We start from the raw sequence: 72,089 nt of genomic DNA, 5'->3' as shown, positions 1-72,089 counted from the left end.
GAATGAATAAATAAATAATAAAAACTACCCTTTGACTGAAGGACATAAAATAATCTTGGCCTGATATATTCATGAAGTCTTAGATAATGTTGGGAAAAAACACTAATCGAGAGGACAATTCCCAGAAGAATTCCATTAAAAAGTGGTAACAGTTATAGTTTCTACAGGATCATACCAGGAAAATGCGGGGAGGATATGTGCACAAGCAGGGAGTCTCTATTCCTGTAGGACTGACTTGGGACCTGCATGAGGAGTTGCTGGATTCTATCATCACTTGGACAGGGTCCTAGAAATAGCTCTCAACCGGCCTACAAAAAGCTGTTTGGTTTATGGGTATCAGTTCCAAGGTGAATGGACAACATCTTGTTTGGAAGGCTGCCACTCTGACCAAGGAAGATAAAAACAGGTCAGCTCTGTGAGCTCACTTGTATGTGGTTTTCCTATCAGTGATGTTAAAACTGAACAATGATAAAAGCCCCTGTGTTTTGGACTTAACCAACTCATGGGCAGTGGCCAACAGCCAGGCCATATGGTCAGGCAGAAGGGCAATGGAAACCTAGTCTATTAAAGGAATAACCACATGGGGCACAGCCCTATGCAAACCACTAAGGGAATTTGAGGGGTGCATTAAAGTAGGACATGTTGATGCTCATCATTAAGAACCACCTTCTGAGTTTGGAAATTGATTGGAATTAATGAGTGGGTATCCTGGTGTCCTCTCTTGAGGTAGCCAGCCAGGTCCATGAAATAAGAGGATATTGGGGGGCTGCAGCAATGCAGAGTAGACTGAAACTACATATAGTTCACTTGTATTCTCTGGCCCAAAATACCAAAAAGAACTGTTCTGGCTGCCAGCCAAACACTACAGATAGTTAGGGGGCAGATTCCCTGGTAGGAAGTTCTTGAACATAGCTGGCAAGTGACAGCAATACTGGTAACCCCACAGGGGGCTACAAATGGTCCTTGACAGGAATAGATATTCTGGATTGGGCTTTGCTTACTCAGTGGTGGATGCAAATGGTCAGAGTGCTGTTTAAACTAAACAAAACAAAACACAATTAAAATTAAAAAAAAATAAAAATGCACAGAGAGTAAAAAAGACAACTGAGCAAATCTGAAATCTGGAGCTGGGGTTATCTAATACTTAAAGACTGTTGTGGTTTCAAAACATGTCCTCAAATTTATTGGACACTCTTGTCGTTAAGAATTAGGGTGCACATCCTCACTCCCTGAATTTGGATATGCTTTGTGATGGTTTGGCTAAGAGTACATCAAAAGTCACTCTATGTGACTTCTGAAGTTAGAGCATATAATAGCCATGTGTTTTCTGCCTGGTAAGTTTGGGTTACTCACTCTAGAGAAACCAACCTCTTTTAGGAAGTCCCACTACCTGAGACTGCCATGCTGGATAGGATATGTGTAGGCATTCCATTTGTCAATCCAGGTTGTCCCTGCTAAGGTGAAAGACAGGACTCAGTCTTGTATCTTTTAGACTGGCCCATCACCAGCTGAGTAATCACATAGAGCAAAAGAATCACCAATCTAAGCACTGCTCAATTTCCTGATCCAGAAATCCATGAACATAATGACTTAGTTGCTGTTATATACCACTAATCCATCCAAAGAAAAGATTTTTTAATGAAGATTATATGACTGGAATGATTAACTGTTTTAAGTTTTTTAGGTGGGTAATGGGATTAGGGTTTTGAAAATATACTTTTTATTGGAAATACAAAAAATATATGCTAAAGGATAAACTATTTTAATATCTAGGATTTGGATGAATGAAGCATATATAATGAAATAATTATAAATATTGGATTTATTTTGCACATATATGAGAGTTTGCATCATACTCTTTATGTTTTTTTATTGGAAAAGTTTTGTAATTTTTTTAAAGATTATCTACTGCAAATAAAGTAAAGATTTCGGTTATAAATTAAAGCAGAGCAGGAGAGGAGAAAACTAAGGCTCCTTTCAATTTTAATACAATCCTACAAAAAAGTAAAAATTAACATAAGATTTGAAAAGGAGTTAAAAGACAGACTTGGGAAGAATTAAAAGTAGAATGAAAACTAGGAGATCATAGAGATCCTTTAAAAAAAAAACAATAAAATCACTTGCTACTGTAATGATGTGTTTCACGTGGGTGTACCTTCCACTGGTTTATGAAATCATTTGAGCAAGACCATTAGCTTCACCTTTGTATTTCCAGTGGCTATCAGAGCCTGGCACGTTTAGGGCACTCAGTAAATGTCACATAAAAGAAGAAAAAATTGTGGAAATTGGAATTTTAAAAAAATGTATATATTAGTCCAAAAATTCAACATCGAATTATGGAGAGGGATGCTTAGAAAGTTGAGGGTCTCTATTCAGGGTTCTGTGCACTGGTCTGCCTGTGTTGAAGTGGATATATATGTGCCAGACATGATATTCAAACTAACAATGTATGATTGGAAATGAGAAATAGAGAAAAATAAACATTGTAAATTAAAGTAATTTTACCTCTCATTTAAAATAAATACAAATATTTTTAAGCCACATAATAACTCACCATGTTAAAAAAAATACAATAGGGGATAATTTTAACTGTCTCAGAAAAAAAATGCTATAAGGATAGAAGAAACTTTAAAAGATGAATTATAGGACACCTAGGTGGCTCAGTCGGTTGATCATCCAAATCCTGATTTCAGCTCAGGTCATGATCTCAAGGTCATGGGATGGAGCCCTGGTTTGGGCTCTGTGCCGACCATGGAGCCTGCTTGGGATTCTCTCTGTCTCTCCTTCTCTCTGCCCCTCCCCTGCTTGCTCGCATTCTCTCTCTCTCTCTCTCTCTCTCTCTCTCTCTCTCTCTCTGTCTCTTTCTGTCACTCTCTCCAACAAAAAAATAAAAAATAAATAAATGGTGAATCATGATAATGGCAATCATCATCACCAATACTGTCGATTATTGAGTATTAGGTGCTTTACAATCATTATTGCTAATGTATACAGAATCTTTGCAAATAAAGTATTATTTTCATTTTCAAGATAAGGAAAATAAAGGTCAGAGACTTAAGTATCTAGCCCAAAATTTCACATTAAAAGCATTTGACATGTAACAAGCACAATAACACAGTTTACAATAGTAAAGAAAAATGACAGTTAAAAATATCTCCATTCTCCAAGAGAAAATTGAGACATGGAATCACGTAATTCATAAGGGGCTAGAGTTTGAGGTCTTTTTAACTCCAAAATACTTGGCCAAAAAGTCAAAAGTGTAAGCCAATGTGTAATGTAAGATTGAAAAACGCTAATTTAGACACATACTTATAGTTGTATTAACAACAACAACAAAAAAATCCCTGGATAAATGAAAGGAGCTGATAGTATTTTTATACAAGGAAAAATAGAGGTTCTATAATGCAATGTGAGAGATGTTAGTTTTTCTGATCCTGCTATGGTAATAGCTGAAATTAATTTCTCAACAGCTGAGAAATTTGGCAGAGGTGTTTGGAGGCTGAGAATGTCCCTATGAAAACAAGAACTTTAAAATATACATATATATAGGAGGGATAATCAAGGATAGAGAATCCCTGTTCACCTTTCCAGATGCCACAAAGTGGTGGCTCATATTTTTAAAAATGATAAAAAGAAATTTCCCCAGGGAAAGAATCAAGTCAACAGCTTTAAAGAGCAAAATAGCTGCAGAAATATTTAAAGGAGTACATAGATAGAAAATCAGGGTGAGGACTTGGAAGTGGTAATCCATATGGAAATAACAGGTCTATAAAGATAGTCAGGGTGATGAGAGAAGAAAGAGAAAGGCAGACAAAAACAAAGACACTTCCCACAGACATTTGAGGTTGTGCAGGGAAACAAGACAGAGTATGGAGAGTAAAAGAAAACAAAAAGTCATAGGTTAAGCTGACACTAAAGAAAACCTATGGCGATGTGTGTGCTCCCTAAATAATGGGAGCAATCTTTATAAAGGAACTTTAGACACAGGAAAGAAGAAGGAATATGAGGTGATGCAAGGTGCCAACAAAAGAATAAGCAAGTGATTTATTGGAAATGATCACAAGTTCAAAAATTAAGTTCAAGGAAGAAAGTACTCTAGAGGAATGTTGTGGTTAAATTGAGCACATTTTACATATTATTTACTACAATATTTAAAATTGGTCATCACAAGTAGAATCTTGACTTGGTAATTTTTTTAAGAATTGAAAGGCATGTATTAGAAGTTGGAGACTGTGAAACTAGACATTGATTTCAAGAGTTTTCTAAGCATAGCTTAAAACATATGATAGACACCATGGTAGCAAGGAAAAAAGCTGTTGAGTTGAGGAATTTGAAGAGATACCATGCTTTAAGAGGAAAGTGGAAAGAACATTAATTTTATTTCAATGAAGCAAATGTTTGATCAGGAAAACAACAACACAAACAGTTTCTCTTTAAGACCATCTGTCTGCACATTGCTGAAATATGTGAAGACATTTCAGAGCAACCCCATCAGCAGCCCATATGCAGTGGTGGGGGAATGTGTGTGAAGGGTGTAGAATGCAAGGTGCCAGAGAAATGAGACAAGCCTGTTTCTCTAGCTTCTGTCTGTGTGTATGGTCTGAAAATTCTTTTACAAGGAGATTCTTAGGCACTTCCAGGAAAGTAAAATACACAAGTGAAAATGGGATTCTAATATATAATCTAAAATGAATTTTATTTAATGCAGATGACACTGCTCTTTGAGTTACAGGAGGAGCACAGGATGTAGACAGATATGAAGAGAGTTCTCCCAGAGAGCTGTATGAAGTACAATTAAACCAATCAAAGTAGCAAAACCATAAATGTGCTACCAGATGCAAAAGTGGCACTATGAAATGTAACAATGCAGAGAGTGGCTCAAGGAGAATTATTGGCTTACATTCTGTAGATAGGAATATGGAGCAAAATAAAATAAGACATGGGAAAGGAAAGCAAATGAAGAAATTAAGGCTAAATCCACCATTCGAAAATAGAGCAAGGTGAGTAAATAGCTTCCAGTGATAGTTTTTTTGTGTGCTAAGCTTCTGTGTGGTCCCCCCACAAGTATGTGGTACTTGTGGCTGGGGCTTTTCCAGGTTCCATTAGAAACACAGGGACAATGTAACAGGGTTACATACATTTCAAAGTGAACTGTAATAATACTTTGGGGAACAAATTCCAAATTCAACCAGCTCATGTGAAGGAATGAGGGAATAGGAGTGCTTTACTGAAAATTAAAAAAAAAAATTGAAGGAAGGAAAAGGGAAATTTCGAAGAGGATATGGTAAAGTATAGGACAGCACAGGAGTATAAAGTGGCACTTAAAAAGCAAAACTAGGAAAGTATCACACTTAGAAATATTAAAGGAGATCTGTATGCATAAAACAGAAATTAATAATCGTGAGGATGAAGATATTAAAAAAGGTTTTTAAACATCTAAGGGAAGTAGTAGAACTGGGTCAAAGTAAAGTGGTCTTTTCGGAATGAAAAGAAACTTTGGGTTAAAATATACACATTGTTCTAAGAGAAGCAGGAGTGGAGGAGACCAGGGAGCACACACTATGAAGTGCTTGAGAATCAGACGACTCAGGTAACAAAAATAATGGTCATAATAATGTCACATATGCATATATGCATACATGATACATTGCTTATATAATTTTTCACATGAATTGCTTGATGTTTGTAATAATCCTTCAGGCTGGAAGAATGGTTACCTTGATTCCAATTTTGCAGGTGAAAACACTGAATTTCAAAGAAATCTATCAATATTTCCATGAAAAAATAGTTCTTGATTTTCCTTATCATCAGCTTTGCTCCATGGGCACTCAGCCTCCTTATTACCCTGAGAAAACCCAGTCTGCAGGGATATTAAGATCTCTAGGTCTGCACTTTTCAAACTCAATAGTTGACACACCTGAATGACATCCTGGGTACAGATGTGCTCATGAAGCTGCAGCCTGTCCATCTAACTTTTCCCATATTGATCACATTCTCTATAGGTCTCGGTCCTGTGATTTCTTTCCTCTACAGTTTTCCAAAAGACTAGATCCCTCTTGACTGAGTTTTTGCTCCTTTATCAATCACTCATAATTTCTTATCCTTTGAGGACCAGGACTTATGACTGTCCTCAAATTCCTGTTTAGTTTCTCTTTAACCCAAACAGAATGCTTAAAACAAAATCATGCAATACAACTCACTATGAGTATTGCTAGTCACCTAGGAGGCTTCACACTTTCACAGGATCCACATTTGTCAGGCCTTTTGAATGCAATATACGAATTCCTAGTCGTCATCCTTAAGAGAAAGACATACTTGCTCATTCCCTTAGCCTTAAACAATCCAAGCATATTTTATGCTTTATTTAGCACATTATTGAATCAAAGTCATTTATGACCACAAGCAAGGGACCTTAAAAATTTCATACGTGGGGGTTGCCTGAGTGGCTCAGGTCACAATCTTGCGGTTCGTGAGTTCGAGCTCCATGTCAGGCTCTGTGCTGACAGCTCGAAGTCTGGAGTCTGTTTTCTATTCGGTGTGTTCCTTACTCTGTATCCCACTCCCACTTGTGCTCTCTCTTATTCTCTCAAAAATAAACATTAAAAACTTCATATGGGAATCTATATGGTATTTTTTCAAAGTGTAAACAAGGTGTAGAATCCCAACTTCATAGCTTTTTGGTTTATGCTTAGAGAAGTACAAAATTATAAGTATAATAGTGATTCTTTTAATGAACAAAGTTTATAAATTTTATAATTATTTCCTTGTTCTTATGTTTGATATTTATGGAAGTGAATTTTATATTTATTTATTTATTTATTTATTTATTTAGAATGAAACATAAAAAGTGTGGGTTTGTATTTGGTATGTCTTTTTTAACATTTTTTCTAGTGATTAATTCTTATTGCATTTTACATAACCATTGATCTGTATTTGAAAATAAATCGGGAAATAAAACAAAATTGGTCATAACCACCACTAGGTAGCAAAATACTGTGCTAGAAGACAGAATCATCATAAGAATGACTAACCAGAGAAGTAAAATTCATTATAAAAATAAAAAAATAATAATTAGAAGAATATTAAGGAAAAATGATGAAAACTGGAATGAATGTAATTTATGACAATAGATGTTATTTTTTAACATGTTTATTAGTGTAAAATATATAAGTATAATGTACACACAACTTCTTATTGTACAGGGAGGTCCAACTTATAAACAGGCATCTGTTTTCCATATCACACCATCCCTGCATTATGGTAAATATCATGAGACACACAGAGCAATAGAACACTTTTGTATTCAGGAACGAAGAAAGGGGAAAGGGTAATATCCATAGATCAGGGGATAATCATGATTAACCCTGCACATTTATTTTTTATTCAATTATTTCATCACTGCTTTATTAATTCATGCATTCACTCAATAAAGAATTTATGTATTTAGTAATATAATGTCCACTTATAAAAATTATCTACAGCCACTATGGAAAACAGTATGGAGGTTCTATAAAGAGTTAAAAACCAAAGGAAATGAAAACAGGATATCAAAGAGGTATCTGTACTCCCATGTTCACTGAAAGCTTTATTCCCAACAGCCAATTTAAAGCTTTATTCCCAGCAGCCAATATTAAAACCACCTAAGTGTCCCTTGATGGATAAATGGATAAAAAAATTATGTGGTACATATATATACATATTTTTCCCTTTCTCTCTCTCTCTCTCTCTCTCTCTCTCTCTCTCTCTCTACACACACACACACACACACACACACACACACACACACACACACACACAAAAGAAATATTACTTAGCCATGCGAAGGAAAAACATCCTGCCATGTAAGACAACATGAATTTTGAGGGCATTATGATAACTGAAATAAGTCAGACAGAGAAAGACAAGTATTGCATGGTATTACATATATATGGAATCTAAAAACAAAAACAAAAAAGAAAACAAAACAAATACAAAAAAAAACCCAAAACAAAAAACAAAACAAAAAACAAAGAGAGAGTAGAAAAGTCTGGAACTGAAGGGTAGGGAAAATAGGGAGACCTTGGTTAAAGGGTACAAACTTTTAGCTACAAAATGATAAGATCTGAGGATCTAATGTAAAACATGGTGACTATAGTCTGTAACACTGTTACATAACTGAAAGTTGATAAGAGAGTAGAATGTAAATGTTCTCACCAAAAATAAATAAATAAAACCTGTAATACCTCAGAGACAAATTATTAACATTTTTTCTGGACTCATTCCAATGTGCGTTTTGTATGTATACATATGTGTGTGTATACACACATACATGCACATACACACATATATATCTGTTATATGTATAATATAAGGAAACTTTGTCATTTTATAGATCATGAACAATTTCTTAATCATTTGATAGTCGTTTGTAATGCCATTTAGTGGCTATATATTTTTCCAGTAGATATATGTGTGTGTACATGTGTATAATTAATTTAATAATTACTCTGTGTTGGGTATTTACATCACTGTCAACATTTCACTGTTATAAACATGTTGTCTTAACCATACTTGAAGTGAACATGAACACATCTGTAAATACTTCTTGGTGAGCTCCTAGAAGTCTCATTGTTACACTTAATATTTTGCATAGTTTGGTGGCTTCTAATTCACATTGGCATTTATGGTGCTAAATTGCACTACCGAAAATTTTGGGAAACTTTTTTCAAACCAACTGTTAAACATGAATGTCGATTCTTCACACTGTTGTAAACAATGGGAACTATTAAGTTGCTTTAAACAAAAACAAAACAAAATCTAAAAACCCTAAAGGGGAGTATGCCTGTTTACACTTTTCAACTATATTCCTACTGGCACACTCATCTTTTTCTCTGTCTAGAGTACATACAATCTATATAGTATATCTCTATTATTTCTATGGTATTTCTTTATTCTCTATTCTCTCATCTTTGACTCTGTATATTTAACACCTGTTTTGACATATCCATTCCTCATTGATGAACCACACAAGTTCTTCACTCTGAAGTCACATACATACATATGTAGGCTCCTGTGTACCAAGTCCTAGTTTCTGGGCTCTCAGTGACTTCAGGTCATCAACCTTTTCTACAATTGTCTGCTGAATTCAGTGGAAAGTATTTCTGGAAAGAAAGGCTGGGAATGAAGATGATAGGGAAAAGGAAAGCTGGTGGAGAAATCTTAGAAGGTGGCAAATTTGGAAGCCGCAGGTTTGTGGCTGCTAAGGAGAAAGGAGTTACTTGGTGACTAAGCCCTTGCAGAAAAGTGATTGTGATAGAAGCAATACTGCAAATATGTTTCTGAGCACAACTCCATGAACTTGGAGGTAACTAAGAAAGAAGGAAAGAAAAAGTTCTACATCTGCTTGCATAAAATTATTTATAACACAAAGCTGTGCTTGGAAATTCACCAAGAAAAATTTATTATGGTTAGCATGTACCCTATTTTCTACAAATAAACAGAAAGGGTTTGAGGTTACTAATCAATCATGTGTTAATGCAAATAAGTTTGTCCTTATTGCTTTTTTTCCTGACAAACATAAAGTAAGTTACTCTTCAAAAAGAAAAATTGTGATTTGCTCTGGGTTTGCTTCTTTGAAATGTGGATTACAGAGGTATGTATCCTTACTATTTCCCAACGTAGGGACCTGAGGAAATGTATTGGACACTGAGAAGTAAAGCACCAGCATTTGTAATGGAGACTGGAACTGTCATTGCCAGGATTAACATAGCTTATTTCAAAACTGTGCCTAAAGTGGTTGCTAGGGGAGAAAAACGAGGAGGAAACAGCATCCTCTCTGAAGTTCTAGACACCTGGTCCTGTCATTCAAAATACAGGTTATTATAATTATCACATTAATTTGACAAAGTCAAATTACTTGGACTTCTTGGTAAGGTCTGGGCTTCTATCATTTGTAATAAGCATTTTATGGAAAGATGTCTTGCAACACTATATCGGTGGATAAATTTTGTTCCTGCAGTTCTAATTGTTAATGATGTTCAGAGAAAATAAAAGTCCCTTCCTATAACCAAAAAATTTTCAATCTGGTTTTTGAGGCAGACTGCAAATTAGAATATAATGCCTATTAAAATATGATGGGGACTCAAAGTACCAGGAAAGACCAAAAAAGAGGGCAAACTACTGGTTTATATATCAAACCTCATGAAGTCTCCGTGTATTTACAAGTAGTTTGAAAAAGAAGACAATGCACTAATTCATAGCATAAAAAACTATTTTTATCGGAATAAGAAAGAGATAATTTCTTTTTCAGCAACATAATGATTATTATTTATTAGCAACATAATAAATCATTTAAATAAGAAGTATTACTCAAAGATCATATTTCGATCATGCTCGCACAAAATGTGTAGAGACTGCCTGTTTGCAAACGAGCCCCAAATTCCTTCAACATCCAAACCAATAAACCAATGTCGATATTCTAACTACTCTCTTTGTCATTTTTACTAGCTGTTTTGAGGAATGTTTCATTGAGGTGAGCATTTTTTTAAATGGGTCAAAATAAATGAATAATTTTGAAGAGTGAGGGCAAAATTAAGTAATCATTTGAAAATGTGGCCTTTAGGGTGAGTTAAATAGTTACATACGTACCATAAATAAAAAGTTCAATGTCTTTTTTGGAAAGAAAAGTTTTCATTTTCTGATAGATGATTCTCTGTAATCTCCATCCCAATAAAGACTACACCTATAAATGGGGTGTCTGTCTCAGCATCCTACCACTTTAGAGTTCTTTGTTTTTAAAATCACAGGTCACAATCCAGTGTGTGTGTGTGTGTGTGTGTGTGTGTGTGTGTGTGTGTGTGTCTGAAAGAGACAGATAGAGAGAGAGAAAGGGAGAGAGACTGAGAGAGAGAGAAAGGGGGCAGGAGAGGGAGAAAATATTTTATTGCATTCCCCTATACAATGCAGTGCATCTCTGGCCTCGACTGATGGCTATTTTATTTTCCCTCTTTCCAGTACACATTGCTGAATTGTTTCTTTTTTCCTTGTGGTATCTATATGCCAGCATATCTATCAACACCTCTTCATTTTTTGAAGATGGGAAAATGACTAAATCTGCAAGTCCTTATAGCTCATATAGCAGCTGGCTTGTATGGCATCCAGTGAATGAACCTACACATGGTTGAGTGCTTAATTGTCTCTTTTTTCCTCTAAATTTTAAAATTATCTCACAATAAAACATTTGGTATTCAGAATGCATTTTAAGCTTGCCATTGAAAATCACTGAATGTATATCCATCACCTCCATATAACAAAGTAAGCCAGAATGTTTTATCATTACTATTAAAGTGGAAATCCCTAAGAAATTAAAAAAAGAGAGAGATTTCCTTCTGTAAAACTGGTTAATTAAAATTATGAACCTGAGTTTCCATGATTTCATTTTTTCACAAATAGGCAAATAGATATTTATAATGATCTGCTACCTTCAGGTTTGCTATCTAGGGAGAGAAAGTTGCCAGACAGGCATGTAAGCATATTGGTCAATCTAGCTTGATTGCTTTCCTCCAGCAATGGGCAGTTTTAATTTCCTATCACATTTATAGTCATCATATTTGAGAAAGGGCAAAATAGGTTAATGAAATCATTATAATTTCATTCAAATGATATATATTTTAAAAGCTCAATTAAAGCAACAGATACCAGGGCACCACATTTTATTTTGCCTTATGGAGACCATTGCTCTGTAGCACCTGTAAAAGATACTGAAGGAAAAAAAAAACACATTTACCAATGCCGAAATGAATGTAAAGTCATTATCATTACCAAACACATCCATAAAGTAAATTTATTATGAAAAGAGATGATGTTTTTTTTGAAAATTCATTTGTTCCTTCCATCTATTCAATGCATGTTTTATCAAATTCTGCTCTTTTTAAGATAGCATAACTGGTTTTTAAAGAGTACTCAGAAGTTAGACTGAGCTGGAATTTTAACTTCATTACTTATTAGCTGTTTGATTTTAAGTGAGGTAATAAACTTTTTTAATCATTAGTCTCTTTGTCTGTAAGATGGACACATTGATATTACTATCCCCACTGTGGTGAAGGAATGAGATAATAAATAAAAATCACAGTGATTGACACATAAGATGTTAATAAATTTTATTATCATTGTTATTGTTACTATTATTACATCGCAGCCGTTAGACTTAATGTGGAACACTAAGAGATGAATACTATATATCCGTCCCTTCAACTTACTGTTGTCCAGGTAAGAAAACAGAGATAATATTAATATGTTAACATTGTGCCAAGATATGATCTAAATACTTCACCTATATTAACTCATGTATACCATCAATGACAGTATTAGGTGTTATTTGTGGTACTGACATTGTACAGATAAGGAAATAGTATCAGATTGTAAGGGATGGCTCCAAGTTATACAGCTAGTTAAAGGTGAGCTGTGATATGAAGCCAGGTAGTCCGGATTCAGACTTACATCTTTGTGCTTTTTTTCTCTATAGCATTATGATTGTTTATACTTCCTATGAGCCCCCCACTCTTTTTTTTAACCCTTGGATCTTTCGACAAGAATGACACTTAGGAAAATCTGAGATACTTTAGAATATATTTCTAAATACTTTTTTTTGAAAATGCTATTTATAAGTACTCTATTCCTGGCTATGAAATTTCAGGTAACAACCATAATTTCCACCCATAGAAGAAAGAGGAAAGCTTGTCCCAACCACATTCAGTTCTTTTCCTCCAGTTATATCTCAGCCACCAGGATACCTATCTCTGTACAGAAAATATCCCAGATTTCCATATTGGTAAGGGATTTCTTCATATTGTACAATTATTCTAACAACCTTTGCCCAGGACGAGCAAAATTCACAAGGGCATTCGGCTATGACCTTTTCCCCAAACATTACTGCTCCTTCTGGCACAAACGATCCATGTTCTTCACCTTAGTCATTTATTGCACATCTGCTCTGGGCCCAGCACCAGGAAGATAATGAGAAAAATTCAATGCCACTGTCCCCACTTTCTGGAGGCTTACAACTTTTTAAACAAATATGCAACCATAATGTATGACCTCATTATGGCATCTTGAAAAAGGAATAATGTCTGTCTCCAAAACAAACTTACATATACATAAAATGACACTTAGTTATAAATATAGTGAGGAATCCTGCTTGTTTTACAATTATTTTCTGCCTTCCATTCAATGACAAGAATCCAGATATTTATTCATTTCCACTGGGAGGGGGATATAATTCCTATTTCATCCTTAGAGAGACAATAAATTTTCAGGAGAATCCCAGGTTTATGGGGTATGTTTTGACTTTAAAAGAAAATTGTTTCTCTACTGGCAACACTTCAGACATCAAATATATAGGTTTTCCACACCAAGAAATTCTCTGTTTTTCTGCAGACACCAACTAGATGTCCTACAATGTAATCCAAGTCTGATACCAACTACCCAGAATTAGTGCAGGCCCCACAGGTTAAAGGTTCAGATTGTCCCACTTCAGACACCAACTGAAAGTAGTTGGTCCCCAGGGTAGCTACATTTTTGTCTGAATTGGCTACAAATGAGGAATTCTTATGACTTCCTCCTCAGGTTTGATAGTTTGTCATAATGGCTCACAGAACTCAGGGAAATAATTAATTTACTATTACCAGTTTATTATAAAGTATATTATAAAGTATAAAAATGAATAACCAAAGAGGTGTATAGGAGAAAGTCCAGACGAATCTCAAGAATGGAGTTCTATCCTTGTAGAATTGGGATGTACCACCCTCCCAGCATCCCAGTGGATGTGGGGCTCTCTGAACCCCATAGCTTAGGGATTTTTATGGAGGCTTCATCACATAAGCATGATCAATTATTAACTCAGTCTCCAGTCCTTCTCTCCTCTCCAGATGATGGGGGGATGAGAACTGACAGTTTGACACTCCTAATCATGGTTTGATCTTTCTAGGGACCAGTCCATATCCTGAAACAATCCAGGAATCCATCAAGCATTTCCTCATTAGAACAAAAGACACTCTATCACATAGGAAATTTCAAGGGATTTAGGAGCACTGTTTAAGATATACCTATCACCCTATTACTCAGAAAATCACAAGGGTTTTAGGAAGTCTGCATCAGGAACCGGGATAGACACGAAATGTATACTTCGTCTTAGCTTCTTCACCTTGGTTAAGTGCAGTAACCATAAAGGTGTTCTGCTCAGATATAACTTCAGCAGAACTTGCTGGAAGGATTGTGTTTATCTGATAACTTCCAGCTGCCATACCTTCAGATAAGTCACTACATTCATAAGAGACTATGCTCTTCATTGGCTCTCTCAGGCAATGATGGAGCCTAAGGAAACGGAAGAATCACTTTGGCTGATTCAAGGCCCTGATAACAGGACATCTTTGCTTGGAGCTTTTTATAGAATTGACCAAGACTTTCTCAGAGCTGTACTTCATCCTGAGTCTCATCCGATCCAATCCTTGTCTTTCTTTCTCCTTTCAAAGACTTTAGGCCTACATCATTGTCTGAAGGCTCCTTTGTCATATTCCTACTCCCTCTCCTATTTAACATTCACAGTGGTTATATTGTCTTTATGCCTATTTCTAAGGGGATCCAAACTGACATCAGGCCTTGCACTTTATCTTGTGTCCTATAAGAAACATGAAACCTACAAACCGAAGTGGAGGCCCTCTCAGTTGGGCAAAAGAATAGCTTCAGGGATCACCTACATCATTGGCTTTCCATTTTCTCTTAATATTTGACATAGCTGTTGTGTACTTATCTATGATATCAGGGATGGTCTTAAAATTTCAGCTTTTACCTTGTTTTTGTTAGTGGTTTGTTTTGTTTTTTTTGTTTTTTGTTTTTTTTTGAGTGGAAATGTTGGTGTGGGACTTAGCCTTCTTCCCTGATAATTTATAACCCCATGTTAGCTCACACAACTGAATGAAATTCAAAATAACATTACCAGATGATTAAAGGGAAACAAACAAAAAAAATTGCAACTATTTTAAACTGGTTCATGACTTTTTTTTCTTTTTTATGCACCTATACTTTTGATAAAAGCAACAGACAATCCTGTCTGAAAGAATCCTTTCCCAAGGATCAAATAATTTCCAAGAAGAAAAATGAACAAATTCATAAATCAAAAACAAAAACACAACCCACAAGCAAACAAAGCACAAAAGACAGCCCAGGAATCAACAAACACCAGAATAAAACTCACCAAGATTCCAGATATATACAATCCTGAAGTTAAACTTTAGGCAGAAGAAAAGTAATTCCAGATTATATAGTCCAATATGCCAGAAAAAAATTAAAAATCTAATAAATTAGTTCAATTAATGTGCAAATAAAAACAAACACTATGACAAAAAAAATGATAATGAATGGTGGTCTTAAAAAGAAAGATTGAGGGGCACCTGCGTGGCTAAGTTGGTTAAGAGTGGGACTCTTGACCTCAACTCAAGTGTTTTTTTTTAAGCTTTATTTATTTTTGAGAGAGAGAGAGAGAGAGAGAGAGAGAGAGAGAGAGAGAGAGAGACTGTGAGCGGGGAGGAACAGAAGAGAGACAGAATCCAAAGCAGGCTCCAGGCTCTGAGCTGTCAGCACAGCTGATGCAGGGCTGGAACCTACGAACTGTGAGATCATGACCTGAGTGGAAGTCGGATGCTTAACCGACTGAGCCACTGAGGCGCCCCTCAGCTCAAGTCTTAATTTCTGAGTCCTGAGTTCAAGTCCCACATTGGGCTCTGTGCTGGGCATGAAGCCTACTTAAAAAAGATTGAAATACACAGATGATAATAGCATATAAATTGGTAGAAGTGATTGGGATTTAAGTGTTCAAGAGTGGGAACAAACAATAGTAACAGAGATTTTGATAAGTTGTACACATTAAAACTTCTAGAGTAGTGAAAAAAATCAAAATGGTGAGTATACCTTACAAAATAACAGAGACAAAAATTGTGTCAAAAGTTAGGTTCTGAAGCAAATTACACCTATTAAGTCTACTAGGCTGGAGACCCCTGGAATTTTGGCCTGTCCCTCTGAGGCAAGATTGTACCAAAATAATCTAAATAATTATTAAATTATTTGGTCAATTTAGTATTCAAATCCAGGTGGAATAAAGACAAATGCAAAATATAAAATTTTAAAACTTTTAAAAGTAATTTCAGAGACCAGGGTACCTGGTGGCTCAGTTGGTTGAGCACCCCAGTCTCAATTCTGGCTCAGGTCATTATCCCAGGGTCGTGAAATCTAGCCCCTCACTGGGCTCCACGCTGAGTGTGGAGCCTGGTTAGAATTCTCTCCTCTCTCTCTCTCTGTCTCTCTCTCTCTCTCTTTCTCTGTCTCTCTCTTGGCCCCTCTCTCCACTCACACTCTCCCTCTCTCTCTCTTAAAAAAAAAAAAGTCATTTTAGAGGGATATATTTATGAACCAAGGATAGGAAAAAAAAAAAGACACAAAAGCACACAAAATAAAACACTGACTATGTACTATGACTACATAAATTGTTGTTTATCAAAATACCATAAAAAGTGAAAATAAGAATCTCCAACTTAGAAAAATTATTTCCAATACATAAAAATGACAAGAGTATGTAGAATGTATAATAAAAACTCCACAAAAAAATTATAGAACAAAGAATGAAGACTCAAACTACACTCAACAGAAGGGGAAATCTGAATCATCATTAAAACAATTAAAAATATGCTCAACTGTATTAGCAATATGAAAATACAAACTAAAATCAATGTCATATCATTTTACATGTATGTAACAGCATTATTACTAAAATTCATGGTCTTCAAACATCAAATATTGGTGATGATGTGAAATGACAACTTTCATATATTGTTGGCAAGAAGGGATGCTAATTAGTACAAACACTTCGGAAAATTACTTGGCATTATTGAAATAAATTGACGACTATGTATGTCCAGTGAGTAGAAATTCTAATCTATAATATTTATCTGGAAGATCCTCTTGTGTGCCTACTCTAGGAGGCATATACATATCTTTATAGGAGAGAAATGTCCATCATTAATAGAAAAGATAAATAAATTGTGTTGTATCCACACAGAGTAATACTATATAGCAATATACATGAATAAACTCCAACTACCTGTAATAACATAGACGGGAAAACCTAAAGTTCAAGGACCTCAAGTTGAGCAAAAAAATAAGTCTCAGATAAATATGTGCAATTTAATTATATGTTAGTAAGTTTAAAAGCATGTGAAATAAACCATGAGTTATTTAAAAACTCAAAATGAATGGTAAAATTTCTTAAAGCAAAAGACAAATAAAGCCAAAATTCATGGTAGAGATTCCCCCTGAAAAGAAGGGGAAGGTAGAGGGGAAATAGGGTTATAAGGAAGATATTAAAGATAATGTACCAATGCCTTATCCCTTAAACAGGGTAGTTTGCATAGTTTGTTTATTATTATTCTCTTTATACTTTTAATCTATGTGCCTTAAATAATAAAAATTAAATAAAATTAATGTTTCAAGTGAAAATATAATTTAAAAAGATGCCCTAAATGAAAACAAAAATCTGTATGAATCTATATTCAAGAAATTTATATATAAAGTAACTATAATGCAATTAAAATATATATACACACAAGTCTTACTTATACAAAGTATCAATTTAATTACACTGGCTACTAAAATGCTACATAGTACTTAGGATTTGGATATTTATTTGAAAACTAATTTATGTAAGTTCTGAAAATGCATTTTTATTACATCATAAAAAGGAAGTGCCAGCCTCTTCAGATTTCAGCTTAAGAAATAAAAAGTTTGGATCATGCCTTCCTTGAATTCAATTAAAGTAGATTTTGAAGACATTCTGCTCCTTTACATGGAAACTTCCCTAATACAGAGATTCTTAGATCCATCTACATCTATATCTACCTATATCTATATCATCTGTATCATCTATATCTATATCTGTATCTGTCTATATCATCTATATCTACATCTATCTATATAAATTAGTATACTACTTATGCTTGGAATTCTCAAATAGCCAATAACAGAGCAATAATTTAAATTATCACTGCTGTAATAACATTCATTTCCTGACTAAACCTTAGAGGTGGCTGAAATCTCACTTGTAGACCTCATTTCCCACAGTATATCTCTTGCAGTGAATTTACCTTACTTGGAAATTGCTGTGTTTTCTTCTCTTTTTAAAAATTAGGTTGTAAGTTTCATGAGAACAGGAATCGTATCTGTTCTATTCACCTATCCCAGGGTTTATCATAGTATCTGATAAGTAGTAGATGCTTGATAAATATTTATTAAATTAACAAATAGATCATTATCACAAGTTAGTGAAAAGAGGAGGGATAAAATAAAATAAAATATTTCAAAAGTAATATAAGATCATAATTATTTTCCTTACTTAAGGCTTAAGTGACCACATGGTTCCAAGAAGAGTATTTACATATTTATTTAATTTGTATTAAATTAAGTTTTATTTTTTATTTGGTAATATATTTACATGGGCCAACTGTCAGTAAGATATATACATTGAGAAGACCTGATTGTACTCATTGCCTGTTCTACCAAATTTCTCCCCTTCTACTCCCTAACATAATTATTTTTCTAACATATTCTGTTGGCTTCCAATGTTTCATTATGCAAATGAAAGCAAATATGAGAAAATATGTTTATTATTATCTTCCTTTAAGTACATGAAGAAGGTCACATATGCTATAAACACACTTCTACCTCTCACATTCTTGTCTTAAAAAAAATTCCTGGAGATCTTTCTATATAGACATACCAAGAATTGCCTCATCTTTTGTAGATACATAGCATTCCATTTTATGAATGGATTCCAGATTATTTTTTTCTAATATATTGTGTGGCTTTCTAAAATAATTATTTTTTAATATATTGTGTGGGCTTCTAATGTTTCATTAAGCAAATACAAATAAATATGCAAAAAACATGTTTATTATTACCCTCCTTTAAGTAAATGAAGAAAGTCACAAATGCTATAAACACACTTCTACTTCTCACTTTCTTCTCTTAAAAAAAAAAAAATGTCCTGGAGATCTTACTATATAGACACACCTCAAGAACTGCTTCAATCTTTTGTACAGGTACATAGCATTCCATTTTATGAATATACACCATTTCACTAAATTTGTTCCCTTGTGATATTTCCAAGGTTAAAAACACTGTGGTGATGTCTTACCTTTGGACATCTATCATTTTGGGTTTGTGCAGGCATATCTGGTGGATAAACTCCCATAGGTGAAAATGTTGGGCCAAAGTGTAAGCATAATAGTAATTCTGAATGATACCACTCCACAGCAATTATACTATTTGGTGTGTCGATAGTATGTCTAGGTGTTCTAAGAAACAAATGCCAAGATGGCACTAAACATGATTTTATTTGGGTAGATGCCTGAAAGTAAATAGAGAGGGTGGCAGGCAAGGCTGGAAAAGTATTCAGGCAGGATGCAAGTCCTCCACCCATGAAAGAGAGAAAAGAAAATGTTGAGTAGAAGCATCCTATCCTAGTCAGCCATGTTGTCTAAAGAGTGTTAGGCAAAACTGTCAGGAAAATTCTTGAGACAAAGTCAGCCAACAAAGGTCCCTCTTCCTCAAAAGAATGGATCTCTACTTTTGAATCTTTGCTTAGTCTTAGTCACTGCCAGGTGACACCTATTGGAGGCCAAGGAAAAACAGTAAGGACCCTTGGTCAATTATACTCCCTTAAGTTGGAAGTTTGCTAGGCATCTAAAGACAAATACAAATTTAAAAAGATAGGCTTAATTCTCTCTTCCTGGTGAAAATGGGGGAAGAGATTTCCCACCCTCTCCTTTTTTCTTTTGGAGCACTTATATTAGAACACTTAATTTTAAGTATTTTCTCGTGTCTTTGAAATGTATATAAATCCTTCTGAAGACTAGATAGGCCTTTTGTTAGCTGACCTTTTGTCACCTTTATGATACAGGTAAATCTTTCTCAATACCCTGGGAGTTATCTCTTTCAAATGTAAAAATCATGATGTTAGCATCCCTTCTATCAGTCTCTGAGGGAAAATAGGAGCCAGACTTCAGTGGGTACCTTGCTCCAAGTATCAATCCCACTTTCGCATAGAGGAAAAGCTTACTTTTCCTGTGGATAAAGCTGATTAGCTAACACAGATTACCAAGTAAAATTAGGATGAACTGTTTGTGATAAATAGCGTTGTCCAATCCTCTTACTTGAGGAAGAGCTATTGCTTGTCTTTAAATATATATGCAATGGGTTGTATCTGTTTGCAAATGTAAGGGAGTGAGATGTCTTTGCGGTCTCTTAGCAAGTTGCCTGTGATGTCCATTACATTCTGGTTTAATGCTTATTCAATAATAAAAGTATTTTCTTTTTCTATTACCATTGTGGAGAAGATTTTTGGGTTGGGAGGAGACTTTATTTTAAATTATATTTTCCCAACAGGTGCAACAGACAAGTATTTTGGTGTTAATTCACTGAAGTGTCTTGTCAAAATTTTTCCTTAACTTGTCAAGGTTTTCAGTTTTCCTGACTTTAAATGGGCATAATTTTACTTGACTGATCATCTACACCATTGTGTGGTAAGAAGAAGCTAAACGAAGTTATGAAAATAAAACAACTGTGAAAATATAAAGCACTGTATGCTGTAAGTTTATTAATCTTTACTTTCATCAACATTAATTGAAGGCATCACTTCAGAAGCATTTATAAGATTTATTATCAAATGCTAGTAAAAGCAAGGAATATACTAGAAAGATTTATATACCATAAATATAGTTAGTAAACTATGTTTACTATATAGTCCAGAAAAGCACTCTTATTAGCACTTCAATTTAACATGAACAGAGTTTGCACAAATAGATGAGGAGAAATATTGAGTCCCTAGCAGTAGAGAAATATCGGGAGAAACGTTAATGATTTTGAACAGCAAAAGGGCTTTGCATGAATTAATAAATAAGCTATTTGGTGATGGTAATTATAGCATTTATCTCTACCATTGTATGACACAAATATATCTGGGAAGAGCAAATAGACATAAATTGGGGAAACAGAGCATTACTGTATCACATAATAAATCTTAGTTGAAGGCTGGCACTCACTTTAAATATGGCAAGTAGAGAATTATGAATTTCATAATTCTAAAAGTGTTTTCTTTGTCCATTCTTTTACTTGTTGAGTCCCAAATCTGACATAAAATGTTATCTCTTTTGTTGGATTTGCTTTCTTTGTTCTGCCACTCTTAAGCCAGATTTAAAGAAAACTGTTTCCTATGATACAGGCACAGAAGTTCTGGCAGAACCTCATTTACTTGTAAGAGGGATGTTGTGCCAAGCAAACCCTGTTTAGATACTACCATTCTTAGGCTCCACAATCAATGAAACAAACACTTATCTAAAGTAGAGGCACTGAAATACATATTCACAATGGAAATTTCTCTATTTACATTATGTAACACACAGCTTAAAGACCAAATGTGGCACTGAATTCTATACATCTAGACTGTGATGTGTGCCATTATCTTTTTGCCTTTCTTGTTGTGTTTTTCCCCAGAGGGTGCATTTACCTATTCTGCATTCTATCTTGGTTACTTTCTTTGACCTTTTCTTGCTTTCATTCCGCTCCTTTTGACTTACAAATCCCTTTCAATCTATAGCAAATGCAATGGATAAATAGCACAATTTTAACTTCTCATCTCTATTTTAAATACAGTCTTTCTGCAAACGGCTAGTAGTATTTATAGCAACATACCAATATTCTACTTTTCCACAAAAGATAACAGTCAATACCTTCAAATTTTTAATCTTCTCCCATTCTACACGAAGAAAACTACTTTGGTTTCAACAGAGTTGGAAAAATTCAAAAGATAAGAATGTATGCACAAATTTCTAAAACACCAAAACGTCATTTATATTTTAGAAGTGTGGTGGTGTTAATCATTTCTGTTAGTGATGACACTTGAAACAATCAAATTATTACATATGTAAAGTTCTCCCTGAGTTTTTAAATGTGTTTCTTAAGGCTTCATTCCACAAAAAATGCCATGTGTTGTTTAAGCAACTCCAGCAATAGATATTGACTGAAATAATCACATGAGTCCTATTTAACCCAAATATCTGCCTGTAAAGACATTTTGAAGACATGTTTTAACTTGAAAAAAGAAAAAAAAACATAGTAAGTTCCTACTGTAGAAATCCACACATCAAAAATAAAACAATATATTAATTAATTTAGAAGGATTCTATCAAATAAACTATAGGTATTATACCAGGGATAGATAGGATAAAATAGGCAGAGAGGGCAAGGTTAGGACCTGAGGTACCTGGGTGGGGAAAACACATATTTTGGAACAATGCTGGGAGCATCTAACCATAGCAAACTCCCTCAGGCATAAGGTTCCTCTTAAGAATGTAACAGACACCCTCTACTTCCTCACAGGTTCGCCTCAGGAATTTGACAATTAAAATACCTAACTAAAAAAAGTAAACCATAAAACTTATGTTATACCAGGGGCAGTATGACCAGTCTGACTCCTCACACAATGGGGTCAATCAGGAATGGACAACCTAGCAGCTAGAGTTATCCAGCCAGTAAGGGTAGAACCTGGGGAGGAATGAGGGGGAAGGGAAGGGAATGCTGGCCAGAACCTTATAAAACAAGGGCCCTTGCCTATAGTCATGGGTATTCACCTTCAAATGCCCTCTTTCTATAAAGAGAGCTTTCATACTATTATTACTTTCTAATCTTATACCCTAATAACTTTTGCCTGCTGCTCATTTTGTGTCCACCTCTTCATTCTTCGAAATGGCAAGATAAGGAATCCCAGGTATTGAGGTAAAGAATCCTGCAACAGTATTACAATGTATTCCAAATCTTTTCTCACAAAGCCCATTGAAAGATAAAGACACTTATGGATAAGTTATAGGTCTCTGCTCAGTTTCTGTTTGGATTCTGTACTTTTCATACAAGTGCTGATGTTTGTTTTTTGTTTTTTGTTTTTTCTCTATCTAGGGAAATTGGGTCCCTTTGATCCAGCTCTTTTGTATCAGGACACATATTTCAAGTTTCTTTTTTTGTGAAATGCTTCTTCACACTTTGCAATTGTTAGACATTTAGATTTTTAAAAATACTATGGGGCGCTGCTCCCCATTCTTGATTTTTCTTTCAGTTTGAAGCACATCTTTTGGGATAATTATCTCTCTCCCTCCCTCTGCATGGTGAGCAAAGTGCAGGCAGGAAATCTTGAGTTCTGTTTTACCTCTCCTGGTGTCTGGTCTCTGGTTCCAGCACTTCTTCGTAGTAAAACCTGTCTAATTTTGTGTCTCAGTATCAGTGAGCTGATATGCTGGCATACATACACTTTTATAGCAATTCTATCAAGTCTCACATACCAACCACTTTGTCTCATTTCTCAACTTGTTCTGTGTGGGGCAGACAAGGGGCAATATTACTGGCACACTCTAATAGCACCATCTCAATATATTTGCTGGTTTTACATTTAATATATCCTGTCTGAAGAATGTGTGTTGACAATTTCTTCATTCAAAAATATACTCTTTTATTTTTTCATAGTCCTAAAGAGTTGTGTTTTTCTTAATTCCACTTTTTTGGAGCGCTTTGTGTTTTAGAGTACTGTGGAGATAATTTGGTAATAAACATACTTTTAAAAAATATTGTTTTATTATTTAACTAAGTTGCAAACACAGATCTAATGGATTCTATAGTCCAGGTTCTTACACACTGTTATTCTGTTTTGCCCCAGTTTGGCTCTACTCATTTGCTATTAAGCTGTGAATGAACTGTATTCCAACTACCCTGTCCCCCCAACCCCCCCCCCCCAAAAAAGGAAGCATCTTTTAGAACATAAAACCTGTTTGTGCATCTTAAGGGTAAAACAATCATAAATTCAAACTAAAGATTAGTTTTTAAAAATCATTTCATTTCTCAATTTCTAAGAGTGGGAGTCTCTTCTAATATTAACATGCCATTATTATTAGGTTTGACTGCCTGCTGTGAACCATGGTGAAGCACACAGAAGAATCTCACTACGGGCAAATACAAACATTGAGATTTTAATGGCTGTTAAGTAAATCTAAACTTAAAAATAAACAAGAAGTTTAATAGAGGCTTAATTACTGCCACATGCAGTGTTTTGAAAAAAACCAGAATTTATCTCCATACCTGTCATGAAAATGTATTTCCTCTTGAAGGAAAATCTTGCTTTTATTTAAAAATATGTGGGATCTGCTAAGCAAGCAGATACCTCTCTTTCATTATGGATTATTTTCCTTTAGATATAAGACAAGTCTTGTAGATGGGATAAATTTAGACTGTCAAACTACAAAAATGTGTTATGAGGTATACATTGCTCTCTGTTATATACATTAATGTGTCCAGCTTCTTCTGACACTTAATTTAAAATACTGGTCAAGTTAAAGCTTGATTTTGTTCCATGTCCTATTTGCTTTGGCTTTTGTCTATTGGTAATCTTGTTTGCTTTTTTTAGAACTACAACTGCTGCGTTTTTATTGATCACAATTTCATATTGATGTGTCTTAAGTACATCTACAAAGACATACACATGAAAGGGCATAAAGACCTTCTCTTTCTCACATTACTGGTATCTATGTATCTATGTACCTATGTATCTATCTATCTATCTACCTATCTATTATTTTTTAATTGATAAAAAAGCCACAGATTTGGCAGAAGAGAAATCTCAATAATTGCTTCTTTTAATCCATCAATGTAGAGATGGGCAAAATGAAGCATAAAGAGATTAACAGGTGGATTGCAGTGTAACTACAGCTAAATGCAAGGTTTCCTGATTTTAAGGATATGAAGCCATTATATTTTATCTACCACATGATGACCTCTCACACCCATACCTCTCCTCACCATCTTGGTAAGATCCCTTTCCAAGTAGTGCTGGACAAAGCCAGAGTTTGGGAAAATAACCTACTTTTTGTTGTGGTACGTATCTTCACTGGATTTTGCAGACACACTTTTCTTAGTTCTTTCTTTTAAAGATCCAGTTACACTAGGGGTGCCTGGGTTGCTCGATAGGTTAAGCCTCTGACTCTTTTTTTTTTTTTAATTTTCTTTTTAATGTCTATTTATTTTTGAGAGAGAGACAGTGTGAGCCAGGGAGGGGCAGAGAGAGAGGGAGAAGAAGAGAGAGAGAGAGAGAGAGAGAGAGAGAGAGAGAGAGAGAGAGAGAGAATATCCTCAACAGACTCCAGGCTCTGAGCTGTCAGCACAGAACCCAATGCGGTCTCGGACCCACGAACCTTGAGATCATGACCTGAGCCGATGTCAGAACCTCATCCGACTAAGCCACCCAGGCACCCCAACCTCCGACTCTTGATTTTGGCTCACGTTATGATCTCATGCACTTACAGTGCAGAGCCTGCTTGGGATTCCTTCTCTCTCCTTCTTTCTCTCTCTGCCCCTCCCTAGCTTGCACGCGAGCGCGTGAGCGCTCGCGCTCTCTCTCTCTCTCTCTCTCTCTCTCTCTCTCAAAATAAATAAATAAACTTTAAAAAATCTAAATTACGCTATACATATACAAAAGCAAACAAATAAGTGTTCACATTGGTGAATATTTGCAGGATGAATATACCTGCACAGCCATCACTCAAATCAAGATATGGAACATTATGACCACTTCAGAAGCTTGCCTTATATCTCTTCCCAGTAATTATACCTCCCGGGTAACCATGATTCTGATTTCTATCACTACGGATTAATGTACTTCCTTTTGAACACTATATAAATAAAAACATACTACATATTTTCTTTAGTGTTTGACTTCTTTCACTAAACACTATTGGTGAGTTTTATCCTTGTTGTATGTTCATTTTCATTGCTGTATTATATTGCATTATATAAATATACCACAATTTATCAATTTATTCCATTATTGAGGACATTTGGATTGTTTCTACTTTTGACTATTATAAATAGTGTTATTAATAATAGTCTTTGTAATTCTTTTAGTATGCAAAGTAACACACTTCTGTACATACAGAAGTGGAATTGTTTGGTCCTAGGCTATGCTCAGCTTTTGTAGAATATGCCAAAGTCATACTAATTTATGTGTTACACAGTAATATATGATGGTGTAGATTATTCTACATCCTTACCAATACCTAGTCATATCATTTTTTATATTTTTAATTAAAAAATATTTTTGGCCATTTTAGTAGGTGTATGGTAGAATGTTATTTTGTTTTAAATTTTCACTTCCCGGAGTACTAACCATGTTGAACATCCTTTTATTAGCTAGATATCTCTTTTCTACCCTATCTACATCTATTCTTCATGCTTCTCCATACTGTCCTATGTCTCTGGAGGCTAACATACTGACTTCACTGACATATTCCCTTCCTTCTGTGTTCCATCATTAGAGATCATTGATAGGGGATGGAAGGGAGGCAAGGGGGGGGGGGAATAGAATCAGACATTTTTTCTCTCTACTGTCTTCTTTGGGCTGTGCTGCAAGCTGGCTGTGACCTTCCACAGAAAGGCCTCAGGGACTGTAAGTCAACATGCCTCATATTCCTTTTCATCTGCAATTTTCTACTAACTGATTCTTCTTCCACCCCAAATACCTAAGGGTAGTATGGGAAACTTCCTCTCCCTGGCATATTTCACTGTCTCTTGTGGTTTCCCTCTCTCTTTCTCCAAAATTATCTGAATTTTTTTTTAAGTTCCTACTCTATCCAAATTGGAATGTGCCATCTACTTCCTGCTAGAAATCTGTTATGATGCACATTACTCTTTCTAAATTGTACTGAGAATGTGTGAAAAGATGGTGTATGCAAGATGGGAATTATTTGAAAATTAAGTGAGGAATATTTAGCAGAAAATCGTTTTATTTTGTTTTTGTTTTAAATGTTTATTTATTTTGACAGTGAGAGAGACAGAGAGAGAGAGAGACAGAGAGAGAGAGAGAGAGAGAGAATCCCAAGCAGGCTTCACACTGTCAGCACACAGCCCAACGTGGGGCTCCATGTCACCAATGGCAAGATCATGAACTGAGCCACAACAAGAGTCAGATGCTTAACTGACTGAGCCACCCAGGTGTCCACGAATACAGTGTTTTAGAGTAGACCTCCCACTAGGACCTTAAATAATAAATGTGTGCCAGAGAAGAACTCTTGTTTAAGCAAATGAGATATTCTATTACACTGGCATTTTAAGCTAAGTTCTTAAGCAGACTCTGGTTGCCTTTGGAACAAATTAAACTATGTTTTGTAGCAATAAAATTGAAATTAATATATGTAGTGTGATCTGGAAGGAGTATATATGAGATTTGTCTAAGGATCTTACTGTATCTTAAGTTCTATTCATTATCTATTTGTGACAAGATAAGAGATCTAACAATTTGAAACATTAACTTCTGAAATTATGGTAACCCTCACCATTTCCTTAGATATTTTCAAGTCTTGTCTCAGAGAGTACTTTCAAACCTGCGTTGAGTAAAACCCTTTCTTTAAGGGATAAGACATTCTTTATCATAATTATCAAAATGTTACATGCAAACCAAAGCACAGAGCAGAGAGAACTTAGAGGAAATGGAAATCTCCAAATTCCCAGGAAGAGTGACAAAGATGATTCCAATTTCATCTTTCCCCCTGTAAGAAAGGGGGCCATGGTTATGGGGGGAAAAAAAAGGCCTAGTGGCAGTTAGAGCTAACTCAAGTTGAAACTTATGTAATAAGGCAGTTTTATGAGAGAATTAAATAGAATTGTTAACACCTGAGGACAGTTCCATGGGATCATGAGCTCTTCCTCCTCCAGTTTACACTCGTACCTATTGCAATTTGGTGTCTAATCCAAACACTCCTTTGATAAGTGTTCTAAACGCCAGTAGTGATCTTGTAATGTTTAGCCTTCTCCAATTAATAATGTAGTAGACCACTCTTTCCCTCTTGAAACTCAATGGTACAATATCCAGTCCCTTAATTTGGATCTCTCCTTTCGGGCTACTACTTTTTTGCCCTGTTCTGATTTCCATTTCACTATTCACCTTGCAAACATTTGTGTTTCACAGGATTCAATCATTGGACCATTTCTCTGCTCATTTTACATTATTTTAGTGAGTTAACTTAATCTCTTCATAAGAATGTTCTTTTATTTCAATGATTTCCAAATCTTTATTTGTAACCCCCCCCTTTTGTAATATAGGCCTGTATTGTAAAATACATTACTAGATAAATTTCACATGGATAGCCCACAGAAGACTTTAGTTTTAGCATATTCCAGGTCAGAGTTGTTATTTCCCTCTCCAAAACTGTTCTTTCCTTTTATGTTTCCTTTCAGTTAATAAAATCACTATTCACTGAGTCACCCAAACTAGGAAACCTCATAATGATCCTTAACTCATCCATTCATCTCATCTCTCACATTCAATCAGCCACCACATCGTGTTAATTCTATCTCTTGGATATGTTTGGAATTGGTCTTTACCTTTTCCTTCTCATAGCACCTCTCATGTGTAGGCTCATCACCCTTTTTTTGTTGTTGTTGTAATGATGGCCTCCTAACTAATTTCCCTGACTCCTATGGCTCCCTCACAAATATCTTGATCTTCCATTGATCTTTAAAATTGCTACAGGCGTGGCTGGGTGGCTCAGAGCCTGGAGCCTGCTTCAGATTCTGTGTCTCCCTCTCTCTCTACCCCTCCCCCACTCACACTCTGTCTCTATCTCTCTCTCAAAAATAAACATTAAAAATTAAAAAAAATAAGTGCTATAAATGTGTGTTTCTAAACACAAATCAAATCATATTACATTCGTTTTAAAAACTCCAATTATAGGGGCACCTGGGTGGCTCAGTCAGTTAGGCATCTGACTTCGGCTCAGGTCATGGTCCCGCAGTTCGTGGGTTCCAGCCCCGCATTGGGCTCTGTGCTGACAGCTCAGAGCCTGGAGCCTGCTTCAGATTCTTTGTCTCCCTCTCTCTCTCTGCCCCTCCCCCACTCGCACTCTGTCTCCTGTCCCCAAAATAAATAAACATTAAAAAAAAATAATCTCCAGGGGCGTCTGGGTGGCTCAGTCGGTTAAGCGACAGGTCATAATCTCAGGGTCCATGAGTTCAAGCTCCCCGTCGGGCTCTGTGCTGACAGCACAGAGCCTGGAGCCTGTTTCGGATTCTGTGTCTCCCTCTCTCTGACCCTCCCCTGTTCATGCTCTGTCTCTCTCTGTCTCAAAAATAAATAAATAAATAAAAAAGTTACAGAAATTAAAAAAAATAATCTCCAATTAGAGAATTAAATACACACATATGAGATCTAGCTTGGATGAACTAGGATTCCAACAATAATTTGTTCTTTAAAAAGGAAATAGAAGAGAGAGGAAAAAAAAATAGCTCTATCCACACAGAAAATGCAAAAGGAGAAGCATTCTTATTAATTTTTAATGCAATGTTGGATTTTATGGGTTTAAAAATCTTACATTGTTTATTTCTAAACCATTGAAGGATATAATACAAATTATGTTTATTGTTCACTCTTGATTTTCTCTTTAAATAAAACTATTCTGCAGTCACCTTCACATATACACACATATGTACTTTATGTATTATATAAATACATATACATATGTATCTATTGCTTAAGCAACAATCTCAGAGAAACAATATCTGTGAATTCATAAAAATTTATGAATTGATTAAAAATGAGACTAAACTATTTAATTAGAGAGACTTAATTTTTTTCAAAAAGAAAGAACACTTGGGGTGCACTGAAAAAATGAAAATTGTTTCTAATCAGCATTTCCCCTTAATGAATAGGGCCAATGAGTTGGTGTTAAGATGTGCATATATAAATAGGCTTCTGCAGACATGTGACATCACACACCTGGCTGATAGCTTTAAATTGCAAATGCAGCTTTTTCTTTTCTTTTTCTGTTTTGTATATATTTATAGTAATTGATCAAATTGTTTTTTATATGTGATAAAACTTCTATTATTTTCTATCATTTACATTTTAAGTGCTCTGCTTCTTTGTAATATGCTGACTAACTTTGGATATTAATAAATAAAATACAGAGAAGAGGTAAATGTTAACTTCATAGATTATTATTCCACTATATCTCTAGAAAAATGCAATGATTTTAAAAAGGTGTTATTTCTTTTTTTTTTAAGTTCTTATTTCTAAGGAAGTTGTTCTTGCTCCTTTTCTTGCTGAAATGCTTTTTAATAACTCTAGGTTTCTGATTTAGACTTCTAAAGAGGTTGCAAATTCAAGAAACAGAAACTGAATGTGTCTACACATTCAGAAGAATTCAGAAGAAATGTAGACTGAATGTGTCTATGTCGTTACTACCATGATTCCTGTCTATTAAGGAGTGAAAGAGCAGCAAAATAAAAAACTGTTTGCATCTTTATAACTAATTATCCTTTAGAAAAACAAATAATATTTTAAAGCCCATCTCTTATTCCCTGACCCTAGTGATAAAAGGAAGACAATTTTGAAGTTGAAAAGACAGATTTTGAAGTTTTAGTATTTTTCATTTATGAAAAATATCATTGTATTAGCATAAGTTAGACAACAGAGTGATAAGAACTATAGTAAAAGGATATTATTTGATAACTTCTCTACTTGGAAATTGACACTAAGACTATAAAGATTCCCTCAATATAATGACTCAAGTATAATCTATAATCAGTGCTGCAGATTACCAATACCAATGAACAATGCTGCTCCTTGGATAAGTGTTTGATGAATGAAGGTAAAGAGACATATTTTTTTAAAATGTTTTGATAGATAATACTTAGAGACCAAAGAGCTTTCCTGGCTTTTTTCAAGAACACAAAGTGAAATAACATACAGTCAACATTACTACCCAGCAAACTTCCATTTCTGCATTTGTCTATTGAGGCCTGAATCTAGTGAAAACCTAGTTAGAATCATCTACTGAAGAGCTTAAGTAATGGAGGATACAAAAAACAAAACAAAACAAAACAAAACAAAATACAATCTGAATATTCTTATCATAAAGAATAAACTTTGGGGCATAATTGTACATGCAGTCAGAGGAAATATACTCCTTCATTTGGCATAGTCTATAGTCCCAGTAATTTAATTATTGCCTATGTTTTAGTTTAATTTAAAGTCTTAGATAACAAGAGTGTTTGCTTGATATTCTAAATTCAGAAAGGGATAATTTAGATGAATGGGTAATAAATAGTCCTGGAACAATGGGATCTCTATCTCACACAATAAACAAAATAACAATCTCAGGTGAAATTTATGCTCATCAAAGGACACTTATAAAATAAGAAAGTCTGTCAACAGTCCAGGAAGAGGGGCTTTACAAGAAATAAAGCCAACACAGCATACATACAGAATACACACTAAATAATTCCTACGAATCAATGAAAAAGACAAAGCAATAAAAATTAAACAATTGAAAAAATCAGAAATTTCACTGAAGAAAAGGCACTAATGGACCACAGAATTGATGAAATTATGTTAAATTAATTGATGATAGGGAAGTAAAAATTAAAACCACAATGATACACATTTTCATACTTTGCAGATGGGTAAAGTCAAATAACACCATGTTTTTACAAGAATAGTTTTTTACTACTACTCTGAAAATCAGTTTGGTGTAACCTATTAAAAGGGGTATACATGCTAGCCCATAACTAGCAATTCCACTCCTTATTATCAATTCTAAGAAAATTGATACATATATATATGTATCGAGACATATCTACACAAATGCTTTATATCAGTGTTGTCTATTATAACAAAAAGTATGCCCCATCCCCAGTATCTACAAATGGAATAATAATTTGCAGTATGCTCATATAATGAGTATAATATAATAGTGAAAATGAAAGATCTAGAGCCACAGACATCATAATATATAATTTAAATCCACAATTTGAGCTCAAAGAAGCATCTCATAAAGGAATATACAGACACATTGTATCTTCTCGTAAATGTTTGTTATCCTGGCCTAAATAAAGCTTCACAGGTATTTCTTTAATTTCTTGGTCTTTAAACTATATGCTTATGTTTCTATGCCCATTTATAATATATGCTATATTTTAGATTTTTTTTTTCAAAAATATATGAAAAGGCCACACTAGTTGATGAAAGGGAAGACATAAAATTGAAAAGCATTCAGGGGACTTTTCTCATGGAGTTTACTTTTATCTCTATTCTAGCACTCTAAATTTTAAGTGTTTTCATGATTTCTACCTCTTGCCTAATTGCAAAGCCTTCCCTTCTCCCACCTCATATCTTTTTTTTTTTTTTTTTTTTTTACATAGGCTGTGGAAGGCTTTGATAACAGAAATAGTAAAAGCAAAGGACCTAATTCTCTATAATCACCTTGGAAAATTGAGCTTTAATGTGTCACATCATTGACACTAAAAATGGTGTGTGAACTATTGGGAAGAACACAACACCAGCAAGGTCAACAGACTGGCATTGGTGGGGGGAGTCAACGGTGGCAAAAGCAGTGAGCTAAATCCTGAAAATAAGTAACCCTGGCTGAAAAAGCAGTACTCTGTCTTTGGTCATTGCTGTCATTTTAAAAATGGATAACAATAAGAGATTATATCAAGTAGTACAGAGCTAAAAGAGAAAAGGAGACAAACAGCAGAAGCAAGTTATTACATAATAACTTTCTAATTTTATTTATTTTATTTTTTTCTTCCAAGTTTTTATGTAAATTTCAGTTAACATACATTGTAATATTAGTTTCAAGTATAGGATTTAGTGATTCATCACATACGACACTTAGTGCTCATCACAAGTGCCCTCCTTAATGTCCATCACCCATTTAACCCATCCCCCTGCCCACCTTCACTCTGGTAACTATCACTGTGTTCTTTACAGTTATGAGTATTTTCTTGGTTTTCCTCTCTCTTTTCTCCCCCCATGATCATTTGTTTTGTTTCTTAAACTCCATATATGAGTGAAATCATATGGTATTTGTCGACATTAGCCCAATTATGGAAAAAGCCTCGATATCATCAACTGATGAATGGATAAAGAAGATATAAATATATAATAAAATATTATATATAAAGAAGATATTGTATATAATGGATATTACTCAACCATAAAGAAAATGAAATCTTACCATTGAAATGACATGGATGGAGCTAGAGAATATTATTCTAAATGAAATAAGTCAGTCAGAGAAAGAAAATATCATAATGACTTTTAGAATAAGTTTTCAAAGTACACGTGAAACAGTCATTGAAGACTCTTAGCATAATCTCAAAAAATTTAAGGAATCTGAAGTTGCTTTGTTAAAACCATCAGGTTTGGAAAGGGTGGCCAATAGTGATAATAATGTGTTTTAAAAATATACTTATTATGTTATATTTATAAATTTCTTACACCCAAGTCATCATATTGAATGGAATAGGAGTTATATCAACTTGGAAACATACATGTATTCCCCATTATAATTGTAATTATTTGGCACCAGGTAACCATAAATAGTGTTCAAAAGGTTTTAGTGCTGGCTTGGTGTTGTATACACAATTTATGATACTATTTTCCAACAATAATGTATTTTGGGAATTAAACAGCTAATTTCCAAATGGATATTTGAAATATACGATATTTATAAATTGGGAGACGTTTATATATGGAAAGGAAATTTACACAACGCATAATTTGTTGATAACCATTGAATAGAAAATTTGTGGAGCAGTAGTGCATTTTTGGAGGCCATAAAAGGAAAGCAGTAGGCTGGCTGAATGGGGTCCCTCTGGAGAATGGAAGTGATCACTGATCACTGAAAAGGGAAATAAGAATTTACCTAAAACTTAGAGAGGCACATAGGAATGATGTAAGTTTTTCTTCCCCACATGAGTTGAAGGAATGTCCACTGATGTGAGAGCTCTGGATTTCAAAATAAGGGAATCAGGTTCACAAAGCTGAGGCAACACTGAACCAAGAATGCCAAAGCAACAGCAATGACAATAACAACAAAATCAAGTAGCAGTAATTACGAGAGAGAAAAATATTGTGATGAGTTTAGCTTATTTTTCTTTTCTTTTTGCTTATTTATTTTGTTTTTAAGGATTCCAAATAAAAAGAGAAAATCTTATATGACCAACTGAGGCTACCTTTCCATTTTACATACTCTCATAAGATGAGGTATGTAACAGAATGACAGGAGTTAGTTTTTGCCAGTTTTATAAATGCAAGTCACTGAAATAATGTTGTTTTTAAAATTTAAGATTATTAATAAAATTCCATGGTAAGAGTACCTGTTCTGAATTCTAGATTTCTATCAGAACCAGAGGGATTAGAGGACTTTGAAAGGGGAAAGTAAAATGATACGCCAATTTGGCAATATTTCATGAAACTAATTACCTGTTTAAATGCAGGCCCTATCACGGAAAGGCCTATATTGATGCACTAAAATCCAAGAAACATATTAATACAATCATGTGATAATGGTTTATAAAATATCATAAAAATACAGGAAGTAAGATTAAAGCAGTATTTTCAATGAGTCTTATTTATAATACTATAGTATCAAAATAACCATGATTATAACTTAATATACTTCTATTATCTAGATTTTTTTGGCTTCCAAAAGGAAAGGAAGCTATTTCTTTTCATGTTGCTCCATTTAAATAGGTACTTATGGGGGCGCCTGGGTGGCGCAGTCGGTTAAGCGTCCGACTTCAACCAGGTCACGATCTCACGGTCCGTGAGTTCGAGCCCGGCGTCGGGCTCTGGGCTGATGGCTCAGAGCCTGGAGCCTGTTTCCGATTCTGTGTCTCCCTCTCTCTCTGCCCCTCTCCCGTTCATGCTCTGTCTCTCTCTGTCCCAAAAATAAATAAACGTTGAAAAAAAAATTTAAATAGGTACTTATGGAACACTTACATACTGTAATTATTTGTTATATACAATATAATTATATTATTAGTTTATTTGTCCTATATATTATATAATTAGTTATTTTCTTGGAAAATTGTTATAAATAGTAATTGGTTATTTTTGAAACTTATTATATATTGTAATTAGTTATTTACTTGTAAAACGTGTGTGTGTGTGTGTGTGTGTGTGTGTGTGTGCGCGCGTGTGTGTGCGTGAGAGAGAGACAGTGCAGTATGGTTTTTGATGTGGATAAAAATTCGGATTGGTGCTTTTTGTGGTGAGTTTTTAATATAACTATGAATTCACATGTATTAACAAAATACCTTTTACACATATTCATTAAATAAATATATACTGAACAGCATTAAACATGCTTCTATATGTTCAGGATATAGCAATGAATGAAACAAATAAATTTATCTCCTCATGGATTTTATATTTTATTTTATAAAACTTTTCCAAAGCTGTATTTCCTTAAATATGAAGTCTTTCACAGTATTTAAAAATTACAAATTACCAATCACTAACTAAAAGAGGAGAAAGTACAGAAATGTTATTTTTTATTGTTAGCATTGACATTAAAAATGGCAATCAACATTTGCTCTTGTAGAGTCAATTTCATTCATGATTCTCAAAGAACTATAACATTCTAATTAATTTTACAACACCCAAGAGAGACCGATAAGTATTATTATTCCAATTTTACAAATGAGGGAACTGTAACATAGAAGCTGAATTCACATTTTCCTCTACACCTCAATAGAGCTCTTAAGAAACCCCATAGCAATTGCAGGGTTTCAACTCTTGTATTGTTGTGTAACTCTGTGGCACTTTTTTTTTTTCATTACTCAAGACAGACATTGTTTGAGAAGTGATATAGAAGAAATCTTTATGTGGATTTGGTTCTGAACAGTGTGATATAGTTGATGGGACCCACCTTGCAAAATGTATACATAGTAAAGGCACACTGGCCTATGCTCAATTGTTAAAATCATTTCTACTATAGATATAAAACCAGATATAGATTGGGTTTAAAAAATAAAAATAAAAGCAGGATCATTTGTCCAAGCCCTCCTGATTGGAAGGCCCAAATAAAATCTTAAATACAGTTCTCTCAACATAGCACACTAACCCAACTAAAGGAACAAAAAGAAAAACTAAACTTTGTTTTCTGCAATAAACTGACAAACCAACAATTACTGTATCCTAATGGATATATTAATGCTCAGTGGACAAAATAACCAATTCTATTAGTAAGCAGTTAGGGATTTAAAAACAAACCAAACAACACACCAGGCAGTTCAATAGAGGCGGATATAACAATGTTGTACATAGTATAAAAATGTTAGAATTGCTGAGACCAAACAAGTGGCGAGGTGGGGCATACAGTAATCAGCAAAATGCAAGAATCCAATAAACCTAGCTCTGGGAAGATACAGGAGGAAGTGGTACAGGAATCTGGGGTGTCAGGCTTGAGCAATAGAGCAGACATACCCACTGTTCTCTGGTAAACATTCAAACTGGATACAAATATCCTCTGACTCTATCATCTTTATGGAAATAAAAAATAAATGCCTTTTCCCCAGACCTCCTGGACACAAATCTTCCAATCTGGTTTCTCTAAGTCCCAGACAACTAAATAAATAATTAGCCAATAACCATGAATCAGTACCTTTGAATGTGTTTTTCCTTCTATCCAAAATGGAGAACTGGATTTAGGGTCCAAATTTCAGTCCACTGGTATCATTTAGGGATGCACTGATTGGATTACTGCAATAGTTTTTTTGACTGTTTTTTCTGCTTCTGTCTCCCATTTCCTACATGATGGCCTGAGTGATCCTTTTAGAACACAAGCTGTATCATGACTCTCCTCAAAACTCCAGAGAAGTTCCTGCTCACTCAAAACAAAGCCAAAATCCTGACATAATTAAAAGACCGTTTTGTGGCCTTGTCCTAACTCTGTACTGCCAAAGTTAAATAGACTAGAAAGACTTTATTCAAGACTAGTGCAATAGGAGAGAGAGAGACTGGACTTGACTCACTGAAACAAAAACAAAGGGTTGGGGTAGGGGGAACTTATGTTACCAGTGTCTGCTAATTGTTCTCACCCAAAGGAATTGTTCTCACCTTCATGACTGAAGCTAGGTTTTGTTTTCTTTTGTTTTTGTTTTTTACAATTTAAGGCAAAATGCACTCAGATTAAGCTCCTATTCTTCCAGAGACTGAAAAATAGAGGCGTTCTCTTTCAATGTTTACATATCAAAGATAATGTCTGCTTGTCTTTGAAAAAGATATTTCCTAGGTTGTAAAACTGGTAAGAGAATACAAGAAGATTTACATACTTTTCACAGAGGCAGATAATTTAAAATTTTAAGTTTTCTAAAGTAAATGCTTTAACAAAGGGGAGGTTAGGGAACTAGCCAGGAAAAAGCCTGTCCAAAGTTTAGTCAAGCTTAGGGGAATGACAAGATCTTCTTGATAAGGCTTATTTAACTTTTCTCATATCCTCAGCCTCAGAAACACTAGTTTCCTTCATATTCTTCACACACTTTTCTGTTTCATAATATTTGTATTTGATGGACTTTTTAACTGGACTATTAGTCCGACAACTTACTATGTAGTTTGTTATCTTATTTCCTTCTGATTTATACTCACATTTCAACTTAACAGAGAGGTCTTTTATGATCACCCTATTTAAAACACCAACCTTTCAAACTTTCTCTGTATCACTTAATGTGCTTCCACTTTTCTCCCTATAACTTAACAATATCTGATGTATTATCTATAATTTAAGCAGTAAGAACTTAATACATAAACCTGAATTATTTTCTCATATATCCCATGTATGTCATATATCTCATATATACTCATATATCCCTATCATATCATAAATACTCAATAACTTCTTGTAAATAAATAAATTAATGAAGCAGTTACTAACATTATTTCAGTTTTCAAAATAAGAAAAGTGAGGCATAAATATATTAAATAAAAGTACTCAGAGCCATAAAGTCATTAAATGTCAGAGTTACTCATTTATCTACACGATCTCTGTATGACTCCAAACCTAAATGTTTAGCTACAAATTAAAAAAAAAAAAAAGTATTAGGAGTTATTTTTTAAAACAAATTTATTGTAATGATTTCAACATGTACAACTTACAATGGTAAAGCAGTTTATCCCAAATGCATATTATTTTTGTGTCATCTAAACAAGTTATCTATAGTACCTACCACAGTGCCCTACCTAAGATAAAGGCTATATGAATAGTCATTGAATGAATGAGTCAGTCCATGACTGGAGTTATGTAGTGTGGATTCTTTTCATTGTTCATGTAAATTGAGATGTCTGGCTAATTTCTATTGAGCTTGGAAATTATTATCTGCAAAATGAGAATACAGGCTGAAAGGTCTCTGTATCAGAGATAGCTTGTCAGCCACCGAAATTCATACTCTCCCTTCCAGGTATAAAGAAAACTCTTGCTGGGGCACCTGGCTCAGTTGGTTAAGTGTCTGACTCCAGCTCAGCTCATGAACTCAAGTTCGAGCCCTGTGTCAGGCTATGTGCTGACAGCTCAGAACCTGGAGCCTGCTTCAGATTCTGTGTCTCCCTCTCTCTCTGCCCTTCCCTGCTCTCACTCTGTCTCTCTGTCTCTCTCAAAAATAAAGATTAAGAAAAAAAAAATTAAAAATAGAACTCTTGCTATGAGTGAAGTCATATGATATTTGTCTTTCTGTGACTGACTAGTTTTGCTTAGCATAATACCCTCTAGTTCCACCCACATAGTTGCAAATGGCAAGATTACATTCTTTTTGATTGCTGAGTACTACTCCAGTGTGGATATAGATATAGATATAGATATAGATATAGATGATATAGATATAGATATAGATGATATAGATATAGATATAGATATAGATATAGATATAGATATAGATATATAGATATACCACATCTTCTTTATCCCTTCATCCATGGATGGACATTAGGGCTCTTTCCATACTTTGGCTATTGTTGGTAGTGCTACTATAAACATTGGGGTGCATGTGTCCCTTTAAAACAGCATACCTGTATCCCTTGAATAAATACCTAGGAGTGCAATTGCTGAGTCATATGGTAGTTCTATTTTTAATTTTTTGAGGAATCTCCATACTGTTTTCCAGAATGGTTGCACTAAAACAGATGGATATAGGGGAAGGGAAGCAAAAATAGTATAAAAACAGGAAGGGGGACAAAACATAAGAGACTCTTAAATATGGAGAACAGACAGAGGGTTGCTGGAGGGGTTGTCGGAGGGGGGATGGGCTAAATGGGTAAGGGGCATTAACGAATATACTTCTGAAACCATTGTTGCACTATATGCTAACTTGGATGTAAATTAAAAACTAGATAAATTTAAAAAGAAAAAAAAGAGAACTCTTGCTGACAAGTAGCTATCCAATGACAGAGGATATTTCCCATGTTCCTTGCATCTAGGGCACACTCTGTTAGTATATGACTGGAAGTAATATGTATCATTTCTGGGCTGAGGTTTAAAGAAGCAAGTGTGTAGGTGTCGTCTCCACATTTCCTTTACTTTCTGCCGGATGAGTTTAGACCACTCCAAGGTTGGAGCCAAAAGATGAAAACCTGAACTACCAAGTAGAAAAAATATCATTCACTCATCAGAACACCTGAACAGTTGAATGTAAAATAATATTCCAAATATTGAGTTTATTTATTATATCAGCTAACAATAGCCTTGATATTATAATCATTAACATTTGTTCCAAATATAAAATTCCATTTCCACACTTCATATAATATTAGCAATTTCTAAAATGTTAAACATAATTTCTTATGTATAAGACACAGAACAGTCATAGCATACTTATTATTTTCAGTGCCATGACCCTAATTCCACTTCTAATTAGCTAACACTTTTAATGGCCACAGTTTCTAAGTAGCCTTTCTTCAACTTTTTTCTCTTTCAAATGTCCCTCAACAAAACTGTTTCATAGTTATTCTTTCAATCATGCATTAATACTTTTAGATGGGTTTGACAGAAATGCCTGATGATCTTTCAATTTTTTCACAACATACCTGCATAAGGTTTATTTGCTTCTAGTACTCCCCACTCTAAATCTACTTTAGCCAGACTGTTCACACACACTCTTAAAATCAACTCTCCTTATCCAAGTCCCCTGAGGCTTTACCATTCCCTCCACTGAGTTTCTTTCTTTTCACCTGTACTACCAATCTTTTAAGATATATACTGTAACATATTTTCTTGGAAGACTTCACCACCCATTCTAATTAATGTTGATTTTATCTATTTACACTTTGGTTCCAATATTTTATGCCAGAAATAGAAAACACTTAATGTTCATCCTACCACCTTGAACCTAATGCTATCATTAGGTTCAATCATTGGGAGAGTCATTCTCAATGATCTTATAAAAAGATTTCAAATACTTAGCAAAAGAGGGCTTCAGGCTGAAACCATCAATTAGATTGGCATAAAAACTGAGATCCATTGGGCCAGTTCTATTTGAAACTGTAAGCATATGCAAACATGCTTATATACATACATACATATATATATATGTGTGTGTGTGTGTGTATATATATATATATATATATATATATATATATATATATACAGTTCTATCACACTATAATATTACCAAAGAGGGGTTCCTATAGTTGTACTAAACATAGTTGTTGTTTTGTTGTTGTTTTTTTTTAAGAAACATTAATCACGGTCAGTATTCTTTAAAAAGCCCTCAATATCTGAAAATAAAAAGGGAATCTAAAATTTCAAATATTCAAATGCATCTCTAACAGTATATGTTTAAAACAGCGATTAAGAAACAAATGAGTCTGGCAGCAGTGGGATATGATATTTTAAGTACTCTGTACTCTGCTGATCAGCAGTAAAAACCGTAAAACATTTAGAGTTTATATTTAGAGACAACATATTTGTCAAAAAAGATTTCTGTTAAAGTGTCATAATGCAGAATAAGTGTTCCTTATAGTTTGGTTCAATTTAGCACAAAATTATTAAAACTTAGAAGTCAGAACAGAGGAAAATTAGGGTAATAATGATGGATTGATTGTTCTATCTCTCTATCTATCTCTCTATCTATCCATCTATCTATCTATCTATCTATCATCTCTCTATCTACCTATGTATCTTAGAAAGCAGGGGTGCCTGGGTGGCCAGTTTGTTAAGTGTTCAACTCTTGATTTTGGCTCAGGTCATGATCTCATGGCTCCTGAGATGGACCCCCACCTCAGGTTCTGTGCTGACAGCAGGGAGCCTGCTTGGGATTCTCTCCTTCTCTCTCTCTCTGCCCCTCCCCCCCCAAAAACAGATAAACATTTTTTTTAAAAAAGAAATCAAGGTATGTAGGTATGTGATCTTTAAATAAATTAAAGCAAAAATCCAACATCATGCTTAAAAAATGCTGAGGGCAACAATAATGTTTTATAAAAATATTTGACTGGTAAATATAAAAAGAAATGAGTAACAAGCAAAAGTAACTTGAAGAATTGGGAATTTTTAAAAGATATATACAATATAAAACTTAATACAAAGTCCTATATATCTTTTCAATGGCATCAAGACAAGATTGTTTTTTCCCACAAATTTATGTTCAGTAACCAAAAAAAAATACTAGCCTATGATTTCTTCCTTAAATTTCTTAAAATGTATTTGTTGGAGCACTTGTAGCAAGATTTAATAGAAGAGTCTAAAGTAATGGATAAGCGGGGCGCCTGGGTGGCGCAGTCGTTTAAGTGTCCGACTTCAGCCAGGTCACGATCTCGCGGTCCGCGAGTTCGAGCCCCGCGTCGGGCTCTGGCCTGATGGCTCAGAGCCTGGAGCCTGTTTCCGATTCTGTGTCTCCCTCTCTCTCTGCCCCTCCCCCGTTCATGCTCTGTCTCTCTCTGTCCCAAAAATAAATAAACGTTGAAAAAAAAAATTTAAAGTAATGGATAAGCAATATGTATGACAACAACTAAGAAATACAAAACTATTCACTATCATACAGATAAAATAAATTTTAAGAGTCTATTGTCTCTTCAATTTTTCAAATATTTAATATATTGTTTAAAAATATTTACATTTTACATTCAAGTATGGAGCACAATAAGCATAGTTGGCTAACTACGAAAGTTTGCTTTTTTTGGTGCAATACTGTTCGAATTAATATTTGGAATTAAATGAATAACTAGCCTCCACGATTTACATAAAAAGCTACTCAACGGTTGAGATTTCTCTCTTCTAAACATTTACAGAAATGCCAACAGCAGATAAACAAAGGTATAAATACAGTTTATTTAGTGTTTATCTTCTCAGTCAAGTTCAAGTGTTCTGTCAATTAGAACTTAAACTAATTCAAGACATCTGCATAATGTGTTCTTATCAGTGCTGTAAGAGGAATCAGGGTTGATAAACAGATTCAGGAGCATAGTGGCAGGCTAAAAATGACTTATGCTACCAGGTGGTATGCGAATGTTGGACTTAAATTGGGAAAATTCAGAAGTGTTTTATTTTACAGGTGACTATGATGAAACTTTCAGCATTGGAAGAGTAATTTACAATAATATACCCTACATCAGGCCTTGTAACTTGAAATAAAGACAATATCTATAGTGAAAATACTCTTTTTCTCACTGGCTTCCTTCAGACCCTCTCCTGTTCACAGAGCTGTTGGTTGGGAGGGGTGGGGTAAGCCCTTTAAAATATAATCAGCCCCTCCAAGAGGCCTGGAGCTTCCCATTGTTTGTCAGGTGTTCTAGTTCCCTGGAGCTGGCAATGAGCCAGAACAGCTGGGTGAGGAAGCTGTTGTATAGTCACTTTCTTAGTTGCTGCAGCTGTTGAGAATAAACCTGGGCTGTTTACCTGGCCCTTGTGGGATTCTGTCTCTTGCTCACCCACCTGGCCAACCATAAACCAATCAATCGTAGCTTCCATTTCTAATATACGAGGCTTTTTCCAGGACTTGAAGGATTAATACCTCTCTGAAAATATTCTATAATCAGGGAATACTTCATTAAATCATGAGGGTATGGCATAATTATACGATGGTCCATTTGGAAAAATCAGACCATTATAGACTTAGCTAGAAATGGGATTTATAAAAGGTAATGCTTATTGGAGCATGTGTTGAATGTGATTATGAGCATCCATCTGAAGGGAGAGAGGTCAGCAAACTCCAATGACCTTTGCTTTCTGAATTACATTAGTCCTAAGGTCAGCATCTGGACACCCCCTTTTATGTTTTTGTGCTGTGTTTAAATCCCAGACAGTCAAGGAAAAGTTAATCTGAGACCAACACTCCTGCTATACTAGCCAGAAAGCTATTCTCCTAAAAAAAAAAAAAAGTTTTATAATATATAAATATATATATCTATAGGTATAGATATATAGATATATATATTATAAAACTTCAAGTTGTCCCTGACAACAGGAACAGACTGATTATTTATATTGTAAGTTCTCATCGTCCTCAGGCCTTCCACCTTCATGGAAGAGACATAAAATTCATTTTATTCAGGGTAACATTCTGTTTAACTTGCTTTTTTTTTTTACCATTCAACATTCTGCTTAAAAGTCTATGTATGTTTGTTTATATACAGTCTAGTTTACTCTTTTTAAATCTTCTGTGGTATTCCATTGCATAAATAAACCACAATTTGTACATCTATTTCACTACTGATGGAGACATTTGGATTAGTTTCAATTTTTCACTCCTGCAAACAGTATTTTAGGGTTTACTCTGCTGCATATCTTCTTTTCTATAGATGAACGAATTTCAGTAGGGAATATAATAAAAGTGTAATAACTGTATCACAGAATAGGCATATCTACAATTATCCTAGTAAGAGTTAAACTTCCATTCTAAATGGTTTTGCCAATAAACTCTTCAACAAAAGTGTATGGGAGTTTTCCTTCCCCAACATACTATAAATACTTGATATTGCCAGATTCATTTTAATTTTGCTAATCACCTGGGTATGAAAAGAATCTAATTTTTCAAAATTTGAATTTCCCTACAGAAATGCAAAATGGTTGAGAGTCTTTTCATATGTTTATCGGCCATTGTGTTTCCTTGTTTAGTAATTCTTGTTTATATCCTTTGCACATATTTCCTTTTCAGCTACTTGTTTTTTATTGTTGATTTGTTGCTGTTACTTATTTTCTCAGTACTTTTTATTTATTATAAATATTTAAATATCTCCTTTAAGGCCATGGCAAGACCTCTAATTTTGTTCACAGCATACTTACCACCCAGACGATTTTATGTAATGCAATCATATTAATCAATCTACTTTTTGCTTTATTTTTTTTGTATCTTGTATAGTGTGAGGGAATGAATTGTGTCTCCACAAAATTTGTATGTTGAGGTCCATATCTGGAGATGGACCTTTAGGAGTTAATGAAGGTTAAATGAATTCACAAGAGTGGTGTTATCAGTCTGTTCAGGCTGTCATAGAAAAATGCTACAGACCAGATAGCTTAAACAACAACAATTTCTTTGAGTTCCAGAGGCTGGAAAGTTTAAAATCAACGTGCTACTAGCAAGATAGGTTTCATTATGAGACATATTCTCTTGGCTTGTAGGTGGCCTCCATCTCAATGTATAATCACATGGCCTTTTTTGTGTATGCAGAAAGAGATTGAGCTTTTTGGTGTCTCTTTTTATAAAGACACTAGTCCTATCCGATCAGGGTCCCCCTCTTATGACTTCATTTAAGCTTAAATACTTCCTTAAAGGTCCTGTCTCCAAATATAGTCACAATGGAAGCTGATGCTTCAACATAGGAATTGCGGGGGGAGGGGGTGCAAGGAACAAAACATTCAGTCCATAACAAGTAGGACCCTTATCTGATAGGATTGGTGGCCTTAAAAGAAAAGAAGGGATCTTTCTCTGCCTCTGTCTCTTTCATTCCCACTCTGCCTTCTCATATTGCCTCCACACACATATACTCAGAAAAAAGCTCATGGGAGGACAAAGTGGCCATCTGCACACCAAGAAGAAAGCTCTCAACAGAAACCACATCGGCTAAAACTTTGATCTTGGATTTCTAGTCTCTGAGAACTGTAAAAAAAAATAATAATAATAAATTTCTGTTGTTTAAATCACCCAGTCCATGAAATTTTGTTATGACAGTCTAAGACATATAGTAAATCCTTCCTTTGACCAAACTCATAAAGATATTTACCTGTAATGATATTTAATATTTGTAAAATAATGCTTTTCACATGTAAGGCATGTGCCCATGTTTTATACATATATATTTTTTATTATTTATAACTATATGTAATACATTAAAATATTATATATTTATATAAATGATGAAAACAAATTATTTCAAATATATTTATTGAATAGATGACCCTACCACCACTGATTTGCAATGTTTCATCTATCTTATATATCACGATACCATGATATTTAAATAGGATCTATTCCTATTATATATATTTGTTTTATGGATCATCTATCCATGTATCAATGCCACTTTGCCTTAAGTGCAATCCTAGTAATATTAAATCTTGATATCTGATAGGCCAAGAAACCCCAGTTTTGTTCTTTGAGTGTTATGGCCATTCTAGATATTTGAAAGATCAGTGCTTCTCAAACATTAATGTTCATATAAACCACTTGTCGTCTGGGTAATTCAGTAGGTCTGGAATAGAACCCGAAGAGTCTGCATTTTCTCTAAAGCTCTGAGTTTTTGACAGTGAGCAGCAGAGTATTAGAAATTGTTTTCCCGGGGCGCCTGGGTGGCGCAGTCGGTTAAGCGTCCGACTTCAGCCAGGTCACGATCTCGCGGTCCGTGAGTTCGAGCCCCGCGTCAGACTCTGGGCTGATGGCTCGGAGCCTGGAGCCTGTTTCCGATTCTGTGTCTTCCTCTCTCTCTGCCCCTCCCTCGTTCATGCTCTGTCTCTCTCTGTCCCAAAAATAAATAAACGTTGAAAAAAAAAATTTTTTTTAAAAAGAAATTGTTTTCCCAATTTATTTTCTTAATTTAAAAAGTTGAAATACTAATGTGAATTGCATTGAATCATAATATAATTTGGTGAAAACTGATTTTTTTAATATATTATTGAGTCCATCCAGAAAGGCACATATTTTGTCTTGTATTCTTTAATAATGTGTTTTAATTTTCTTTGTAAAGGACACCCTTTGTTAAGAGTATTACCCAGATACTATATACTTTATACTTCTTAACAAATGGTATTCTTTTTTCCTATTCTAATACTTAAAGAGTAAAATTGGTTCATTGAATATAAATGCTGCTCACTTTTGTATGCTGATCTCATATCCAGAAATCTCAATGAACTTTTTAATCAATTCTAGTAGTGAGACAACTAAAATTTTCTTTCTTGCAGTGAGCTAGCTTTCATGTATTATTAGTTACACTGACCACATACAGCGATTATCTCCTTTTTTCTATTTTCTGCAAATTTGGGGTTACCTAATCTTGACAAACTGATAAACTTATCTAGATCTTTTTTTTTTTAATTTTTTTTAACGTTTATTTATTTTTGAGACAGAGAGAGTCAGAGCATGAACGGGGGAGGGTCAGAGAGAGAGGGAGACACAGAATCTGAAACAGGCTCCAGGCTCTGAGCTGTCAGCACAGAGCCCGACGCGGGGCTCGAACTCACAAGCCGCGAGATGGTGACCTGAGCCGAAGTTGGACGCTTAACCAACTGAGCCACCCAGGCGCCCCCTCTAGATCTTTTATCTTCCTGTCCCTGTTTCCTTTGGGTGGGGATGGGTTTGGCAGGAATTTTTGATTACTGATATTTTACTTTAAAGGTGACAGATTTAGTCATGTTTTCTATTTCTCCTTGATTCAAATTTGTTTCTGTATTTTCTTATAGAACAACTTGTCTCAAAGTGCATTCTGAAAACCCTCGTGTTTCCTGGAGAAATTTTGAGGGGGTCTGTGGAATAAAATATATTTTCATAATTACACTATACTAAATATTATTTACCTTGTTTATTCATATTTTAGAAGATTTAATGTGATATTAAGCCAAATTATAAAGAAACGTGAACACTATTTTTGCTATTCTTGTTTGTTTTATGAAAGTATAGTTACTTTTTCATAAAATATGCTATTTATAATAACACATAACGGGTTTATTATTTTATATTATAAAATATAACATTAATTATTGTCATTTTTAAGCTATGAATGTTAGTAGATGTAGTCAGTATGAATAAAAGCTCTTTGAGGTCTTCAACAATTTTAAGAGTGTAGAGTTCCTGAGACCAAAATGTTAGAGAACTGCTGTTCTGGAAAATTATTTATTTTGTCTACAGTTTAAAATTTGTTGATATAAAAGCATTCATTATTAGTCATCTTTTAAAGACACTGATTTTTTTAAAATTTTTTTCAATATTTATTTATTTTTGAGACAGAGAGAGACAGAGCATGAACGGGGGAGGGTCAGAGACAGAGGGAGACACAGAATCTGAAACAGGCTCCAGGCTCTGAGCTGTCGGCACAGAGCCCGACGCGGGGCTCGAACTCACAGACCACGAGATCATGACCTGAGACAAAGTCAGACGCTTAACCGACTGAGACATCCAGGCGCCCCAAGACACTGATATATTAATTTCCTTTGTTTTTCTTTTACTAAATTTGATTTGAGAAGTTTATTTTATTAGACTTTTCAAATAATCAACTTTTATTTCTTTCTCACTCTTCTAGTTATTGTCTGTTCTAATATTTTCTGTTTGATATATTTTCTTCTTTTTATATTCCATTGATTTACATTTATGATGTTCATCTAGCTTCATGAACACTGATTAAATCATTCATCTTTTTTTTAAAAGATGGACTAGGCATGTCCCTCTAAGTATCAATATAACTTCATACCACAAGTTCTCTGACGCAGGATTTTCTTCTACTTAATTCTAAACATTTTGCAATTTACGTGGTTATTTTTTCCTTCTTCCATTTTTACTGTATTTTAACTACTGGAAAGTTATTTCGGTGGACATTCAGTACAGTCTGTATGGTTTTAATTTTCTAATACTTGTTGGAGGCTCCTCTGCAATTTAGTATGCAGCAAATATTTGTAAATATCTACACAGACTTTAACATTGTTGGGTCCATGGACCTACAAACATACATACCTAGTAGCTTAAGCTTTCTTTAACTTTTGTGGATTAACCATAGGCAAGTATTAATCTGTTTGATATATCAGTTTCTGAGATATGTACATTTAAATCTTTCATTATGATTGAGCAATTATCTATTTCTTGTCACTATTAGTATTTTCAGCATATATTTCAAGGTTATAATGTGGAGTGCATGCATGTCTATCATGGCTATATATTTTTGGTTATTTGTGCAAAGAACTGTGAAGCATCTGAAATATACCTTACATACAAATTAATCTTCTATAAATTCTTGTACACTTGCGTAAGACATGAGACACCTGGTTTAGAGCCATTGGGTAGTCTATAATTAGTTTATATTTCTATGAAGCAATGTTTTCATATTTTTGCAGCAGTTCCCTGAACTGAGCCTAAATTCCCATAGGATAATGCTATAAGGACCCAGGGATGCCTGTATAGGAAGAGAGAAACTTCAAACTTAGGAAACTTTAGTCTTTATAATGGGCTGTAATCAAATAAGTCTAAGTTTTTCCCCAGAGAGAGAGATAATTATTTTTATTATACTGGCAGTAAAGCAAAACATAAAACCAAACCAAACTAAAGCAAAACCCCTGTCTCTGATCTGAAGGAAGAGTCTATCTCTATCTTCCAAAGCTCTACCCGATACAAACATCCTTGGAAAGATAGTTGACAGCAAGAAGCTATCAGTACCTCTATTTTCAAGATATATAAAAATATTAGAGACCCTTAGAGAACTGTCTCCCAACAGGTTATTTCTTTTTGCCATTAGAAATGATTTATCATCATTAGAAACAGCTTAACTTTTTTCATTAGGAATAATAATTATGTAATATCCATTTTGCTTTATATAATAAACTTCATAATCTGATTTAAATATTGCCACACTAGCATTAATTATCAAGTGGCTAATGATATTTTTTCTCAATACTTTTATATATTATTTTATTTTTTTTTGCTTTATTTATTTATTTTTTTTTATTTATATATGAAATTTATTGTCAAATTGGTTTCCATACAACACCCAGTGCTCATCCCAAAAGGTGCCCTCCTCAATATCCATCACCCACCCTCCCCTCCCTCCCACCCCCCATCAACCCTCAGTTTGCTCTCAGTTCTCAACAGTCTCTTATGCTTTGGCTCTCTCCCACTCTAACCTCTTTTTTTTTTTTTTTTTTTTCCTTCCCCTCCCCCATGGGTTCCTGTTAAGTTTCTCAGGATCCACTTAAGGGTGAAACCATATGGTATCTGTCTTTCTCTGTATGGCTTATTTCACTTAGCACCACACTCTCCAGTTCCATCCACGTTGCTACAAAAGGCCATATTTCATTTTTTCTCATTGCCACGTAGTATTCCATAGTGTATATAAACCACATTTCTTTATCCATTCATCAGTTGATGGACATTTAGGCTCTTTCCATAATTTGGCTATTGTTGAGAGTGCTGCTATGAACATGGGGTACAAGTGCCCCTATACATCAGTACTCCTGTGTCCCTTGGATAAATTCCTAGCAGTGCTATTGCTGGGTCATAGGGTAGGTCTATTTTTAATTTTCTGAGGAACCTCCACACTGCTTTCCAGAGTGGCTGCACCAATTTGCATTCCCACCAACAGTGCAAGAGGGTTCCCGGTTCTCCACATCCTCTCCAGCATCTATAGTCTCCTGATTTGTTCATTTTTGCCACTCTGACTGGCGTGAGGTGATATCTGAGTGTGGTTTTGATTTGTATTTCCCTGATAAGGAGCGACGCTGAACATCTTTTCATGTGCCTGTTGGCCATCCGGATGTCTTCTTTAGAGAAGTGTCTATTCATGTTTTCTGCCCATTTCTTCACTGGGTTATTTGCTTTTCGGGTGTGGAGTTTGGTGAGCTCTTTATAGATTTTGGAGACTAGCCCTTTGTCTGATATGTCATTTGCAAATATCTTTTCCCATTCCGTTGGTTGCCTTTTAGTTTTGTTGGTTGTTTCCTTTGCTGTGCAGAAGCTTTTTATCTTCATAAGGTCCCAGTAATTCACTTTTGCTTTTAATTCCCTTGCCTTTGGGGATGTGTCGAGTAAGAGATTGCTACGGCTGAGGTCAGAGAGGTCTTTTCCTGCTTTCTCCTCTAGGGTTTTGATGGTTTCCTGTCTCACATTCAGGTCCTTGATCCATTTTGAGTTTATTTTTGTGAATGGTGTGAGAAAGTGGTCTAGTTTCAACCTTCTGCATGTTGCTGTCCAGTTCTCCCAGCACCATTTGTTAAAGAGACTGTCTTTTTTCCATTGGATGTTCTTTCCTGCTTTGTCAAAGATGAGTTGGCCATACGTTTGTGGGTCTAGTTCTGGGGTTTCTATTCTATTCCATTGGTCTATGTGTCTGTTTTTGTGCCAATACCATGCTGTCTTGATGATGACAGCTTTGTAGTAGAGGCTAAAGTCTGGGATTGTGATGCCTCCTGCTTTGGTCTTCTTCTTCAAAATTACTTTGGCTATTCGGGGCCTTTTGTGGTTCCATATGAATTTTAGGATTGCTTGTTCTAGTTTCGAGAAGAATGCTGGTGCCATTTTGATTGGGATTGCATTGAATGTGTAGATAGCTTTGGGTAGTATTGACATTTTGACAATATTTATTCTTCCAATCCATGAGCAGGGAATGTCTTTCCATTTCTTTAAATCTTCTTCAATTACCTTCATAAGCTTTCTATAGTTTTCAGCATACAGATCCTTTACATCTTTGGTTAGATTGATTCCTAGGTATTTTATGCTTCTTGGTGCAATTGTGAATGGGATCAGTTTCCTTATTTGTCTTTCTGTTACTTCATTGTTAGTGTATAAGAATGCAACTGATTTCTGTACATTGATTTTGTATCCTGCAACTTTGCTGAATTCATGGATCAGTTCTAGCAGACTTTTGGTGGAGTCTGTCGGATTTTCCCTGTATAATATCATGTCATGTGCAAAAAGCGAAAGCTTGACTTCATCTTTGCCAATTTTGATGCCTTTGATTTCCTTTTGTTGTCTGATTGCTGATGCTAGAACTTCCAGCACTATGTTAAACAACAGCGGTGAGAGTGGGCATCCCTGTCGTGTTCCTGATCTCAGGGAAAAAGCTCTCAGTTTTTCCCCGTTGAGGATGATGTTAGCTGTGGGCTTTTCATAAATGGCTTTTATGATCTTTAAGTATGTTCCTTCTATCCCGACTTTCTCAAGGGTTTTTATTAAGAAAGGGTGCTGGATTTTGTCAAAGGCCTTTTCTGCATCGATTGACAGGATCATATGGTTTTTCTCTTTTTTTTGGTTAATGTGATGTATCACGTTGATTGATTTGCGAATGTTGAACCAGCCCTGCATCCCAGGAATGAATCCCACTTGATCATGGTGAACAATTCTTTTTATATGCCGTTGAATTCGATTTGCTAGTATCTTATTGAGAATTTTGGCATCCATATTCATCAGGGATATTGGCCTGTAGTTCTCTTTTTTTACTGGGTCTCTGTCTGGTTTAGGAATCAAAGTCATACTGGCTTCATAGAATGAGTCTGGAAGTTTTCCTTCCCTTTCTATTTCTTGGAATAGCTTGAGAAGGATAGGTATTATCTCTGCTTTAAATGTCTGGTAGAACTCCCCTGGGAAGCCATCTGGTCCTGGACTCTTATTTGTTGGGAGATTTTTGATAACCGATTCAATTTCTTCGCTGGTGATGGGTCTGTTCAAGCTTTCTATTTCCTCCTGATTGAGTTTTGGAAGAGTGTGGGTGTTCAGGAATTTGTCCATTTCTTCCAGGTTGTCCAATTTGTTGCCATATAATTTTTCATAGTATTCCCTGATAATTGTTTGTATCTCTGAGGGATTGGTTGTAATAATTCCATTTTCATTCATGATTTTATCTATTTGGGTCATCTCCCGTTTCTTTTTGAGAAGCCTGGCTAGAGGTTTGTCAATTTTGTTTATTTTTTCAAAAAACCAACTCTTGGTTTCGTTGATCTGCTCTACAGTTTTTTTAGATTCTATATTGTTTATTTCTGCTCTGATCTCTATTATTTCTCTTCTTCTGCTGGGTTTAGGCTGCCTTTGCTGTTCTGCTTCTAGTTCCTTTAGGTGTGCTGTTAGAATTTGTATTTGGGGTTTTTCTTGTTTCTTGAGATAGGCCTGGATTGCAATGTATTTTCCTCTCAGGACTGCCTTCGCTGCGTCCCAAAGCATTTGAATTGTTGTATTTTCATTTTCGTTTGTTTCCATATATTTTTTAATTTCTTCTCGAATTGCCTGGTTGGCCCACTCATTCGTTAGTAGGGTGTTCTTTAACCTCCATGCTTTTGGAGGTTTTCCAGACTTTTTTCTGTGGTTGATTTCAAGCTTCATAGCATTGTGGTCTGAAAGTATGCATGGTATGATTTCAATTCTTGTAAACTTATGAAGGGCTGTTTTGTGACCCAGTATATGATCTATCTTGGAGAATGTTCCATGTGCACTCGAGAAGAAAGTATATTCTGTTGCTTTGGGATGCAGAGTTCTAAATAGATCTGTCAAGTCCATCTGATCCAATGTCTCATTCAGGGCCCTTGTTTCTTTACTGACCGTGTGTCTAGATGATCTATCCATTTCTGTAAGTGGGGTGTTAAAGTCCCTGCAATGACCACATTCTTCTCAATAAGGTTGCTTATGTTTATGAGTAATTGTTTTATATATTTGGGCGCTCTCGTATTCGGCGCATAGACATTTATAATTGTTAGCTCTTCCTGATGGATAGACCCTGTCACTATTATATAATGTCCTTCTTCATCTCTTGTTACAGCCTTTAATTTAAAGTCTAGTTTGTCTGATATAAGTATGGCTACTCCAGCTTTCTTTTGGCTTCCAGTAGCATGATAAATAGTTCTCCATCCCCTCACTCTCAATCTAAAGGTGTCCTCAGGTCTAAAATGAGTCTCTTGTAGACAGCAAATAGATGGGTCTTGTTTTTTTATCCATTCTGATACCCTATGTCTTTTGGTTGGCGCATTTAATCCATTTACATTCAGTGTTATTATAGAAAGATATGGGTTTAGAGTCATTGTGATGTCTGTATGTTTTATGCTTGTAGTGATGTCTCTGGTACTTTGTCTCACAGGGTCCCCCTTAGGATCTCTTGTAGGGCTGGTTTAGTGGTGACAAATTCCTTCAGTTTTTGTTTGTTTGGGAAGACCTTTATCTCTCCTTCTATTCTAAATGACAGGCTTGCTGGATAAAGGATTCTCGGCTGCATATTTTTTCTGTCTAGCAAACTGAAAATCTCGTGCCAACTCTTTCTGGCGTGCCAAGTTTCAAAAGAGAGATCAGTCACGAGTCTTATAGATCTCCCTTTATATGTGAGGGCACGTTTACCCCTTGCTGCTTTCAGAATTTTCTCTTTATCCTTGTATTTTGCCAGTTTCACTATGATATGTCGTGCAGAAGATCGATTCAAGTTACGTCTGAAGGGAGTTCTCTGTGCCTCTTGGATTTCAATGCCTTTTTCCTTCCCCACTTCAGGGAAGTTCTCAGTTATGATTTCTTCAAGTACCCCTTCAGCACCTTTCCCTCTCTCTTCCTCCTCTGGGATACCAATGATGCGTATATTATTTCTTTTTAGTGTATCACTTAGTTCTCTAATTTTCCCCTCATACTCCTGGATTTTTTTATCTCTCTTTTTCTCAGCTTCCTCTTTTTCCATAACTTTATCTTCTAGTTCACCTGTTCTCTCCTCTGCCTCTTCAATCCGAGCTGTGGTGGTTTCCATTTTGTTATGCATTTCATTTAAAGCGTTTTTCAGCTCCTCGTGACTGTTTCTTAGTCCCTTGATCTCTGTAGCAAGAGATTCTCTGCTGTCAGCTATACTGTTTTCAAGCCCAGCGATTAATTTTATGACTATTATTCTAAATTCACTTTCTGTTATATTATTTAAATCCTTTTTGATCAGCTCATTAGCTGTTGTTATTTCCTGGAGATTCTTCTGAGGGGAATTCTTCCGCTTGGTCATTTTGGATAGTCCCTGGCGTGGTGAGGACCTGCAGGGCACTTCCCCTGTGCTGTGGTGTATACCTGGAGTTGGTGGGCGGAGCCGCAGTCAGACCTGATGTCTGCCCCCAGCCCACCGCTGGGGCCACAGTCAGACTGGTGCGTGCCTTCTCTTCCCCTCTCCTAGGGGCGGGATTCACCGTGGGGTGGGGTGGCCTGTCTGGGCTACTTGCACACTGCCAGGCTTGTGATGCTGGGGATCTGGCGTCTTAGCTGGGGTGGGTAGGCAAGGTGCACAGGGGCAGGAGGGGCAGGCTTAGCTTGCTTCTCCTTAGGTGATCCACTTCAGGAGGGGCCCTGTGGCAGCAGGAGGGAGTCAGATCTGCTGCCGGAGGTTTGGCTCCGAAGAAGCACAGAGTTGGGTGTTTGCGCGGAGTGGAGCGAGCAAGTTCCCTGGCAGGAACTGGTTCTCTTTGGGATTTTGGCTGGGGGATGGGCGGGGAAGATGGCGCTGGCGAGCGCCTTTGTTCCCCACCAAACTGAGCTCTGTCGTCCGGGGGCTCAGCAGCTTTCCTTCCCTTTGTCCTCCAGCCTTCCCGCTTTCTGAGCAGAGCTGTTAACTTATGACCTCCCAGCTGCTAAGTCGCGCTTGCTGTCAGAACACAGTCCGTCAGGCCCCTCCGCTTTTTGCAAGCCAGACTTGGGGGCTCTGCTTGGCCGGCGAGCCGCCCCTCCGCCCCGGCTCCCTCCCGCCAGTCCGTGGAGCGCGCACCGCCTCGCCGCCCTTCCTACCCTCTTCCGTGGGCCTCTCGTCTGCGCTTGGCTCCGGCGACTCTGTTCTGCTAATCCTCTGGTGGTTTTCTGGGTTATTTAGGCAGGTGTAGGCGGAATCTAAGTGATCAGCAGGACGCGCGGTGAGCCCAGCGTCCTCCTACGCTGCCATCTTCCACTATTTTTATATATTATTTTAAACCTGACTTATTATTTTGATTTGAAGATAGGCACATATGAACTTTAAAAATCCAATTTGAAAAGTTTGGTTTTTCATAGCAAAAAAATTATATACACATATAAAACATGTAGTTCCATATATAAAATATTTGGATTCATTTTTATGATTTATTTCTAGTTTATGTTTTTCCTGTTTTGTCATTGATATTTTCCATTGGATTTTTTAATTAATTTTTTTAAGTTTATTTACTTATTTTGAGACAGATGGAGAGAGTGCAAGTGGGGGAGGGGCAGAGAAACAGGGAGAATCTCAAGCAGGCTCTGTGCTGTTAGCACAGAGCCCATGTGAGGCTCGAACTCATGAAACTGAGATCATAACCTGAGCCGAAATCAAGAGTTAGATGCTTAACAGACTGAGCCACCTAGGCGCCCCCTCCATTCAATATTTTTTTATTGTCCCTCTATCTGCAGTTGGATATATTCCGTATATGGATATATTCCATATATCTATAAGACTTTCTCTTCCCTCCTAATCTACTTAGTTAGGCCTCGTTAGATAAACTGTACCCCAAGAAATCAAAGACCTTTCTCACCTTTTCCTCATGGGTGGTGATAACATAATACTAGACTTGGTTTCATAAAGTGGTTCTTGTTGGCAGCCATTGGAGTTACTTGGGTGAGTATCCTAATGGAGTAGAGCTCTCAGTTCCCTCTTCCTGCTTTCCAGTCTCAGTTCTCAGAAAATTCATAAGGAGTTAAAATCTTATGGGAATCAGCAAAGTCCAGAAGAGATGTAACTACCTGTTTAATCATTGTCATAGATCAAGGAATATCAAGAAGATAATGTTTCTGAAGAGCAATTTGATTTATGAATAAAGTGAGCAGAGGGAATAGAATGGGGTGAAATTTAAGATTTGAAATTGGAGAGAGGGCTTATTTATAAAATATTTTCTAATTTCTACTTCCTTTTGCTAGGCTTCACATGAAATTAAGCCTGCTTATTATGATTAAGCAACACAAGAATAAAAAAATCCCATAAAATCTGGTAAGCCAAATCGGTTTTTGTCTGGTTATAATTTGTGCAAAATTCTAAAGAGCTATAATTATTGAAAATTTTGGTACTGTAATAAATTCCACAATATCATTAACAAATGATATCAGCTATTATCAATTTTATTTTATTGATGAAAGACATTCCATTACAACTGGTGACAGTAAAAGGATTAGAAATAAATTTTAGAGAAATATTCAGGAAAATAAGACTAGTAAAGTTATATATATATCTCACTGGAAAAATATCTTTTATTGTTAATGGAATATTTTTCCTAATGAAATCAACATTGTCATTTGATTATCTATTAGGCAATTCTGTCAAAGGCAGCCAGAAATGTACTGGTAGGGTACTTACATATTTTCAGAGAAGAACAAAAATAACTCTCAGTTTGAAATCTGTGGTAGAAATACTTCTAAAATGGCCTATAATCACCTCTACTTCCTAGTTTTCAAGCTATATTGTTAATTCCTTCCCCTTGGATGTGATCTGGATCTAGTGTCTCACTTCTGACCAATGTAACAGCAAATGTGATGAGATGGCATATCCCTGGTGACTTCCAGATTCTCTTGCTTTCTTTGAGAAAGAAAGTTGTTATTGGAAAAGCCCATGTGATAACATACTGAGGGAAACATTTTGCCAATAGCTAGCAAGAAACTCAGATTCTCTATTCTCAATGCCCTTTTAAGAACTAAATACTACCAACAGCCACTTAAAGGAGATTGGAAGTACATTTGTCCCAGTGGAGTGTTGAGATACCCCCTGGCCTTGGCCAACATTTTGATTGCTGCCTTTTGAAAAACCATGAAGTAGAAGACCCAGTTGAGCAGGGTCCAGATCTTCAATCCACAGAAGCTGTGAGATGACAAATGTGTGTTGCTTTCAGCTACTATGTTTTAGGATAATTTAGGATAATTTAGGATAACTAATACAACTTCCTTAACTTTTAAATAAAGCATCATTTGTTTTCTTATGAGTGCTACAAGGCTACTTATTCATTCTGCTAGAATAGCCTTTGTCAAATTATATTACCTACCCAAGACACTTGAGTTTAAACCCTGGAGGGCAAAGATCAACATAAAATTCCTAGAGGAGAACACAGGCAGTAACCTCTTTGACATCAGCCATAGCAGCTTCTTTCTAGATATGTCTCCCAAGGCAACAAGGGAAACAAAGACAAAAATAAACTATTGGGGTTTCATCAAAATGGAAAGCTTCTGCACAGCGAAAGAAACAACCAACAAAGAGAGAAGGCAACCTACGGAATGAGAGAAGATATTTGCAAATGATATATCTGATAAAGGGTTAGTATGAAAATGCATAAAGAACTTATAAAACCCAACACCCAAAAATGAATAATCTAATTAAAAATGCATTGATAAAGAGATGAATAGACATTTTTTCCAAAGAAGACATCCAGACACATGAAAAGATGCTTATCACTGATTATCAAGGAAATGCAAATCAAAAGTACAATGAGGTATCACCTCACACTTGTCAGAATGGCTAGAATGAACAACACAAGTAACAACAGGTGTTGGCAAGGATATGAAGAAAGGGGCGCCCCCTTGCACTGATGTGGGAATGCAAACTAGTACAGACACTGTGGAAAATAGTATGGAGGTTCCTCAAAAAGTTAAAAATTGAACTACCCTATGATCCAGAAATTGCACTACTAGGTTGTTTACCCAAAGAATTAAAAAATACTAGTTCAAAAGATACATGACCCCTATGTTTATAGCAATATTATCTACAATAGCCAAATTATGGAAACAGCCGAAGAGTCAAACAATATATTGATGAATGGATGAAGAACATCCATGGATGCACACACACAATGGGACATTATTCAGTCATCAAAAATAATGAAATCTTGTCATTTGCAATGACATGGATGGAGCTACAGAGTATTATGCTAAGCAAAATAAATCAGAGAAAGACAAATGCCATGTGGTATCACTCATATGTGGAATTTAAGAAATAAAACAAATGAGCAAAGAAGGGAATAAAAATAGAGAGGCAAACCAAGAAACAGATTCTTAACTACAGGGAACAAACTGAGGGTTACCAGAGGGGAGGTGGGTAGAGGCACAGGTTAAATAGGTGATGAGGATTAAGGAATGTACCTGTTGTGATGAGCACCAGGTGTTGTATGTAAGTGTTGAATACTAAACTGTACAACTGAAACTAATATTACACTGTATGTTACACTGGAATTTGAATAAAAACTTTAAAAAACTAAAAAATAAAACACAAAAACATCCCAATAACACATCTCTAAATCTAGTACAAGTTTGATTCAAATTTGGATTCCATTCCCCTCTCTGGGAAAGGAATCACATACAAATCTGTTTAGGCTCTGTGTGTGAATATCATTGCTATCAATTAGAATGAGACAAAGGATAAGTGCCTACATTGCCGTATTTCCTTTCATAAATTCATAATATGGATGAAATAATAAACATGAGTTTTCTACAGTTGTCACTTTACTTGACTGGTTCATTTCTGTTTTTGTGGTATTTGGGAAATTTTTTGCTTCAATTTTTTTCTGATCAGCTTTAACCAGATTTTGATTTTAATGTGTCATTACTTCTTGGGAATGTTTCAAGCCACAGAAAGGAAAAATAATATTTAAAAAATACTTTTTACCTGGATTTTCACTTTATACATTATTTAAGCATTTCTCTTCTGGGTTCAATTAACTGATTGTGCCCTTTTAAATCATAGCTTTAAAAATGATGTTTCTGTATCTAACAATTTGTGATTAATTTTTCCCCATGACAGAAACTGAAGCCTGAAACTGCTCCCTGTGGTTCCCTTTATACATTACTCAATGCTTCTGTCAGTGATGGGTACACGGAATTGAAATTTTCCTAAGCGAACCTAACTTGACTCAGCAGGGCCTAGGGAACTTAGCCATGAGGGATAAAAAGGATAAGGCAAGAGATGCCATATGCCTATAGGCAAACAACTGTTTGAATCCCTTTTCTTACCTGACTTTGGCCCAGTCAAAACACTGAAATTCATTTGCATGTGGATTTGCAAGCTAGAGGGCAGAAAGTCCTGAGAATTTCTTATTTGATGTTAAATCAATAATACAGGTGAATTATCTGGGCTAGAAAAAATGTGAGACCTATTAATGACAGGCTGCCTGTGAGTTACAAATTACTTTTTTTGGGGGGGGGGGGAAGGAGGTGCATACTTGTGTTCAAAACTTAGAGAAACAGGGTCTTGGAGAAACCGGTTTTTACTTGTTTCCCTCATGCTATATGGATCCATCAATAAATCTACATATTTATTTTGTATTCAGAACAAAATTAGGTGATCACATTATTCCAGGTGATTTGCCCAAATAGCAACTACATATTTTCAGTCTCAGAATCTTCTCTCTGTTATTTTTCACCTTTTAATGCCTTCATCTTCAATTTATGTTTTCTGCCACAGGTGGCGGCAGAGTCTCATGGGTCCAGGATAGAGAGCATGCTGATGTGAGATCCAAATTGATCAACTCAGCTCAAACCTTTTTAAAAACACATTTTAATTTAATTTAATTTTACTTTTAAACTAGGCTTTCTAATCATGAAAATAATACATAATATGGTATAAATATTCATATAGAATAGCAAATAGTGATAAGTAGAAGTTGCTTCACTGTGGCACTAGCAGCCTCACAAGACAATTCCCCAGATATAATAATGTTTACACTATTTCTTAGGTATGTCCACATAACTTCTATTCATAAATCAAAATTTTTCAAAAATAAAAAAATTACATTAGGATGCTGTTGTGCAATTTGATTTTTAAAATTAACAGCATATCCTTCCATGTTCTTTCCACTATGTTCTTAAATGGCTACCTCTTATTCTATAGTGTAGTTGTCCATTAATGTTTAGGAATCCCCTATTCTTTTAATTTTCTTTCTCTTTTTCCATTCTTTCTTTCTTTCTTTTTTGCTTGCCCCTACTTTTTTTTTTTAAGTATTTAACAAAATATGCCATGAGTATCACTTCACACATGTATTTTTGTACATGATTGAATTCATAGGGAGAATTCATTCATTCCCTGAAGTGGAATTGCTGGCTCTTAAGGTATGTGTTTTCAAATTTTTCACAGGATTGAGAGGTTGAACACATTTAAAATTTAAACTGCCATTAGGAGTGTTTGAGAATGCTTCCATCTCCCAGAGCATTGTCAACATTGTCATAAATCTTAGCTGATTTGATAAACTAAAAAAAAATGTGTATGTCTCATTGCTGTTCTAATTCGCACTTTGTAGACATAAGTGAAATTGAGTATTTTTTCCTGTGTTAATGACTATTTGTATTTATTTTTCTCTGAACATTCATTTTGGGTTTGTATAAGTCAGATTTTACTGTGATAACAAACAATCTTATATCTCAGTGTCTTCCAACAAAATACATTTATTTTTTGTTCATGTTAATGTAAATATGTGTGACTAATCTAGCTTTGCTGGGCTCAGCTCTGTGAGTGTATGCATTTTGAAACAGGTTGCAGGCATAGTCACTATCTAGAATTTGTAGTTCTCATTGTTGGGGAGCTGAGAAAAAAGGCCCCTGTCAGGACATACAATAACATCTAAGGCTTTTCTTCAGATGTGAGAACATCTAAGGTATGACAATATATCCTTTACATTTCATTGACAAAGTGCTTCACATGGTAAAGGCCAAATTCAATGCAGTATGGAAGCATGAAAAGAATATGTAGAGAAAAATTATTACAAAATACATAATGCAATCTATTATTTTTATTTATTTTTCTATTGGTCTAATTTTCTTCTTTATTTATAAAAAATCTCATATTGAAAAATATATTTTTTCATCATATTTGTTACAATATTTTCGCAGCAAGTTTTCATATACCTATGGCTTTTATATATTATTTTTATACGTAATTTTAAAAAAGATAAACTTTAATTAAAATTTACCTTTATGGCTTCTGGACTTGTATCATGTTAGAAGTAATATCCCTAACCCCATGACTGTGAAAAATAACTAAATGATAAATTTCTAAGTAAAATAAGTACTCCCAAAAATATATTTTTAAAAATTTTAATTCCAGTATAGTTAACATACTGGAATTATGTTATATTAATTTCAGGTATACAATATAGTGATTTGACAGTTCTAAACATTACTCAGTGCTCACCATAAGTGTACTCAATCCTTTCCATTTATTTTACCCATTCCCCCACCCACTCTCCCTCTAGAAACCATAATTCTCTATAGTTAAGAGTCTGTTTTACGGTTTGTCTCTTTTTTTTCTGTTTGTTTTGTTTCTTAAATTCCACATATGAGTGAAATCATATGGCATTTTTCTTTCTCTGACTTATTCTGCTTAGCATTATACCCTCTATATTCATTCACATTGTTGCAAATGGCAAGATTTCACTCTTTTCCATGGCTGAATAATATTCATATTTATATATAGTACATCATCTTTATCCATTCATCTATCAATGGACATCTATCTATTTCCATAATTTGGCTATTACAAATAATGGTGCAATAAACATAGAGGTGCATATACCTTTTCAATTTACTGTTTTAATATTCTTTGGGTAAATAGCCAGTAGTAGTATTACTGGATCATATGGTAATTCTATTTTTAATTCTTTGAGGAACCTCCATACTGTTTTCCACAGTGGCTACACCAGTTTGCATTTCCACAAACAGTGCACAAGGGTTACTTTTTCTCCACGTCCTTGCCAACACTTGCATGGTCTGTTTTTGATTTAGACATTCTGATAGGTGTGAGGTGATCCTTTCATTGTGTTATGATTTGCATTTCCCTGATGATGAGTGATGTTAAACATTTTTTCATGTGTCTGTTGGCAATCTGTGTGTCTTCTTTGAAGAATGTCTGTTCATGTCTTCTGCCCAGTTTTAATAGGATTTTTTTTTAATGTGTTGAGTTCTGTATGTTCTTTATATATTTTGGATACCAACCCTTTATTGTATATATCACTTGCAAATATATTCTCCCATTAAGTAGGTTGTCATTTAATTTTGTTGATCACTTCCTTTGCTTTGCAGAAGCTTTTTATTTTGATGTAGTGCTAATAGTTTATTTTTGGTTTTGGTTCCCTTGCTCGGGAGACCTATCTAGAAAAACGTTGCTATGGCTGATGTCCGAGAAATTACTGCCTGTGCTCTCTTCTAGGATTTTTATGCTTTCAGGTCTCACAGTTAGGTCTTTAGTCCATTTTGAGTCTATTTATATGTATGGTGTAAGAAAGTGGTCCAGTTTTATTCTTTTGCATGTAGCTACCTGTTTTTCCCAGCACCACCTGTTGAAGAGACTGTCTTTTTTACATTGCATTTTCTTGCCTCCACTGTCAAGGATTAATTGACCATATAATTGTGGGTTTACTTCTGGGTTCTCTATTCTGTTCCATTGATCAATGTGTCTAGTTTTGTGCCAGTACCATACTGTTTTGATGACTTTACCTTTGTAAGATATCTTGAAATCTGGGATTGTGATACCTCCTGCTTTGTACAAAATATATTTTGATTGAAATATATACTGATTGCAAGTTGTAGAGAAGTATTTTTTTAAGCCTGAATTTTAAAGCAAGTAACTGAATTGTTAGTAAGGGAAAAGAGAATTTTCTCTAATCCTCCCTTTGTTAATATGATTTAATCTAAATAATAGACATATCTGTGTCTATATATGTATTGTTTGTGTACAGGAGTGTAATAAAATTCTTGAATGTCATAAAGTTCAAGCACCTAAATCACTCCACATAATTCATCTTCAACAAATATCTGCCACCCAGATTGTGGTACTTTGTTATTACAGTCCCAGGAAATTTTTAGTACCAGAATTCAATGGGTAATGAATACATAACCTTTTAATCAAATAGTGCTGGGCAACTGCATAGTCACGTGCAAAAGAATGAAGCTGAACCTCTACTTCACATTACATACAATAATTAACTCAAAATTCCTCAATCATGTAAATGTAAGAGCTTAATTATAAAAGTCCTTAAAATTGAAAGGAAAAATCTTTAGGTTTGACAAAGGATTCTTAGATATGACACCAAAAGCATAAGCATGCATATAAATTTAATCTGATAAAAGCCAAAATCAAAAGAACACTTGCCATTTTTTCTCATTTATTTAGAAACACAAGGTCATATTCTGTTTAATGCAATGTTAGTGATTTTTTTGTCTAGAATGAATGTCATCCCTTTGTGGAAAACCACGTTTGAAATCCCCTTGTATTTTATTGAGGGATATATATAGATTCAAAATTCCCTCCAAGTCTACATTGGTAACTTTTTCAAACCCCTTATTTTCCTATTCTGTAACCTAATATGAAATGTCTTATGGTTGATAACAGGCTCAACTTATTGTTGTATACTGAAACCAATTAACTTATCAATTAGAATCTTGGACAAACACAAAGTAACTCTCTCTTTATACTTATATACTTTTAATTGACAAATTATCATTTCTTTAGAATTTTTTATTCTGTTATATTTCTATAACAGACTGAGGGTATATTGAAAGCATTTTAAATTAAGATAATAAAATAAGAAAATTATAATAAACAGTATTATATCATGCATTATTTGGTTTGAAATTTTTGCTACACTTTTAGTTACCTATGGCTAACTGAGTAGTCATTAAAAATTCTCAAAAGAAACTGAACTGTGCTTGTAGGGATGTTTGCTTTATTTCCAGTTATTGCTGTCTATTTTACTGGAGAGGGACCAATTATATCTGTCAAGGTATTCTAGTGCTGTTTGTCTATCTCATGAAGATTGGGAGCTAAGACATATAATTCTGTTCATTAACCACCTGATACACTTCCTCTGTGAAGTTATAGCCTTCCCCTCTTCTCTCGGCCTACTGAAGAATCCAAAATGTGAATCAGAATTCAGACATGTTGTCAGAAATCAGAATTGTATATTGGAGAGTATATTAAAGATTAGAGGGTGTAGTTTAATATTGTGTTCCATTAGTGTGGGCTAAGCAGTTAACTATTTGAAGGGTATCACCAATTATTTTAGCTAAACTTATTTCTTTCAACTGACAAAACAAAATAGTTCTAAAATAGATGAAATATAATTTTGAATAAATTATTTAGTCATTGGCCACTTATCTGGGAAAACCTATGCATAGTATTATATCTTATTTGACTTTGAAATATGTTTATCTAACTGGTAGACATTGGGCTGAGTAATATCTTATGTTAAGCTGGATTCTTTGTTGGGTACTAAAAATAAATAAAGTTGAAAATATTTGGCGGGGAAGCATTCCTTTTTCACTACCTGGATAGTTGGTATCCTTTACAAAAACAAAAACAAAAAACAACCCATAGACCCTGGGAGGTGATAGTGCAGGTAGGTATGTTCAGGAGTATGGTTAGCATTGAGAGGGAATTTGAAGTAGGAATACATTTTTTTTTCCCTTTTGGTAAGCAAGCATACATTGCCTGTAATGCAAAAAGTTCACAATAATTACTGGGCATATAAAATGTGCTTGATTCTTTTCATTTGAGTTAAATGATAGCCAGCATAATCTACTTTGCATGTTAATTTTTAATTAATGTATACTTAGTTTATATTTCCAGATTAAAAAGTAGAAGCTTTTTTCTGCATTTGTTTACCATATTTCTAGAAATTATAAGGTGAATTTCTAGAAATATGGTAAACATAGTAAGCTCCCAAAAAATAACATTTTTGCTATGACAGAGATGGTGACAAGGACTTTAAAATTCTTGGTTATCCCCTTAACTAGTTATAAAATAGCCTATCTGTAAGATAGGCTATTAATTTGAACCTATTATGACTTATAAAATAACTGAATGCACAAACAACTTTTTAAAGGCCATAGGGAATTGAAAAGGGGTGGATGAGTAAGACAGTTAAATGCCTTTTTTTTTTTTTTTTTTTTTTTTTTTTTAAAGGTATGAGTTTTTCTATAAAGCCTTAAGGAAAACTTTGGCCCAGAAAGTAGTTGAGTAGGGATTAAGTTCTTACAGGGGGGAAAAATGTTTGTTCCCTGAAGTTATTTTAAAGATCCCAGCTGTTGCAGTACATACTCCCTGGTTATGTTTGACTGAAATGTCAAAGCTCAAGATGCCAAACCACTAAATTGCCTGCCTTAATCAGGCAAGACTTGTCTATCCCTATTATTCTTGATCAGCCAAAAGCCACCTATCTTGAATTCTCTCATTCTTTTGGCTGGGAGGGCAACTCCCCTGCCCCTTCAGTTACATACTTTTTTCCCCATACGTTTTTCTATACTATACTTCTTTATACAAGTATTTTACTTATAAAACACTCATAAAACTCTTAAGTATTAACTACATAGAAAATGAGGAAAAGAAATATGACCACTCAATTGATCATTCAAATAAGAGTATCATGATTTTATATATCTAGATTTGTCAAAGGAGATATATTTAGATACACAACAATATAATAGTGATTACTACTAATAGCATATATGATACAATATTATAAAATACAATAACTTCATATATATATACACATAGAGAGAGAGACAGGCAGACATAGAGAAAGAGACAGAAACATAATTTGCAGCATGCCAAGCAGGCCTTGAAAGCTATTTATTTACATAGGATATCTTTCTCATTAGAGTTCATTCTTCAGTAGGCAAATATGTCTTACACTAACTTTTTGGTCATCACATGCAGTCTGACTTGTCACTCAAAAGACAAAACAAAACAAAACAAAACTAAAACAAAATCAAAAAGCACTTTGCTGATTCATTCCAATGATTGCTTAAGGTTTTTTTTGTCAGTTTTGTAATAGTCAAGTAAATTGTTCTAAATACTTTGCACCTTTTTTTAGGTTATTCAATGATTTAAAATCAAAAGTTTGCATGAAAAAGAAAATCAACTTCACTCTTTCTTGCTATTGTCCTATAAATCAGTGGCCTGGGTGGCTATGTTGGTTAAGCTTCTGACTTTGGCTCAGGTCATGGTCTCACAGCTTGTGGGTCCAAGTGCCACATCTGGCTCTGTGCTGACAGCTCAGAGCCTGAAGCCTCCTTCGGATTCTGTGTCTCCTTCTCTCTCTGCCCCTACCCCTCTTGTGCTCTCTTTCTCTCTCTCAAAAATAAACATGAAAAAAAATTAACCAGTGCACTTTGATGAGCACCATCTAGGGAGCTTGTTAAAATTAATGTTCTGATTCAGGAAGTCTTGGTTAAGCCCTATGATTCTCTAGTCCTGAAGAAGTTCCTGGCGGCAGCTGCTGCTACTGTAGGCAGGACTTTGAGAAATAAGATTGTAAACAGTGTTTCAAATAATTCTTTCCTGCCTCTGTATGCAACCCTGTGCTGATCTGGCTGTTTTTCTGGTTTTAGGTTTTTAAAAATGTCTAATGAAGTTCAAATCACTCTCTCATTTGATTAAGCTGGCTCTCTTCCCACAGTACAGTTATGATTTAGCCTAGCACACATGAAATGAGAATGTTGGGGAGGACCTTGTTGGCAGCTCCTTCCATCAGGTTCTCCAGACTTAGAGATAACAATGTTGGGTAGCAGCAAAGCATAAGTTCTAGATTATAAGGATGAAAGGAAATAGGAACAAATGCTTACTTGGTTAATATTGGTATAACATAACACTGCCCATTTGTGTGTCAGCTGTCCAAATATTAATTATATTAATAAAAAACATTTTTGGTTTGTCCAATTCTTGAATGGTCTTTATTCCTGGAATTATGGCAAATCTGTTTATGAAAACATGGAGGAAATTCAGGGTACCTGAGACAAACGATGGACTCATACCTACAGCACAATTATCTAAACTATTTTCTTTATTTTTTGATGTTTATTTATTTATTTTGAGAGAAAGAGAGAGAGAGAGAGGGGGGGGGAGGGGCAGAGACAGAAGGGGAGAGAGAATCCCAACCAGTCTCTGTGCTGCCAGCACATAACCCAACACAAGGCTTAATCTCATAGTTCGTGACCCTAAATCAAGAGTCAGATGTTTAACTGACTGAGTCATCCAGACACCCCTAAACTCTATTCTTCTGCAATGGGCTCTTTTTTTTTTTTTTTTAATTTTTTTTTTCAACGTTTATTTATTTTTGGGTCAGAGAGAGACAGAGCATGAACGGGCGAGGGGCAGAGAGAGAGGGAGACACAGAATCGGAAACAGGCTCCAGGCTCTGAGCCATCAGCCCAGAGCCCGACGCGGGGCTCGAACTCACGAACCGTGAGATTGTGACCTGGCTGAAGTCGGACGCTTAACCGACTGCGCCACCCAGTCGCCCCTGCAATGGGCTCTTTTTGATGGACATTAATGTGGAATACAATTTTCTCAGGCTCTTTGCTCATTCTGAAATATCCAACCTCAATACACTCTATCCCAAACTCCCACTACTTATTAACCGTTTGCTAAACTTGCTGATTTCCTTCCAGGTTCTGTATCATTTGGCCAGACTACTAGCAACTACATAAACTCATGTAGTTCATAGACTCTAGTCTGTTTTAAGAGTTTTGACTTCTCAATGTTATTTAGTATGGGTCAGCAATGAGTCCATCAAACTGCTTTGACTTTTATCCAAAATTAGCACATTGACTCATAGACTCTGTGTATTAATGAATTCCAGATGTTATAAAATCATGATTCATTCATCTTTGTTAAAAATTTTCCAAGTCCCATTTCTACAAATTTGCCACATATGTTTTAATGATAACTGCAAAATCCTTCTGTTCTTTATGTATGTAATATTTTTATTTCTTTCTCTCATTATAAATTATATCATAATTTCCCACTTCACCCAACACTGTTGAACTTATATTCCATTTCCTTGCCATTCAACATTCAACCACTGGGTAAAATAAAATTTTGGCTTTCTTCTTTACTGAGGGATGGCTTCTTCAGTCAAGACTGATACTGTATTTCTAAAAGAGATGCACAGTGAGGCAACTTTCATTACAATTTTGGAGAATGGCCTTGTTCATGTCTTTCAATTAATCTGCAGTGTCCTCATAGCAATTAAAAGAGTCCAGTCCTTTCTGATCAATACCCTAACTTTCACATAAGAGTTATATGGTCAAGCTATAAATCAACTAGTGCTGTAATTCTGCAAGCTGCAAAGTCAATATCTGGGTTTGGTCTTCAGTGATTTCTGTTCTCAGCAATGTCCTAGTCTTTCAACTAGGTCACAAGAAATCTTTGAATGTTAGTTATCCCATTCCATAGAAGATAATTTAGGAATTTGATTTGTCCTTTATTTATCAAATGCTATATGGAGTGTCTCTCTGACCCATGACTAAGTAATTTCAATTTCTCTATAGTAGAGGTAACCTACTTCCCTAACTTCCCTACTTCCCCAAGTTAGTTTTACCCTAACTTGTAGACTATTGTTTGCCTTCACAGCATCCATTCCCCTCGTACTTTGTTTCCTAAATGTACCAACAATTTGATTTCCCCTCATGTCCTTGTGTTACACAGAGCCTGACTCCATTTCAGTTCTAGAAAGGGCCCTAATTTTCTCAAGGCAATCACTACATTTCATTCCTCAAGCCAAAATAATGGGTGGATGTGTAATCTAGTTTGTCCATTTAGGCTGAATACAAAGGCTAATTCTGGAATAGTAGGAAAGTGATACATTCATATGAAGGTTAGAACTGCTCTTTGTACTATGCAAGACTCCAGAAGAAGGAAAAGGATGCATACAGGATAGGATCAACAGGGGAAAAAAATCTCAGATAAATAGCTCCTAAAGTCCAATGAAATCATGTATAAAGACCATTCTGTCACTTTTGATTTTTATAGTTATACCCCCACCTCAGCTGCACGCACAACCCTGCCACCAAAAAAGACAACTTATTAAGGCAGTCTTTTTTTTTTTTAATTTTTTTTTCATTTATTTATTTATTTATTTTTTTGGGGGGGGACAGAGACAGACAGAGCATGAACGGGGGAGGGGCAGAGAGAGAGGGAGACTCAGAATCGGAAACAGGCTCCAGGCTCTGAGCCATCAGCCCAGAGCCTGACGCGGGACTCGAACTCACGGACCGCGAGATCGTGACCTGGCTGAAGTCGGACGCTTAACCGACTGCGCCACCCAGGCGCCCCATTAAGGCAGTCTTAATTGAGATTTGTTACTTAAGAGAACAGAGGCTCCTACATAATTCGTGATGACCACAGACAATAACTTCATCTACTGATTTATCATTCAGCTAAAAACTTGTCCTTTAATCTGAACTGAGATTTTAATTTATTTTATTTCAATTTAGCCAACTGAACAATTCTAAATACTCCACATTTCCTTCCCCCCACCACCCCTTAACTCATCTACTAATACAAATTACTGTATTAGTCAGGACTTTTTGCACTGAAAGTGTAGGAAACTCAGCTAAAAGTGTTCTAAGAAAAAAAGCGTAAATTATAATCACATCTTGTGAATGTTCATAATAATAGAACTGGCTCTAGGCATAAATATCAAGGACTCAATTGATGTCATTATGACAGGATGATAGCATCGGCAGAATGTAATTTGAGTTCACAAGCAGTCAATATTAATTTGGACCTTCCCTCATTCCTATATCATCATCATAAAGGGTTTAAGGGTTAAGGGATTGGATTTGGTTAAGGGTTTAAGGACAAATGACCACATGGTGGCATTAATAACAAGCTTTAATTAGGTGTTGTTTTGACAGATTTGAATGCAGGGAAAGACCCTTACAACATGAACCTGTCTAGAGGCTATGGTGAGTGGGTCACTTTTCAGAAGAGGAAGAAGCCAAGGGAACTCCCTGGGAGGCAGGAGTCACTAGGGGCTTACATGTCTAGGCGATGTCATTCAGTAGTAAGCTGGGGAGTATCTGGATCAGACAGCTCCAACAAAAAGCAATGGCTTGGGGTCTTTATGGCTCTGGAGTTCATCTTATCTATAGCTAGCAGATACTGGGCATAGTTTCATGGGTTATGCAAAGCAGGCAGGTTCTAAATGACTAAAAAATCTGCTTATTTGGGCTAGCTTTAAAACAACTGGGTGTGTAAAAAATTGCATTTGTCACCAGCAGGCTTTTGGGCTAACAAGCCTTAGCATGCTGTGAAGAAGTACACAATCTAGAAACCAATATACAGAGGTCATCTTTGGCTCATTTATCTAAGAGCCACCAAATGCCGTTTTGAGATTTTTTTTTTTTTTTAATAGTTTGTCAAAATCAAGGTAGAATTCTTAGGTACCACCAACTGTTCATTAAATTCAGTTGGAGACCATTCCTTTTGAAACCTCCTCCTATTGTACTCTAGGTTGCTTATTCTTATGAATTTCTTTCTCTTTAGAAATACCCTCCAATCACTTCTCTCATAAGTGCATGACTTTTTTTGGTTTTGTTTTTGTTGTTGTTGCTGTTGTTTTGTTTTTTGTTCCTTTTCTAACTGACTATTGGGAAAAGCAAAAAGGCAAACATAAAACCACAATCCACTAATTTACTATCTTGAATAGAAACTAAGTTCTTTTGACAAATATTTATTGAATACCTTCCATGTGCATAGCAGTAATCAAAACTCTTAATAGCCCTTGATCTCGTAGATATTCCATTTTAGTTGATTCCAAAATATTTAGCCTGGATTTAAACACAGGGATCAAAATATCTCTAAATCTCAGACAATTACATGTGCTGAATGAATGGAGGTATTTTTAATAAACCTTTTTGAATATCTGAACTCCATAAGGAACTCAATTAGATTAAAATGTGTTCTGAATCCTTTCCACCTTTTTTATTAGAATTGTGTTTTTGTAGTCAGAATTTAATTCTTTAGATTAATAACTTACTCTTGAGCCATACTTCCAATAAAATCTTTACTCTTATTTTTAAAATCTTGGGCACCTGGGTGGCTCAGTCAGTTAAGCGGCCAACTTCGGCTCAGGTCATGATCTCGCAGTCCGTGAGTTCGAGCCCCGCATTGGGCTCTGTGCTGACAGCTCAGAGCCTGGAGCCTCTTTCAGATTCTGTGTCTCCGTCTCTCTGACCCTCCCCCGTTCATGCTCTGTCTCTCCCTGTCTCAAAAATAAATAAAATGTTAAAAAAAATTAAAATCTTATTTACTAGCATACATTTAAAAGTACTCTTTTGGTCAAATATTGTAAATTCTAAGATGATATGCACACTTTTTCTCAAGGTTCCCATAACATCTACATCATAATTAAACATTTCTTTGTTGGTTATTGTTAGATGAAGGGCAAAATTCCATTTTGTTTTTTTTCTTGAGTTGTCACCAAAGCAAGCATATATCAGATATTATTCTTTTTGTATAAATAAGTTGTATGATTGGGGCGCCTGGGTGGCTCAGTCAGTTAAGCAGCCAACTCGGCTCAGGTCATGATCTCGCAGTTTGTGAGTTCCAGCCCTGCGTCAGGCTCTGTGCTGACATCTCAGAGCTTGGAGCCTGCTTCAGATTCTGTGTGTGTCTCTCTCTGTGTCCCTCCCCTGCTCACGTTCTTTCTCTCAAAAATAAATAAATATGCAAAAAAAAATTAAATAAAGTTGTATGATTTATACATATTTCTAATTCTCATTAGTACTACATCTTTCCTATGTAAATATTTTTAGAATACAAATTAAGTAGCTACTATATAAGTTCTTTCTGATTGGGTCACCTTTATATTGTGACACTTTTATTTCTATCTAACAAAAAATTTGGCTTAATTTTGGTTTAATCAATAAAAACCAATTTAATATTTCATAAAATCAAAAAGTGAAGCGATAATAACATGGACTGCATACTGTATGATATGTGCTAGAAGGCCAGAAGCACATCTTGAATGTCCCTGTTAATCATTACCTTCAGAATACAGAGATCCCATCCTCCCTCTATATTCCCATCAAACAGAATGTGTAGAAGAATGTGTTGTTCAGTTTTCGTGGTCAAGGGCTCTGGGGTGGCCAAAGCAGAACATCTCCCTTTGTAATGAAGAATGTCCTGATGTCAGGCCTTGATTTCCTTGGAACACTGGCTATTTGAGGAGGGAAAGGGCTATAGATAGTTGCTAGGATAAGTTGCTATGCTATAAATATGTGCTGCATATAAATTCCAGCAGCAGATGCTTTGTCCTGTTGACTGCTCC

The sequence above is a fragment of the Herpailurus yagouaroundi genome, unplaced genomic scaffold (genome assembly GCF_014898765.1).
Source record: "Herpailurus yagouaroundi ecotype Mexico unplaced genomic scaffold, PumYag 162, whole genome shotgun sequence".
Lineage (NCBI taxonomy): Eukaryota > Metazoa > Chordata > Mammalia > Carnivora > Felidae > Herpailurus > Herpailurus yagouaroundi.
The sequence above is the reverse complement of the archived record's forward strand: the minus strand, read 5'-3'. Positions refer to the sequence as shown.